This window comes from Carassius auratus, linkage group LG30F, assembly GCF_003368295.1.
Source record: "Carassius auratus strain Wakin linkage group LG30F, ASM336829v1, whole genome shotgun sequence".
Lineage (NCBI taxonomy): Eukaryota > Metazoa > Chordata > Actinopteri > Cypriniformes > Cyprinidae > Carassius > Carassius auratus.
The window spans coordinates 3,945,575-4,017,663 of record NC_039294.1 but is presented as its reverse complement, the minus strand read 5'-3'; the positions used below and the strand labels follow the sequence as shown (position 1 = coordinate 4,017,663).

Sequence of the window (72,089 nt, the reverse complement as noted above, 5' to 3'; positions counted from 1 at the left end):
ACAGGATAATCTCTCACATAACAGACAACCATGGCAGGTGAGAATTTTATTCCATCTCTCTCTCTCTCTATAGTATTTTATTGACCACCTGAATGAAACTGCGCTCAGTAAATGGTAGAGTTTGTTAAAGTATACTGGTGCAGTGTGATAAAACACAATGAGGGTTTACAAACATTGGCCTCCTAAAGAGGGACTGTAAAACAGATCGAGACGAACAGCAGCTCTGAGCTTTACACACACTCACACACGGTACTGTCACTGGATCACTGTGAGAATTAGACTCGATGACAAACACAACTATGGAGAACTGAAGCGCAAATAAACAGTGACGGTCGAGATGAGACAACTGAACATCTTCAGCAGTCATCTTCAACATTTGCTGGTCTCTGATGACCTCATGTGGACACTCGCTGTACTGCAAGACGTTCTTTACTGTATGTACAGTATACAGCGCATTTCTAGACCAACAGTGTTAGTTCAGGTAACAAGTTTAGGTTAAAAAAACAAAACAACACAAAACTGTTGTAGTAACATTCTTTTGACATGTTTGTAAACTGTTGAAACGTGAAATTTTCTTGTCGTGATTATAATGTTTTTTAAAGGTAACAAAAGCGTTTCATACAACGTTCTGCTTTGTTTATTTTCACAAAATATAATTTTTTTTGAACACTGGTTTTTAATATTCTAATAACGTTAAAAATACTCATTGTATTTAGAGCGTTATTTAAAGCTGACTAAAACGTTTCTTAAACATTCTGCTAATTTTATTTTCACCCAAAATAAATGTTTTCTAAAACGTTTAAAAAAAATATTTTAGAATTTTATTAAAATATAAAATATTTAAAGGCAACGATAGATAGATAGATAGATAGAATAAAGTTCTAAAAACGTTATAACATAACATCATAAGGATGTTTTGAGAAAGTAGTTTTAAGAATTTTTTTTCTAAGCATTATGAAAATGTATATAAAATATTTTTATAGTTAGAAGGATGTTCCATTAACATTTCTTTAAAAACATTTTGCATGACAAAACAACAACAACAACAAAAAACAAGTTTTTAGAAAGAGAAACAAAATAGCCCACAAATACAACTCAGTTTTAAAATAATAAATAAATAAAGTTTTTATAAATGACGATAAATAATTGACAAAAAAAAAATCGTTTTGATTCACCTGTTACATTTGGACTGATTTGAATGTTTCCTTGTGCCACAGATAAAATTAAAGATGCTAAGATCGTCTTTGTGGTGGGTAAGTTGAATTGCCTTTACATATTTCACAGCTCAACAGTGTACTCATCTCCTAACAATCATTCATCAAAATGAGGCTTGTTTTTTGTGAATGTAAACTCTGATCATAAGCAGTGTTAGAGGGAAATGTGTTGTGAAAGATCAGCCCCTTCCCCCAAAGTTATTTGTGTAAACATCACATATTCCCTTAAAAGTGCATGTGCCTCTGAGCCGTCTCTCCTCCTCGTGTCAGAGCGAGTAAAGCATTATGTGACTTAGCATTGTTTAACCATTTCAAAAGTCCATTATATTTCATTATGCACTGCTGGTCTATCTAAAATGATCTAACATTGACTACTGCTCACAAAAGGTTTGGAATATAAGATTTTTGAAAGAAGTCTCTATTGCTTTACCAAGACCGCATTTACTTGATCAAAAATACAGTAAAAATGTGGAAAAATTATTACAATTTAAAGCAATTGTATGTGAATACATGCTAATATTTCAACATCATTGCTCCAGCCTTCAGTGTCACATGATCAGCCATAAATCATTTAGATGACTTCTTTCAAAATCATTAACAATTGTTAATAGTTTAGATCATGCTGCTTGTTGCAATCAAATCAAAGTAATATTATATTAGGATCTGACCAGTGTTCTTATGTCAGGCGGCCCCGGCTCAGGAAAAGGCACCCAGTGTGAGAAGATCGTGGCAAAGTATGGCTACACTCACCTGTCCTCAGGTGACCTGCTGCGTGCGGAGGTGGCATCCGGCTCAGAGAGGGGCAAACAGCTTCAGGCCATCATGCAGAAGGGGGAGCTCGTGCCTCTGGTCAGTCCAGTCGCCCTTCGCATGCTGGATAAAGCATTTCTCAGTCACTAAATGAACTCTGCCACACTGAGACGCTGCTCTGCTTTCTGCAGGACACAGTTCTGGACATGATCAAAGACGCCATGATCGCCAAGGCTGATGTCTCAAAGGGCTACCTGATCGACGGATACCCTCGTGAGGTCAAACAGGGAGAGGAGTTTGAGAAGAAGGTACAACAACAACACCACACAACACAAAGCAAAATCTGAAGAAATGGTGTCATTTTTGACTGAATTGAAGGATTGAAATGATTTCATTAGAAGTGGTCTCTGCTGAACTGTGAATTTCAGATGTCATATTTTCCCATCTCAGAATCACAAATGGCCAGTTTTATTTACTATCCTAAATAAATTGATATGGTAAAGCACTGACAGTTATTTACCATTATTAACTTAAAGCCAAACCATACAGCACTACATTTACATCACAACACTTTTATATTGTTGCTCTTTTGTTGTTTTGTCGATTGCTTCTATTTTGTTGTTTTCTTCTATTGCTACATTTGTAAGTTGCTTTGGATAAACTTGTCTGCTAAATTATTAAAAATAATGTAAATGTAAAGTTTCGCAGAGTCTTCAAATAAACCCCACAATATAATGGAATAAAGCAGATTTATTATTTAACAAGTAAAAATACATCAGCATTCAAACATACATGGCTAAATAAGAGCTTTTTTTTCCTTCTTCATCAGAGACACATTAAATTGATCAAAAGTTACAGTAAAGACATTTATAATGTTACAAAAGATTTCTATTTCAAATAAATGCTGTTCTTTTGAAATTTAAATTGTCACAATTTCCACAAAAATAGACTGTTTGCAACACTGAAAATAATCAGAAATGTTTCTTAAGCAGCAAATCAGCATCATGTGACACATAAGACTGGAGTAATGTTACTGAAAATTCAGCTTTGATTGCAGCAGTAAATTACATTTAAACATATATTCATGTAGAAAACAGATATTTTAACATTTACTGCATATTTTTTATTCAAATTATTTATTTTAAACATTATTGAAATAATTTGGTAACAAAGAATTTGTGTATAGTATAAAAGTAGTTTTAATACATTAATTATGCCTTGTTATGCACCTTATAAATGAATTGTACAATCTCATTGATAATTATAACCACAGTTATTATAAATTGTAACACTTATCATTTCATCGGTACACAATGCATTTTAAATTTGGTTATAATTATTTATGACAAGATGTAATGTATTACAATGCACACTGTGAATAATTATAATGCATTTTACCATTAAATAACCCTTTATAATGCAAAGGCTTTAAGTAAAGTATAACCAATAATTGTTACATACCCTGAACTTTTAACTGCTAGTGTATATGAAACAACTGGTATTTATATATATATATATATATATATATATATATATATATATATATATATATATATATATATATATATATATATATAACACATTTACATCCAGTTCAATTCTAAAAAAACAGACAAACAAATTATAGTTTTGTTTCACATTTGTGTCCTGTGCAAATGTGTTTAATCAATGAAAACATATGAACATTTCAGTATTAAATCATATGGCACTGGCACAAATCGAGAATGAGAATGACCCGTGCATACAAGCACACACATGATCTGCTTTCCCAATCTCATAAACTCCATGCAAAGTTGTTCAGACTGAGCATGACGTTTCTCTCTTCCCTCTTTCAGATCGGCGCTCCAGCTCTCCTGCTGTACATCGACGCTAAAGGTGAGACCATGGTGCAGAGGCTGTTGAAGCGTGGAGAGACCAGCGGCCGCTCCGACGACAACGAGGAGACCATTAAGAAGCGTCTGGACCTCTATTACAAAGCCACTGAGCCCGTCATCGCTTACTACGAGAAGCGTGGCATCGTTAGGAAGGTGAGCGGAAACACTGACTGAGATATGATTCAAACATTGCTCTTTAACTTACGAATCTCTCTCCTCCTCCAGATTAACTCTGAGCTGCCGGTGGATGAGGTTTTTGCTATTGTTGTAAAAGCTATTGATGAGCTGAAGTAAACAGCACTTGACAACAAACTCTTGTTTGGGTTATTATTCTGCATTTTTTTCTCACATATACTCATCATTGCTGTCCTATAATGTCTTTATTACACAGAAATTCCACCCTGAGACTAAATCTATCAGATATCTCCATTGCTTTGAATGTTTGACTAGTAATACCCTAGCAACCACCCAGAATACCTTAGTAACTGCGTTTTTACCAAGCTGCCATTTGTATGTTTTTTTTTTCATCGCATTTTGACTGTACATCATAATTATGACTTACCAAAGCAAGATGTTTTTCTTGTCTTTCAGACTGTAGGGTTCCATCAGTAAATTCCTTCTCCAGAATTTTCTCCGTAGGGGAATTAATTTTTAACAATAACTTATAAACTATTAAAGGCAGACCTGGTGTGAGCTCTGAGGGTTTGAATCGATGGTATATGCTTTTGTTGAAGCCGTCTACTTACATTAATTCATTTTTAATAATTGTTTAGTTGAATCTGTAGTGAAAACTACATTAGCCATAATACTGTGCAGAAAATCTGGCTATAAACTTAAAATATATATATATATATATATATTTTATAGATATAATCAACAACTTTAAATTAATTGTTTTATATTTCTCCATCGTTGGATAAATGCTTCTTTGCAAATCGTGATTCTCCTCAAAGCTGGTTTGATTCATCACATTGTTTTTAAAACAGTTCCTCTGGGAAAAACAATTGGAAAAAATACTTCTGGAATGTTGGCAACCATTCTGCTAAACATTGTTGAAGAACTACAGTGCTTGGTGGAAGGATTATATTCTATTGTATAATAAATTATTACATTTTGTATTGCTGTGTGTTTATTTTACCTTTCTAACTATATGTAATAACCATTCTCCAAAACCTGTATGACCTGTGGAGCCATGCTTTACAGTGATTTTAGAGTAGCGCCACTCCACGTCATGCCTAACATTGACCCGTAGCTCTTCTAAAGTAAGTGTACAAAAACACATCTTCATGGGCTCATTTCATTACTATCTCACCTGGCTAGAACACAGTCCTGGAGTGGAGTTCAGGTCTGCTGACCGCTGCAGATAACAAAGATGAAGTAGGCCCATACTTCAGGCTTTACAGTGCAGTTGTCACCAGTTCACTCATCTAGACCAGCACACTATTGAGTGCGTCGTTCAAGGGCACAGCGGTGATAAAAGAAGGAATGATTCTGCATGAGTCCCTGTCCTTCAGGTCTGAACCTGTCAAGAGCTGGTTTGTACAGCAGAAACTTTTCACAAAGAAACCATGAGAAATTAAATGACATTTTATAAGTAAAATGTATTTATCTGTATTAAAGGGATAGTTCACCCAAAATTGAAAAGTTTACACAAATTATGATTTTTAGCTCCAGTCGTTGCAGTCTCTCAGTCGTACAATGCATGGCAAATGGTAACAGAAATTTATGAGAGTAAAAAAAAAACATGCACAGACAAATCCAAATTGAACCCTGCAGCTTGTGACGATACATTGATGTGTAAAGACACAAAACGATCATGCATGAGGCATTCTTCTTCTTGCTTTACGGTGGATTGCAGACTTATAAGTGCATTACTGCCACCTATCTCTCAAGTGGACCATTGACACTCTATCTACAATCTCAATTAGTAGTATCAATGGTCCATTTGATAGATAGATGGGAGTAATGCACTTATAAATTTGCAATCCGCCGTAATGCAAAAAGAAGAAGAAGAATGCCTCACGCTATTGCTGCTGTGAAGTGTGTTAACAAGAGTTCTAATGGGCTGTTTACACCAGACGCGATTTGCACAAATAAATCATGCTAGTCACGCGTAGTTGGATGTTTAAACATTTTGGGTTTATAAGCTTCATTTGCGCATGAAATTCACTTCACAAAAGATGCAAATTCGCGTCATGGGAGGGGCTTCTGCCAGTTGAGTCCACGCAGCCTTGTGACTTCAACCACCATTTATTCTGATTTTCATAATATTACTGTTATCGTGTCATGAAATGTAGTTTTAAAAGTATTTCAAGCAATAATGTATTTGTTTTAAACTTAAAGGGATAGTTCATAGAAAAATCATAATTATGTTATTAATAACTCACCCTCATGTCGTTCCAAACCCATGAGACCTCTGTTTATCGTTGGAACACAGTTTACGATATTTTAGATTTAGTCCGAGAGCTCTCAGTCCCTCCATTGAACCTGTGTGTATGGTATACTGTCCATGTCCAGAAAGGTAAGAAAAACATCATCAAAGTAGTCCATGTTACATCAGAGGGTCAGTTAGAATTTTTTGAAGCAACGAAAATACATTTTGGTCCAAAAATAGCAAAAACTTCGAATTTATTCATCATTGTCTTCTCTTCCGTGTCTGTTGTAAGACAGTTCAAAACAAAGCAGTTTGTAATATCCGGTTCGCGAACTAATCATTCGATGTAACCAGATCTTTTTGAACCAGTTCACCAAATCAAACTGAATCGTTTTAAATGGTTCACGTTTCCAATACGCATTAATCCACGAATGACTTAAGCAGTTAACTTTTTTCATGTGGCTGACCCTCCCTCTGAGTTAAAACAAACCAATATCTCGGAGTAAATCATGTACTCAAACAGTACTGAACTGCTGTGAAGAAAGAACTGAAGATGAACACAGAGTAAAAAAATTAAATAAAAATAAAAAATAATAAAAAACATATATACTGTATACTGTTCAGTTTCTTGCACAGAGTGATCATTTTGTGTCTTTACACATCAGTGTATCATCACAAGCAGAGGGTTTAATATGAATTTGTTTGTGCATGTCTTTTTACTCTCATAGATTCTGTCACCATTTGCCATGCATTGTATGGCTGAGAGACTGCAACGACTGGAGATAAAAATCATAAATTTGTGTTCTACTGAAGAAACAAAGTCACCTACATCTTGAATGTCCTGGGGGTAAGCAGATAAACTGGGTGAACTATCCCTTTAATGCAAATATATAAATATATCATTTAATATAAATATATATAAATATAAACTATCCAGTGTCTCCATTGTTAGTTAAAGCTAAAACCTTTAAAGATAATTTTCATTGATTCAAATAAAGCTGAAATAAAACAAAACAAGAATATTACATGGAAAAGCTTGCTTTAATTTTTTTCTTACAACATTTTGCATTGGCAACTGAAATAGAATTTAAGTTGAAGTACTAAAATTATTAACACAAATACTGAAAAATAAATAAAAGTTAAATAGCAATAAAAATAGTAAAATCTAACTAAAAATTAAAATGAACTATAGTTAAATAAAAAAAAAAACTAGCTAATACAACTGAATGAATACTATTATAGTTTATTAATAATAACTGTTCTTCTTAAATACTAAATATTTTTAAATATTTTAGTTATTTTAGTTTATCAAGTTAAACTAAATGGCTAAGAGAAATTATTTCATGACAATTTGAAGGAATAAAATAGATTTTGGTATTTTATATTAATTTATTTTATTTCTTTGTTTCATTTCAGCTGAAGTTTTCAGATAGCACTTTTAATGCTTTTTACTAAGCCTCTAGTGCTCTCTAGTGGACAAACCACTCACAGAACTCCTGACAACATAATTGTGATGATCAGAGACATACAGTAACTTTACACATAACATAGCATTTTTGTATTACAGATTTTCTCGACTGATTTGACAAATTTCTCTACAATGATGTAATTGCTCTCAACACAGTAAACACAAGCCATCTGAGCACACTCTTACTGCCAAACAGTTTAACTTTACAGCAAAATGAAACGCTGCATTTACAATTTATTTTCCTGGTAATGGTTTATAAAAAGTTAATACTAACATCGAAACTGTGTATTCTCTACTGATTTTAGAAAAGAGTATTCTCCGTTGATTTCAGAAGTTCGCTCATGCATGTAGAATAGAATTTCACCACATTAAATTGCAGAATATATTCCTGATAGAGCCAAAGAAAGAAAGAAAAATAAAAAACTGTATGAATGTTGAATTGTTTGATAAGCTTCTCAACATCTTCCACTGTCTCTGGTGGTCTCGTGGGTTCTTCAATTCTGCAAAATGTTTTAGCATTTACACAACCTGCCACTCTATCGATATCAATATTCATAGCACAATCCTTGAAAATATGGAAGTGGATTGAAATAGTAACACTAGAGATGGCCATGATTTCTTGGTCAACTAGGGTAACTGATTTCAGTTGTAATACATCTACACCATCTACCTCTCCTCCCTCATCTTCTATTCTTCTGTCCACTTCCTTTCTATCTGTATTCTTTACACTGTTATTCTCCTCTTGCTCTTTCCACTACACAAATACTCTCCACTCTATCTGTTCTCTCTCTCCTTCTCCTCTCCTCATTTTATCACATCCTCTTCTCTTTCCCTTTTCATACATTCCCTTTTATCATTAAAGGAATTGTGATAAATGTGTAAACAACAAAACTGCATTTTTGTGTGTAATTAACCAAGCAGTAATCAGACTGAAAATACACCAAATTACAGAGTTTGGACAAATGGTAGGCTACATAAATGTTTGTGATTTGCATAAAACCAATACAAATGTCTGAATTTTTTTTCTGATATATTTAATTTTTAGTTGGCTGTATTAACTATTAGGAAAACATTTGAGAATTTATTGCACAGCGTTTTAAGAAAATGATTTGCATGATTTGTAATTTGCAAGAAACATACAACATACGATACAAAAATGGTCATGTCAGCACTACCATGTTTTACCAAGTGTATCTTGTTGCTGTAGCGTAGACTCAAACGAACCAACTTTGATTTTGAAAGCACAGGATACATGCCTCTTAAGCTGTAAAATGAGCCAAGCCGAGGCTGCTGAAATCATCACAGGCCCCTCACAGTTTATTGGCACGCTTCCCATGAGCAGAACGACACTTCTGCACAGGTATCCGGCGTATTCTCTGAGGAGCGCTCGTCTGCCGCCAGGAGGAAGAGGAAAACTCGTTGTCGAACAGGAGGATGTGTCTTTCTGAACACACGCCTGTAAGTGTTTTCATAACAGCATGACAGGTTTGTGTGGAATGTTACATCCTCGCAGATGAATACCTGACTGATTTCTGAAACATCAGGAAGGAAGTGTGTGAGGAGGATGTCAGGTCTGCTGATGAAGGTCAAAACAACAACAACAGCATACTGCACCAAACATGCAGTTGGTTAACTCTTCCCCACCAGGGTTTTTTTTTTTTTTTTTTTAAAGCTGCTTTTAAACAGAACAAAACGTTTTATTCGAGCTTAGAGTCTTTCTTTTTTAAATCACCACTTTGTGGGCAAGTTTTATAAAAAAAAAGCAACATTTTGAACACAATCGTATTTTTACTATAGGAAACAGATTGATGATCAAAACAAAGATGAAGTCAACTGCTTCAATTAACAATTAAACTTAATGGCTCCACATTTGATTATATGCTGTTTAATGTTCGCGCTATTTTACATTTGCATCTTTTTACTCATGCGATCACTTGTTTCTTTTTCTTCTTTGACGTGTTTTGATCCAGACATTCAGTGCAATATACACAAGATGTGTAATAGCGCCCCCTACCATATAACAGTGAAAACACGGAAAGACAGAGAATCCTGTCAATTGCGGGGAAAGAGTTAAACTGGACACATTTGTCATCATTAGCTAATGTTTTTGCAAAATCAAGATATATAATTAATAAACCTATTAAAATACGTAAAAGACAATTATTCCAATGATGCATACTCATAAACCGTGTTTTGAAGCCATCATGGTGGCCTTTATCTTCAACAATAAGGGGGCTTTATTCATGCAACCTTACTGAAAAACACAAAATATGCAACTCAAAAATGTATGCAACAGTTTCAGTGTTCTGTCACTGCACGCAGTAACCTCACAGGTCAAGAAAACTACATTTGCATGCAAAAGTCTTCAATCTTAGAGTAAGTAAATCATAAATCAGCGTCAGTAAAGGGATCAGTCTGAATGGACACATGGGGAGGGAGCACTTGGTTGTCGCTTGTGTCCTTGACCAGATCCTCTGAGGGCCATAAGGAAATGTAGGGCCTGCGCACAGACACTTTCCTTTTGTTGAACGTGTTGTTTGCTGATGACATGGAAACATGCGGCACCATGCTGGAAGCCGCTTTCAGACGGACAGACTGCACTTCCTGTGATTGACTGTGTGGACAGTATACGTGCAGAATAAGTTTCATGTTGTTTGTCCATGTACATCAGACGCCGCTTTGAAGACAAAAGGCCACACAAACTCACTTTCGTCCATCATTTCAAACACTGAAGACAAATATTTATGACAAATGTGCGACAACACAACACACATAAGAACTTGTTCGTAATGAATTGTTTTCCTACAAGCCATTCATCACTGATGCAAAATTAAATGTACAGTTTTTCTCAATCTATTAGATTTATTTCTTCAATGTAATTGCTTTTTAAAACAATTAGCACCTTAGCCAAACAATTCTCTATTTAATTTACAACAATCACAATCATCAATCATTACAGTCACCGATACCAATCTTTTTCTTTAAGTAGAATTATTTATTGTGATACTCAATGATCAGGATTTTTAGACATATATTTAGGGCCTGAATTTAATTTTTGAAAATTGGGTTGGGGGTGGGGGCTATGGGGGGGGGGGGGGGGGATATTTTCACAATAGCTTACACAAAACACATGCCTGATTTTATGAGTTCAATGTGAAGCGGACTTTTACGCCAGGTTTACACATATTGGGCCATTACAATACTTAGAAATATAGAAGTGGATGGATATAACTCTTTAGATCTTTTTCCAAGATACTCTCAAGGACACGCCATGGTTTCTTACATGGTTAACTAGGGTAATTCTGTTTTTATTTGAAATTCAAATACCTTCTATCCCCCCTTTCTCTTTCACCCTTCTGTCCACTTCCTTTCTGTCTGTCTTCTTACAGTTTCCACTCTTTCCATTACACCAATGCCCTCCTCTCGATTCATCTCTTCCCCCTCTCCTTAACTTAACTGTTTTACAACATCCGTGTTCCACTCCTCTTGTTTCTCATTACAATGCTTTCTCTATCCACTCCACCATCTTTTAGACTTAGATAGATAGATAGCATATTCAAAACAGCATTTTTCTTTTTCTTCGCACAGTCCTGTTTGTTATGCAGACGATAGTTCAGAATTTCGGTGAGCAACAGATTTGAAATTCGCAGGGAAACGTCTGATCTGTCATCGATTTAAATATTATTGTGAATATCACAACCAAAAACCGCCTAAGCTCTTTTTGTACGATTTTATATTTTACTGTTCAGTACAGTGATCTTCTTAATAATATGAATATCACGAATATATATATATATATATATATATATATATATATATATATATATATATATATATATATATATATATATATACACACACACACACATTTGGTCATATATACACATTTAGTAATTTAGTAGACGCTTTTATCCAAAGCGACTTACAAATGAGAACAATAGAAACAATCAAAATCAACAAAAGAGCAATGATATACAAGTGCTATAACAAGTCTCAGTTTGCTTAACGCAGTACATATAGCAAGGGCTTTTTAAATAATATAATAAATAAAAATAAAACAGAAAGATTAGAGCAAGCTAGTGTTAATGGTCTTTTTTGATTTTGTTAACTATAATATATGAAATGAAAGCAGGTAGAATACAAAAAGATTAGAAAGCTAGTTAGTTTTTTTTTTCTTTGCTATATCTATATAGCATTTACATTCTACATACATACATACACACATATTATATATGTCATTGATCATGTTTCAGCTGTAGATGGCGCTGTGATCAGAAGATATTCAGGCCAGGAGAAGAACTTCTATGTGTGTGTCCTAAGATTCCTCTTTAGCATCAGTCAATTCTTATGGTCATCCTTCATCAGTATATCATCATCTGTGTCATGCATCGTGTGTCAAAGCTGTTTTGCTGTGTTGTGTGAGAGCAGCAGTGTTTGTCGCGTGAAGTGGGCGGGTCAGTGCTGCTGATGATGTCAGTGTTGAGGGTTCAGCTGGACTGACTAACTCACTGACCGCTGGATCTGATCTGCCGGATCACTGCCGGAGCCGCTCTTCCAGCGCGAGGTAAAGCTCTTTCTCCTGTCTTCCAGCCTCACGGGTTGATGTTTGTGAAATGTGACTGTTTAGTTACAGTAACTCTTTCTCTTGCTTTCATCGTGACTTAATAGATGCGCTTACAACCTTTGAACAACTTTTCAACAACTTTTAAGTGAACGAAAGTGAATCAATCTAAAAAGAGTAGATCGTATGTTTGAGTGTGTCAGTCTGATTTGTGATATTATACTGTTCAGTAGAGTGATCATCTAAATATTATTATGAATATCAAAACCAACCCTTACGAAAATTAACCATGGTTTTACTACAAATAAAACCAAAAAACCATGGTTACTGTAGTTAAACAATGGTAATCACAAACTAACCATGGTTTTGCTATATTAACCATAGTTTAACCACGGTATTTGTAGTAAATCTGTGGTTTTACAAATGGCAGTCAATACGCCAAAAAACCATGGGTTACTACAGTTTTACTATAATAAAACCATGGTTATTTTTTGTAAGGGAAAAACTGCGTAAGTTCCTTTTGTATGATTCAGCTCCATTAAAGTTAAAAATGTATGTATAACGTAAATGTTATATTTAATATTTTACTGTTCAGTACAGTGATCTTCTAAATATTATGAATATCACCACTATATATATATATATCCAAAGCGACTTACAATGAGAACAATAGAAGCAATCAAAATCAACAAAAGAGCAATGATATACAAGTGCTATAACAAGTCTCAGTTTGCTTAACGCAGTACATATAGCAAGGGCTTTTTAAATAATATAATAAATAAAAATAAAACAGAAAGAATAGAGCAAGTTAATGTTAATGGTCTTTTTTGCTATCGTAAACTGCAAAATATATGAAATGAAAACAGGTAGAATACAAAAAGATTAGAAAGCTAGTTAGCTTTTTTTGCTGCTATATATATATATATATTTATGTCACTGTTTTACAAACTGGTCTCTGCTTCAGTCAAACTAATGTTGATTTCTCTCTCAGGAAGTGTTGAGTGTGAAATATTCTGGTCACTCTGAAATATCAGCCACAACTGTTGAGTCCATAAGAAGAGGCACATCTAGAGAAAACCATACGTCTGAACATGAGGAGCGTCATATGTTTCATAGCTCTTTTTCTGTGTCTGAGAACCACAGCTTCAGGTAAGAGGACCATTAATACGCTTGTATAGAAGTAAATGTGCTGACCTCTCAGTTCATAGCAAATAATCTGTACATTTACTAACATGCTAATTTAATTAATGACAACGTGTTCAAATGGAAACAGTTTAAAAACATCTTAGAGTATAATAATTTTTGTGAAAACAAATAGCCATTAGTTCTACATTACCTTTTTATTTTGGCCTATAGTTTAAAGGTCAAATTTTTCAAATGAAATATAAGATGCTCATTGCTCATTTGTCAAATTGAGATTGAGTCAATCTGTCTGCTCTGTTGTTATTCAAGCGCCACATGTCTTTTTGTTTTGGTCACTGATGTCTTGATGTCTGGGAATAAACACGGGATCCTGTTTGCGAGAAGACATGAAGCTTTAGACACACAATCATCTGATTTCTCCTGTGTGTTTGAATGATAGCCGACGGCATTATTCGTACTTCAGCTTCCAGTGTTTACCTTATGCCAGTGGTTTGCTTTGCTTGTACTTTCACTTTGCATTATACTGGAAATGCCAACTCTGCTCAGAAGTTTCTCATGCTTTTCTCACTCCTGAGAGGGTCAGTCGGTTTGTCTGTCATCAGAGAGGAAGACAGCAGCTCTTTAGTGTTTTTTAGGCACAGGACAGAGCCTGCGATTGCTTGTGCGGTGTTAAGCTGCTGTAATCCACAGAAAAGCAGTGGATTTGACATCCTCAGGAAGAGGGACATGCTGGAGCCGTTATGTAACTACCTGATATTCCTAACGCAACACCTTCATTACTGTACCGAACAGACAGCATGAGAGAGAGAGAGAGACATACGGTTCCTCAGTGAATAAGCACAATGATGGTAACAGGAAAAAATCCCCATGTTAAATATGGCGTGTAGTGTTTAAATGAGGCACTTCCGCCCGCTGAAGGACCGCCGGCTGGTCTGGGTGGCAGTGAGACCCGTTGACGCGACCACATGGAGACCGATTTCTATCTCGCACTCCCAATTAACAATCTGTTTTTTTCCTCTTCTGACTGCGAGCTTTTTTTTTTCTCATTCTTGCTTTTTCGATTCCTTTTTGTTCTATTTTGGCTGAGATTTGCGGGATTAATTGAATTTGTATCTCTATATATCGAATGATCAGATGACATCAATGGAAAACCAAAGTCTATGAAAGACAATGAAAACAAACATTGGTCTTATAAAAATACACTACCGTTCAAAAGTTCAGATGTTTTTAAAAGAAGTCTCTTCTGTTTACAGAGATCACCAAAGATACAGTTAAAAATGTGAAATATTATTACAATTTAAAATAGCTGTTTTTTACTGTGAATACACAGTAAAATGTAATTTATTCCTGTGATCAAAGATTAATTTTCAGCATCATTACTCCACTTTTTAGTTTCAAATGGTCCTTCAGAAATATTTCTAATGTGCTAATTTGTTTCCCTGGACCACAAAACAGTCATAAGGGTAATTTTTTTTTTAATTTTATAATTGATATTTATACATCATCAGAAATCTGAATAAATAAGCTTTCCATTGATGTATGGTTTATTAGGATATGACAATATTTGGCCGAGATTCAACTACTTGAGGATCTGAGGGTGCTAACGCACACACACACACACACACAAATTATAATTATTGAGAAAATAATTTGATATATTTACGGTAGGAAATTAAAAAAATATATTTTCATGGAACATGATCTTTACATAATATCGTAATGATTTTTGGCATAAAGGGAAAATCAATAATTTATGTATGTAATGTATTTTTAGCTATTTCTACAAATAAAAGTTTTTGTGAAAATCATGATATATATATTTTTTCAGGATGTACACATGAATAAAAAAACATTCATGATCAAATCTTTTGAAACATTATAAATGTCTTTCTTGTCACTTTTCATCAATTTAATGCATTTGTCCTGAATAAAAGCATGAATTTGGTCAGGAATGTGTGTTCAGTTAGCACGTTTTTACACCAACTGGAACGTGGAAGTGTGTGGAAACCATTGGAAAGTTTCTGCTGTAGTGTGATTTCCCTTGATGTGAAGTGTGAACAAGAAGATCTTATTAAGACGAGACAAAACATCAAAGAAACACTCACACAATCCTCAAATTAAGCCTTACACACATATATTCAAGTATTCCCTATGAAACTGGATGAGCTCTGAACATCTGCTGTGCACATGTTCTTCACATATCCGTCCTGATTTTTTTCTCTCAGACATTAAACTCTACAGATTGATCTGTTCTTGACTCCTCACATCTGAAGAGTGTAAGTTCTGTTCCATTAGCATTAATAAACAGAATCATTATATAATAAATGTTTCCTAGAACTCTCCCTGTTGTCCACTGGTTTGTCCAGGATGAGCTGCTCAAACAAAAAGAGACACTTTCTGTGGAATTAGAGTCGACTGAATATTAAACTGTGATATGAGGAAGCCTTTTAACACTAGAAACCGTTTAGTGTCTTATTTTTATGTCTTAATATTTGTGAGGGACTTTAGAGCAGAGATTGCTCTTGATTCTCTTGATTGAGATGCAACAAATATCGCAAGTTATGGAAACCCTCAGAGACTATTAATGTTTTCTAAACTTTAGGGGTTTGACACAATCCCTGACAAAATTCGCAGACTGCGGTTTGGACTGATTTTTTAGGAAAGTTTCAGTTTAATATGTTATAAAGAATGTGTTACTGAGAGACACTATTGGTAGGACACTACTTAAAAAAAATAAAAAATAAAAGGAAAAACCTTCAAAAACAAAAAGTGATAAATGTTACTTTGGCAACTAACTGAAATATAAGCTTAAGTCGAAATACTAAAATTACAAAAACTAAAACTGAATTAAATATAAATTAAAGCAAAATAGATATATTTAATGAAAATAATGAAAGCACATGATTTCTTTTTTTACAGAAGCATATAAAGTTCAACAGAACAGCATTTATTTGAAACAGATATCTTTTGTAAGTCTTTACTGACACTTTTGATCAATTCTGTCAGGACCACTATAGTCAAAGAAGACTGACAGTTAGCATACAGTATGGATTGGCGGAATGGATTAGAGCAGGGAGAGCAGCGATAACCCCCTATAGGGTAAACAGAGCAGAACCAACATAAATATATTGCAGTTAGCATTAATGTTTAATAAGTTCATGTACACATTTAAAAAATTAGTCTGATTAAAAAAAGAATCAGAATGCCAGGAGGAGCTGGGGATGGAGGAGGGTAATTAGCTATTGAGCAACGCGAAATACTGAAGGGACTTTCTATATGAATGTTGAGATGGGCATCATATTCCTATAGGTAGATGTAGATCAGCTGAGAGTCAGCTGTAATGTGACTGCCAGAACTAACACTAAGCTTGATTTTATCGAGTCCTGGATGAATAAAACTATCAATTTCTTAAAAAATTCTTACTACCTCCAAACATTTGAACTGTACATTTTAAGAAAATAAATGATATTAGTTTTGATATTCATGTTGATTTTATGTTCCTTCTAACATTGTAATCTGTGACTCCATCTCTTATCAGGGCTGTAAGCTTTGAAGTGCTACAAATACACTCTGGTCTAGAACACAGAAGAGACTTTGTGGAAGGCTGTTGCTCCCCTCCCAGTGTCTCTGTGATTGTCTGTGTCTCTGTCTGTCCCGAGTCCCTTAGGACGCGTCCTGTCTCTGGAGCGTCAGGTTTCTCGAGCCAGCTGGGCATAGACGGACTCATGAATGGCTCATTAGCGTCAGACAGAGATAAACTACAACTCGCTGAAACCCATAACTGCCAATCTGCCAGCGACCGCCGCGCCGTCACTGATAAGAGCTGCGTTATGAACGCTTATCACAGCCGTCTGACCAACACACTGATCTAGAATCAGCTGCTAAACTTAGCCACAGTAAACTAGCCACAAAGAGAAACAAGAGAGACAAAAAAGTAGAAATTCTGAAGAATTTTTGGTAGCACTTTAATAAAGGGTTCCAAACCTTAATTATATTTAATAGATTACCTCAAATTAATTAACAATGCATAATACATTGTTACTGTGTTTATTAATCTTTGTTAACATTAGTTGATAAAACTACAGCTGTTGTTAGTCCATGTTAGCTCAGGTCCATTAAAAAGCATCAATAGATACAACTTTTGATTTTAATAATCTATTAGTAAATGTTGGAATCAATTTTAACTAAGACTGATGAATCCTTTAGAAGTATTTTTCATTGTTAGTTTATGTTAACTAAGGTAGTTAACGAATGTTAACAAATTAAACCTTATTGAAAAAAGATTACCATTACCTGAAAATTGCCAAAATAGGCAAAAAACACTTTTAAAGTAGTTTGTATATGCACTAAGTTGAGAGACAGATTGGAAATAAAATACATTTTCACTGAAAATTATGATTCCATTAAAGTTCAACCAAAAACCACCCAAAAATCATTTACTCTTCCTCATGTCACTCCGTCAACTTAATATGAGTTTCTTTTTTATGCTGAATGCAAAAGAAGATTTTTTGAAGAACATGGGTAACCAAACAGTGGACGGTAGCCATTGACTTCTATAGTATATTTCCATAAACACTCTGAAGTTAGTGCATTTATTATAAAATGTAAATAAGAATTCATTTTCATTTATTTTGTAATTAACATGCAATCGCATGTCCGAAAACATTACATTCAGTTCATACTGTCAGAAGTATTCATGTCTCTTCTTCACAAGGGAATGCGTCTTAACATCTCAACAGACTGAATAACAAGTTGTAATCTAAACATGGGCTTCTGTCTGATATCGTCGTGCTGTGCTTATTCAACTTTTTCTTACAGAAGGACCAAAACACACACTCAAACATCAGTTATCGTACCTCGCATTTTTCACATTCCCTGCTAATTATCTTATCATTTACTGCCAAGATAGCTGGCAGTGATGCTAACGGTGCAGTGACGCGGCCAGTAAGCCGGTCCATGAATCTGAGTCAGGTCAGAGTCATTAGCACTTCTGCAGGAGTGCTGGAGGGAGATGTCTGCTCTCTGCCGATGCTTCGGGAAGCATATGTTGTGTGAAGCTACATCAGATTTGAGTGATTAGAAGCCCCTCCTCTGCACTGAGACCCAGTCGCTTCCATCTGCTTAGAGGAACCAGCTAACTGCCTCCACTAAATGAGTCCTTCCTCCCCGAGTCACCACACTAATTATGGCAGAGGAGATAGATTGGCTCTCTGTTAGGTGCATCAGAAATATCTCATTATTTGCTTATTAATGTGTGTGTCATTTGCATGGTGTTAGCATGGCAAACAGCCTCTAGAAACCTTGTGATAAATGTGTTTTGTGTTGTTGTGCATCGCTGGATCATATAATATCTTTTTGCCGCGAACCTGAATAAGAGAAAGCATGAAAGTTGCTTTCGAAAAGAAAATTGCAAGCAAATGCAGCAAAATCTGCAAGCAATTACAAGTATTTGAATAGCATTTAGAGAGGGCTGAGATAGCTTTTATTTTTCAAGAGAGAAAGAAAATCACGTGTGATTTTGCTATTGTGCTGCATGCCACACTGAGAATATATGACTAACTAGAAAAGAAACGGCTCACTTGTCTGTGTCAAGAAACAACTTTCTTGACACAGATTTGCCTGGAAGTTTAAAATACTTTGAAGATTCGTTTGAAGTTGGAAGGTCTGTCGTTTGAATACTTGAGCGGGCTGAAAAGAGACTTGAAATCTGAAGGTTGTTTAGGCCCTTGGACAGTTTGAAGACAGATTTCAGGTTTGATGTGGCAATCTGAAGAAAAAATCCTCTAAAGCAACAGAAAGCAGTGAAGTGAAGCAGTTTGGCAAAAAAACAAAACAAAAAACACAACAGACCATGTTGTCAAACTTGAATGTAGTTCTGTATTTATGTCAAACATGGATCACTTGGGATCCTTCTGGAAGCATATATAAACCTATATTCAGGAAAACAGAAACAGAAAAACATTTGTGTATTTGATGTATTTTTTTTATTTAAACACACACACACACAAACACAATCGCATGCATGCACGCAGACACATACAGTTAATAATTTTACTAAAAATGATTAATTCATTTGGATAAAAAAAGACTCTGTAACCTATATTGACTAATGAATTAATTTCGTAAAACAGAAATTACAGTGTCTGACTACTACATATGAATTTGTACTTACTTCAAAACAATTAAAAATGGATGTACTACATCCACCATGCTTTCACTACCATGACCTACCTCGTGGGATAGTAAAGTGTCCAATGAAAGTGTACTGTTTTTCAGATACTATGAATTTGGACATACCATTGGCATACCATTTTTCGCATATTAGAGAAGTATCTGATTTCAGGCTCAATTCTATTCTTGTAACAATTTCAAAATGTACAATAATTCAGAAAATCATTAAATATTTAAGCTTTCCTGCCATGAAACATATTTACAGATAGCTATTAATTTAATTTAATTTAATTTAATTTAATTTAATTTAATTTAATTTAATTTAATTTAATTTAATTTAATTTAATAATTTTTTTACTTATGATTTATAAGTTCAACATCCTTCCAGACTTCCAGAAGTTACTTACAGTGGTTACAATGTCTGAAGTTGACTAGCAAAATAAAATTGTGTTTTACTTTGTGTAACTTAACACACTGTGAAGCCGCTTTAAATGGGATTGATGAGTAACTTCCATTAGTACAGTATTTAATTCATTACCCCATGGTTATTTATGATGTAAAATAGTTATATAAGTGTGTGTATATAAATATATATGAAAGGCTAAAATGACTCTGGCACTGCCATCCTCCTCTAGTTTGAGGTCACCTTGTTCACAGTCTTCCTCTCACTCAGTTTGTTGTCCTGTTTATTTCTGACGCAATGAGACGGCCAACAGTCGTCTCCCGGAGGCTTAAACAGACCTATACAAAGACAGGCCGTCTCCACAGATCCCAGCGATGGCGTCTGTGAGAAGCGGCTCCTTGGCGGGCTTCTGACCGCCACGGCAACCCGTACACGATGACCCGTGCTGCAGATGATGCGCATTTGAATCTAGGGGGATTGGTGATGTGGCGGGGTGGGCGCAAGGGTTAGAGGCCAGGGGACACCACAGGGCTCTGTGCGCCACTGATAAGAGTTTGTTTGTCTTCCTGTGGATGGTTAGACCTCAGTCTGCAGCCGAGGAAACGCTGGGACAATAGGTGTGCAGAGCAGCCTGTGACCTCCCTCTCTCTCGCTCTTCCTCTCCTTGTCTCTCCCCCCGTCTCCACTTCACCGTTTCTCTTCCGGCCTCGCCTACAAAACACTGGTCTTAAGTAGCCAGACCTTCAGACTGACGGCTGAAGATCTGGAGTCCATGGCAGCTTTCATTGGCCAAGGCCCGCCCATGAGGCCGTTTGACTGACATGTCAAACAACCAATCACAGTTTGTTTCATTCAGCATCACGTTCGGGGTGTGGAAATTTGATGTTGCTTGACAGTCCTCATAATGCTACGGTTCTCTCTATTGGTTGTGCATCTTTTTCTTCCAAACTTTTTTCTTTAACTCAACTTTCTGTCAACATGCTTGGATACAGCACTCTGTGAACAGCCAGCTTCTTTGGCAATGAATGTTTGTGGCTTACCCACCTTGTGAAGGGTGTCTTGATGTCAGTGATTGTCTTTTGGACAACTGTCAGATCAGCAGTCTTCCCCATGATTGTGTAGCCTACTGAACCAAACAGAGAGACCATTTTGAAGGCGGAGGAAACCTTTGCAGGTGTTTTGAGTTGATTAGCTGATTGGCATGTCACTATATTCTGATTTGTTGAGATTTGTTTCTGTTTCTGAATGAACTGTTTGACTGACAAATGAACAAGAGATCGCCTCTCATTCACACATGCGGTTTGTTTAGCTCCAGATCTGCCTAAAATTTGTTCATTTTTAGAAAAACTATGAGCTCTGTTTGTTGTCTGAGTATATAAACTGCAAACTGCTTGAGTCTGCTGAGGAAACCAATCAAGAGTGAAACACACTTCCTGTAGATCTATTTTTGTACTGGAAATGCCAGTGAAGGTGTTTCCACAAAATCCTTAGCATATTTTCTGTTTCACCGTAACCTTAACCGAACTCAAGCCGCTATCACACATAACAGTGCTTCTTTGTTCGCGTCACTCCAGCTTCTCAGACGGACCTCCCAGACAGTCCTTCCAGTTTTTTATTATGTTCTTACTGTTAAAAGAGTTTTTCAGAAGACCGAAACTGGCTGCAAGTTAAAGAGGATTCTGGCGCCTTTGACCTGTCAAAGGACACAGAGCCGGACATGAGAGTTTCCAGGAAGCCAGTTCATCACTCTTTCTTAAAAACATCAGCTTTATCTGAGATGCTCTTGCAATGACTCAATGCTTTAGTACAATGTCTGCTGTTTTTATGACCTTTAAAAACAAGAAATTGTTATGTGAGTAATAGTTGACGCACAGACTTGGGCAAGATCAGCTTTAAAATTCCGATCAGTCATCGATTTTGTTGCTCTGTGATTTGGAGGTGAAGCATGTCATTTATTTGCCATGAGCAGCAGTAAATGGAATTGTAAAGTAGTGTTCTCAAATCTCCCCCAAAATTTCCAACTTCTCAAATGAGAGGAATACTGTATATGACTAGACGAAATCAATCCCACTGAAGTACATTTGAAATCGGCCATCATAAAGTTACTAATAGCAAGTCTTCTCATTTATTTTCAAGATCTAACAAACAAATGCAATACACTTCCTTCCCTATTAACAGTAAGAAATGAATACTGTGATAAATAATGATATTTTATGATAAAGAATGATGATACTGTTCTATTATTTTTGTCCATATGGCCCAGTACCTGCATTGTATCCTGTGGCCAGCAATTTCCCATCTTCACCTGATTTGAGGAAATAAATGATTGTTGTTTCTCAGTATGATGGTGGTCTTCACTGATGTCTGGACAAGCATCCTGACAGATACTTTGATTGATTTGAAGCATTTTCCCAAAAATGGAAAATGTGAAGCCTTCATTGGAAACTAATGAGAATGTTTGAGGACTGCGTGACCTTATAATACTAGAAATGAAACTCATCTGTTGGTGCCTTACTGCTGCGTGTGTTTCTCAGTCTGAAGCAATTCCTCTGTGAGTCGCTCTGATTTTCACCCAGTCGGCTGAGACACGCTTGTGTTTTTAAGGCCCAGGGGTCAAAATATTAAATGAAGACTCTCTCGCACATACAACGGCAGTGAAAATAACAAACGAGCTGCCGTGAAAGCACTGTGATGGATGGCAGGGCATTATTTGAGTCTTGGCTAAGAGTAATTGGCCCGATTGAATGTCCGCAGACTTAGACATTTGGTTGCATGGGAAAGAGCCATAGATGAAACGAGATAAATCTGCGGCTTATAGCTCATTTAACACAGAAACGCTTAGTGAAACCTTTGGCATTTCCGGGTCATCTCTGTGGCTCAGCGTTTCCGTCCCATGAGTCTGATGTAAGGCTGCTGGGAGAAATTATTCATCTGCTGCTCATCATAATGAATGTCAGCACTGGCGTCTCTCTGACATCCCATCAGAACAATATAATGAAGATGTATGAAGAGAAATGTAGCTAAAAGCTAGTATTCTTTGATAAGCATGTGGTTTTATATGGCATAGATTAAAGGGATAGTTCACCCAAAAATGTAGTGCTGTCAACATTTACCCACCCACATGCGTTCCAAACTTGAGCACAAAATAAGATATTTTGATGAAGAATGATGAGCAATCAGTTGACGGCCGCCATTGACTTCCATAGTATGAGATAAAAGTGCTATCAATGTGTCAAATCAACTGTATGCAGTTAGCAGGTTCATGTGTTTGTTTCAAATATGTTTAGATAGTTTTACTGAAAATCAAGACAAATATGCTCATTAAGAATATGCAGTGTATTTACAGCGTTTCTCCATTCAAACTGTGCTTACTTGCTTGATAAGCCTCGACTTGCTAAGACAAAGCCTGGACTGCCATCACCCTCAGCTTGACGTCTAATCATGGCATTTCCTGTTGTCCTTACAGCTGTCGTAGCTTCCTGTATTTCCTCCCACTCTGTCTGTCCTTTGTGAACGAGCTGAAAGTGTCTGCAGTGTTTTGTTTACCTGGAGCACTAGATACAGATTAGGGCTGTGCGATATGGACAAAAAAAACCTTTCACAATTTTTTGAGAAATTTTGCGATTTCGATTTTAATCACGATTTTGTCATAAATGCATTCAGTATAAATTTTAAACATATTTTCAAAAGAAAACCGATGAGAGCTTTATCAAAAAGTTGCAACATGTCTCTAGAACAGACTTAAGTCAAAATAATCACTAAGTAAAGATGTCAAACATAATCTAGACATATTGCAAAAAATTATAAAAATAAAATAAAATAAAACCCGTGTTCAGGGATGTTTTTTTTTTTTTTTTGCCATGCATTGGTCATAAAGCTCACTGTAGCGGTGCCTCAGGTGTTATATGTTTTGCCCAATATATTTATTGCCCAAGGTTCACACGTACTATGTCTGCAGTACGTATACAGGAAGTTACGTGTACGCGATTCAGAAGCAGCAATGAGAGCACATTATTGTAATGCGAAAGCACATTAAAATAATGCACGAGCACAAATCTATCCACTCGCACACAGATTTCCTTTGCTCTGTTAACAAAACCAGATGCGCGTGCTCAGATCATAGACTATAAGGCTCAGATATACGCTGCCTTACAACGTGTCTCCTCTCGCTCAACCGGGGTCCTGTGCACTCACAACTCTCTCTGTGCTCATGTGCAAGATATTAAATCTTTTCGCACCTTTCTATTTATAACCTTTTCTGTTCTCATCTTTTACCGCGTGCAGTGTTCTGTTCCATTAACATGGGCTCTAAAAAAAAAGGCTACGCATCTCAGACAGAGTGTGTGAATCTGGTGTTAGGCATATGCCCAGTCTGCTCTGTTCTCACGCACCACTTATGTGCGCTGCATCCTGATTGGTTCAGATAACATACTGCGGGAGGTCGGGGCTGCGGAAAATTTAGAAATCGCGCACAATCAAATCGCGATTTTATTTCGATTTCGATTAATACAGATATACACTACTGTTCAAATGTTTGGGATGTTTTAAATTGTTTAGCTTACCAGTGGTGCACTTATTTGACAAAAAATACATTACAAATTTTGAAATATTATTATAATTTAAAAATGGCTGTTTTCAATGTGGATATATTTTTAAATGTAATTTATTGCTGTGATCAAAGCTGCATTTTCAGCATCATCACTCAAGTGTCACATGGTCCTTCAGAAATCATTCTAATGCGCTCATTTGCTGCTGAAGAAACATTTCTAATTACAGTATTACCTTAAATCTACGTGAACTTTTATCTCAATATTTTATGCATTAGAGTACAACAGTAATCATTTACTGGAGTCCTTAGGTGGAATCTGAATCAAAATCTTCAGATTCACCTCATTTGTCATCCATCCATCAAATGGTGAAAGCCATGACTTCAATAGAGCAAGACCATAGCCAAGTTTCAACATCCTACTGTGTGTCTGGTTTACAGCCCATGATATTAGTGCTGATTTGAAATCATGAGATGGCTCTGATGCTTCAGTACTCTCTGCTTCTAACATGACCCCGATTGGGCCTGATTCAGTTCTGCTGCTCAGGAAGTGACACCTGACCTGTAGCTTCCAGAGGAAGGAGGTGCTTTATTCTGGACATGATTTATGAGCTGCTGGCAGGATATTATTATTCTCCAGGGCTGCAGATGAAGAACATAAATGATTTTAATAAATCACTGGTTTTATTCTTTACTCTCTAGATTCCAGTGCGATCTGTGAGCTGGAGAGTGTTCCCGGAAACCGCAATGATTGGATCGTCCTGCAGGAAATGTCTCTGGGATGCTGTACGGATTTCACCAGCCAGGACGGGAAAGAAGTCCACATCCTCAAGCTGCTATCCTCACCTGTAAGTCAGCTTGAGCAGTGTCGTGCAGCTTCATCAATTTGTGCTTTGGTTCTATGAATCTATGAAATGTTTAATTATTATTATTATTATTATTTCCTTATTATATATATATATATATATATATATATATATATATATATATATATATATATATATATATATATATATATATATACATTTAAGAATAAGAATGTATTAAAAGTTTAACTACATTTTAATTACATTTTAGAACCCCCCCCCCCCCCCCCCCCAAAAAAAAAAAAAAAAACTACAACAACAACAACAACAAAAACTAAATAGTTTTTCCCCATTACATTTTTTTTCTGGATTGCTTAAGAGTGTGTTTTTACTTCAAAAGTTAATTTAAATTGTAGCAAAATGCTACATATCGTTTTTATAATATGATAATACGTTTTTAGGTCTTAAGAATTATTCAATGCAAATCCAGTGTTTTCAATAACTTTTTATAATTCTGTTTTAATGGTTTATTTAAATTTGAATGATTTAAACTTTAGAGATTTAATAGTTTATTAATTTTTATATGAATAGGACCTTATGAAATGTCTTATTTAAAAAAAAAAAAAAAAAAAATGTTTCTGGATTTATGTTTTAATACAAATTATGATTAAATGAAGGCATAAAACATAAGCTATTCAATTGAACTTTTAAAATGTAATAAAATAAATTAAACAATTTATTTTATTTTTTTGGTAACCAAAGTGCTGTACAAAAGAAGGTAACTTTAAAAAATAAAACAAAAGTCATATTGGGACTATTTTTTTCAAATTATTTATATATTTATAATAATTTTTTAGAAGTACAATAACAATACAATTATAACAATATAACAATATTCTGTAAAATAATAATATGTTTCTTTAAAAAAAATTTTATTCATGTTAAACCACATTTTTCTGGTGAAGATCTTTACGTAATATACTGTTAAGTCATCATTTAATCTTAGCTTGCGTAAGTCTACCAGCACAATGAGTAGCAGATGACTTTCACTCCGGGATTTTTCCATGTTACAGTCATTCCATCTGATTTGACCAGAAACACGTCAGTTGGCTCGAGGTCAGTTTGGTTTCTCCACATCTTGTTGAGAAAGACCAACACAGACCATTAGTGATGATGCAACACTGTCCCGTCCCGGCCAAAGCAGAGCGGGTTTGTGCATCAGCGTCAGGTTTTTTGTGCTTGTTTACTCTCTAAAGGCACTCATGTCGATTAGATGATTAATTATCAGCATCTGGCAGCTTGAGAGCTTCACAGCGTAAGGATGCTGAGAGTGATTTTAGGATGATTACACTGGAGATGTGGATGTTTCTTCATCTGTGCTGGATGAGTGAATGAATCACAGGCCGTGAAAGCTGTGAAAATGTCCTGTCCTTTTACTTCAGAGGGGAATTCAACATGATGTGTTTTCACATGGTTTGCAGGAGAAAGACAAACATCTCTTCTGTTTGGCAGTGCTGATTGGAGATGCAGCTATAGACTCATTTGGGTCCATTATTTTTTCTCTAGAGGATTTTAGCAGAAAGCTGGTTCAGATCACAGGGAAATTGTGTGACGCTTTTGTGTTTTCATTGATGAAAGCAGCCAATTTTATAAAATAAATTGCTTGGTTCAAACATGCTGCATTACAAACCAACTTATAATGGATCTGCAAACCAGCAAAAGCTAAAACTGACTGAAACTGTTTTATGAGTTAAAGTAGCCCAAACTGTATGTATATATATATATATATATATATCTATAGATTTTTCTATATCTATAGATTTATAAACTTTTGACCAATACTGTTGGAGCAGTTTATATAATATATATATATATATATATATATATATATATATATATATATATAAACTGCTCCAACAGTATTGGTCAAAAATTTGGATTTCATTTAACATGTAATCACATAGAGAACAGCTATTTTAAAATTGTAATAATATTTCACCCTTTTTTTTTTTTTTTACTGTATTTATGATTAAAAATGTAACCTTGGTAAACAGAAGAGACTTCTTTCACAAACATTTAAAAATCAGAATGTTTCCAAACTATTTACAAGTATGTTGGTATAGAAACCATTTTCACTCAGAAAAAAAAGACAAAGAAACGAAGTAACACTGAAAAACTGTGAAACTTAAAGTTTTTATTGTAATTTTATTGTAAAACACACTCCAATATTCTTTAAATAAATAAATTCCTTCCTTTAAAAAAGCGCAATTTATAACTTTGTCAATTTAAGTATTAAAGAACATGTTAGTAAATGTTTTGTCCTGCTTCAAAGAAGTACGCTTATTGAATAACCAGATTTCAAAATAATAGAAGTATTTTTGAAATTAGATATAAAGATGTACTTAAGTCATGTTTGGTTCAGCTAATTGCATTTAGTAAATAAACTATAATACATTTTTATTTAATTGCAATACATTTTTATTTAATTGTCTGAAAAGATTTAACTCAGTTCACACTTAAGTATATTCTTTTCAAGTTTATTATTTCCAGCTTTTTCACAAGCACATATCATCTTCTCTTTCCGCCCGGTTCCTCTCTGGTTCGCTTCTTACAGGCAGATGTGTTTCATCAAAATAAACACAGTTTAATGTCCAAAATGTGTCTCTACTGACATCATGGTCTTCAGTTTATAGGCCAACAATCATTTACTCTCTCCATAATGTTCTTTTAAACCCAAATGAGTTAGTAGATTGTGACAGAATTGTCCTTTTTGTATCCCATTAACTACTAACCCTTTAAAGCACACACACACACACACACACACTGAAACAGGGGGTGGAGCTTCAGGCTTCATTGATGTCACTGTCTGGCAGCGCTCCAGTCACGCTGGCCGAGAGCCGAGTCTGGGATCCTGGAGCCGACCCGGGTCGAGAGCAGAGCCGAAGAATAACGGGAAGCTGTTATGCATCAGCAAAGCCCTGAAAAAAGTGCTCTTGAGAAAAAAAATGAGCAAAAGGAAAACAATTGTATCTTGAAAGCACAGGAACAAAAATAGCAGGGGCGAGTGATCAGGCACCACGGTGGACATTGTTTGACCCAAACGGAGTGAGGTGGACAGCGATGGATTATGGGAGGTCTGCGTTTCTGTAAACACCATTGAGGATTGCTGCAAATTATTAACATGACTGGATTGTTTCCTTTAGCACGCAGTTTCCATATTAAATATAGAAGTTTGCGTCAGCAGATCCCAACATGAGACACGGAAATCAAAATAAAGCCGTTTGCAGTGAAAATGCACCTCACAACCAAGATTCACAATCATGATTTATATGTGAGTCACACAGAGCACCAATTAACCATTATTAGAAATAGACATTACACCATTCAAAGGTTTTATTGAATGGTGCAATGTGTTTGTTTACAAAGTTTGTTCATTTTCAATAGGGTCCAGTAGTTTTGTCACGGTACCAAAATTTCAGTATTCAGTACCGATACCAGTGAAAATCCACGGTTCTCTGTACCAATTTTGGTACCAAAGCAAAACACAAAAATATGCTAATTACACACTTTTAATCACTAAAATAAAACCAATCCCATACTTTATACTTATTTATATTTATATTTATACAATTTACAATTGTTTAAAGTGTGTCTACAAGTAATATAATTATGAAAAACAGAAAACAAGTTTCATCCAAATTTAATTTGTCTTTAAATTAATGAAATTTAAACACATTTTCTTTTTGGTAAATAAAGGGCATTTTCTACTAAAATTAAAACATGGAAGAAATATTGTGTGATTTATGTATTTAAAAAATAAAGCTTTATTAATTTTTTCAACAGTAGTAGCAGTATCACATACATTTGAATAAATAATAGTAATATTTCTAGCACAATGCCTTTATGTAAAAATTAACTTTTATTTTGCAACCCTCTACGCCAGTGGCTAGTAAAATTTTGAGTTTACGCGCCAGACCATTTTACACACACACACACAAACACATGATTCCAATCAGCTTATCTTTGTAAAATAGCACAGCTTCTTAGATATTAGCTTCTAAATTAGTCAGTCAAGCATTATACTATGTTATTAAGCACTATTTAATGATAGAACTTTAGTGATTAGAACTAAAACTTGATAACCATGAATGCATATTTGTCATCTTAATTGAACTTAAGACTGGTGGTGATGCTTAAGATATTTTGATCATTGAGAGTTTCTGTAAAAAACAAACAAACAAAAAAAATAGTAATAGATCATATTAATTATTATTAAAAGATAATACTAATACTAATTCTACTACCATACCAACAATATACAATACACTATGGATTGATGAGCTGCTGGGTTCATGAATATTAATCATGTGGTCTGCGTTCGGTAGGGATGTAATAGATGAGCGCCAGCCAATGAAATTGCCATTTTCACATTAGCTCCGCATGAGAAATGTTTCCTTATTAAAATTATTTCTGAAGGATCATGTGACACTGAAGTCTGGAGTAATGATGCTGAAAATTCAGCTTTGATCATGGCAATTTAACATATTAACAGTAATTTTAAATTGTTTCAAATTTCACAATTTGTACTATTTTTACTATATTTTTGAGCATGCAAATGCAGTCTTGGTGAGAGAAGAAACTAGTTTATGCATTTGTATTTAATATACATTTATACTGAGAAAACCTTTTTTTTTTTTTTCAACTTTTTCACAGACCACCTATCGTCTAGTGAAATCTGTCTAGGAGCTATTAAGAGTTATGGAGATCATAATTGGTAATCATACGGGCATTTACCCAGACAAAGTGTGATTCTCACTCCTCTTCTGAAAGCCTACAGACGCTCACACACACTGGTCTCTGATCAGCAGAGGAAATGAAAGACGCCTCTAACAGCCATTCTTTTGTATTTGCTCCTTTGTGCTCGTGGATGTCTGACAACTCTCCTCCAGTGAGACTAATTAATGTTTGTCAATCTCACACTCACTGATGATGTTTCGCAGACTCACTCCAAATACAGTAGATAAAACCTGGCTAGGAAAAACCGGGATCTTCTGGGAGCATTTGGACAGAAATCTTGTGTTAAACTAAAGCGATCACTGCTTGCTTTATTCTGAAGAGACTTTAAAGAATTACACACATTTGTAATATTTAACATATTCCACAAAAGTGTTAATTCCCAAACAATTTGTTGAGTTTTTGTATTAATACGCTATAAAATCCTGGTTTAAAAAAGGCCAGCTGTTCTTGCCAGAATAGAACGATATGGCAGCAATATTTTAAGTTTTACAGATCAAACTTAAATTGAAATTAAAACCTTTTTTTTATTATTATTAACTGATGTAATACACCAACCTACCGAATCAATAAAATGCATTTTTTACCTTTATAATATAATAACAATAATAAAAAGAAAAAAGATTGTAGTTAGAAAGACATATGATGAACATTAGTAATGCATTTCTTTACAAAACATTTGCGCTCTCTTACAAAACAATTCCGTTTTTTTTTTACTTTTAAGTTTCTTTAAGTTACTTTTAAGTTTCAGGACGAAACCAAAGTAAAAATACATAAGAGACCACAAACAGAACATAACCATTAACATTTAATTCTAAAAGTAATGCATTAAAAATATTGTGTTGTTGCATAAAAAGTAACTTATTGCATTACTTAGTTACTTTTTATATAAAGTATTCCATTTGTTACGTTTACGTTTCGTTTTGTCGTCTGCACTGGGTTGTTTATTGCTGCTTATATATATATATATATAAAAAAAAAAAAATTCCAACAATTGTATTTTTGGCAACTGTTAAGGCCCTTTCACACAAAAAGTGAAAGTAATAAGCTTACATGTGAAATGTGAAAGAAATGTACCTAGAATTACTTATTTGAAAAAGCAACTCAGATATTTTGTTTAAAAGTAACACATTCATGTAGTAGTTACTTTGAAAAGTTATCTGATTATGTAACTTGCACTACTTGTAATGTTTTACCCCCAACATTGACCATTACACATATATATCTCTTATATCAGTTTGGTACCAACATGGCATTTCACCCACACACACACACAGAGTTTGTCCTTCATTACCCACCTGCTGTCGCCTCCCTAACGGTGGCCACCGTATTTAACAGCGTGTGTCGAGTCGAGCACAGCGGAGAGTGTGTGTTGAACATAAAACACCACTGGACTGACTGCCGAGAGCCTTGATTAGCTCAGCGGTGGGGCGGTGTGGTGCCGAGCTCTTTCTGAACCTCTGCGACCAGCAGGGGGTAAATCCTTGTGGAAACCCTGCAGACAAACGTGGCACGCCAGTGACTTATCGATTGAATAAAAGCCATGAAGAAACAATGTGTGTCTGTGCTTCGCTCTGGGTGGCTGCTTCAAGCAGAGCACTGAGATGCTGAAAGTCCAGATGACAGGCAGGTCAACATATTATGATCTGAAAGCTTGACTTTTAGTTGCCCATCCGTCTTAATTATGCTTTGAGACAAGTGGGGTCTCTCTGAAATATTAGACGATCAATAGAATCCAGCATGAGCCTCCTATAAACAATTGCGGTTGTCACAGGAATACACAGTTATTTTTCTTTTATGATTAGTTTTGTTGGTCTCTTTTCTTATATATATATATATATATATATATATATATATATATATATATATATTAGGGGTGTAACGATACGCGTATTCGTATTGAACCGTTCGGTACGACGCTTTCGGTTCGGTACGCGGTACGCATTATGTATACCGAACGGTTCGTTGGAGTAATTAATTATATTTGAAAAAAAAAAAAAAAAAAGAGAGAGAGAGAGAGAAATATAATGATATGCGTTCAACAAGGTAGCCCAATAACCCAAACAATGTAACAGGCAACGCCCCTGACACTCCCGAAGAAGAAAAAAACACCATCTTATATGTTTATGTTAGGCTACTCAGCAGGCGCTCGCTCACTCAGTACGCGCTGAAGGCTCGTTGCAAAATAGCCAATGCGTTTAACAGACTAGAAATGAGAAGATCCTCCAATAACCAACAGGTCTGGTGTTTGGGTGCACTTTGGATTCCCTTTAAGCTATAATGGTGATGGCAAGAGAGTGGTGGATAAAAAAACAACGGTATGTCGCATCTGCAACATGACAGGGTACACCAGCGGGAATACAAAAAAAAAAAAAAAAAAAAAAAAACACCAGCGGGAATATCTGGGATACACACACAGAGTTTGTCCTTCATTACCCACCTGCTGTCGCCTCCCTAACGGTGGCCACCGTATTTAACAGCGTGTGTCGAGTCGAGCACAGCGGAGAGTGTGTGTTGAACATAAAACACCACTGGACTGACTGCCGAGAGCCTTGATTAGCTCAGCGGTGGGGCGGTGTGGTGCCGAGCTCTTTCTGAACCTCTGCGACCAGCAGGGGGTAAATCCTTGTGGAAACCCTGCAGACAAACGTGGCACGCCAGTGACTTATCGATTGAATAAAAGCCATGAAGAAACAATGTGTGTCTGTGCTTCGCTCTGGGTGGCTGCTTCAAGCAGAGCACTGAGATGCTGAAAGTCCAGATGACAGGCAGGTCAACATATTATGATCTGAAAGCTTGACTTTTAGTTGCCCATCCGTCTTAATTATGCTTTGAGACAAGTGGGGTCTCTCTGAAATATTAGACGATCAATAGAATCCAGCATGAGCCTCCTATAAACAATTGCGGTTGTCACAGGAATACACAGTTATTTTTCTTTTATGATTAGTTTTGTTGGTCTCTTTTCTTATATATATATATATATATATATATATATATATATATATATATTAGGGGTGTAACGATACGCGTATTCGTATTGAACCGTTCGGTACGACGCTTTCGGTTCGGTACGCGGTACGCATTATGTATACCGAACGGTTCGTTGGAGTAATTAATTATATTTGAAAAAAAAAAAAAAAAAAAGAGAGAGAGAGAGAGAAATATAATGATATGCGTTCAACAAGGTAGCCCAATAACCCAAACAATGTAACAGGCAACGCCCCTGACACTCCCGAAGAAGAAAAAAACACCATCTTATATGTTTATGTTAGGCTACTCAGCAGGCGCTCGCTCACTCAGTACGCGCTGAAGGCTCGTTGCAAAATAGCCAATGCGTTTAACAGACTAGAAATGAGAAGATCCTCCAATAACCAACAGGTCTGGTGTTTGGGTGCACTTTGGATTCCCTTTAAGCTATAATGGTGATGGCAAGAGAGTGGTGGATAAAAAAACAACGGTATGTCGCATCTGCAACATGACAGGGTACACCAGCGGGAATACAAAAAAAAAAAAAAAAAAAAAAAAACACCAGCGGGAATATCTGGGATATATGCGTCAGTACTATCTGGGAAAAGACGAAAAAAAGGAGAAACATGCACGCAGCAAACTATCCCTGCAGCATTTAGACACTATAGCTTACAGGGAATCCAACCCAAACACCAGACCTGTTGGTTATTTTAGGATCTTATATTTCTGGTCTGTTAAATGCATTCGACATTTTGCAACGAGCCTTCAGCGCGTGCTGAGTGAGCGAGCGCCTTAGGGGCCGTTCACATATCGTGCCTAAAAACGCATGGAAAACGCTAAGCGCGTCTTTCTCCTCCTTTCCAAAGCGCTTGGGCAGAAGCGCTCATGAGGCGTCTGTCTTTGCTAAGCAACAATGACGTGCTCTCTCCATGAGACGCGGAAATTTCAGCGAAGGATAAATGGATTTGCAGCTCTAAAAATCGCTTGCAGTAGCTCTGCTACTAAATTTATTTCAAAATTGCAATCCATATACAACTATGATCAGCTGATCCTTCATCTTGGCTGAGCTCTCAACGTTGTTACGGGAAAGGATGAAGCTGATTGGTTGGTTCTTGTCACATGACCCGCGGTGCGCTTGCGGCATTCTGAAAAGTTGAGATGTTTTTACATTTTGCTGTATCTAAAACGTATCGAACCGAACCGAACCGAACCGAACCGTGACATCAGTGTATTGTATCGAACCGAACCGTGAATTTTGTGAACCGTTACACCCCTAATATATATATATATATAATATATATGTTTTTTTTTTTTTTGCAAAACATCTGAAATCTCTTGCAACAAATATGTTCATTCACAAAACATTTCTGTTCTCTCAGAGAAGTATTGTTTTTTTGTGTGTGCAAATTGTGTTCTCTTTCTAAACTATTGCATTCATTCACAAAATATTTGTGCTCCCTCAGAGAAGTATTTTTTTTTCACAAAACATTTGTTCTCTTGCATAAGGATGGCATTTGCAAAACATTTGCATTCGTTCAAGAATTTTTTACTTTTTTTAATGCATATTTTAATGCATTTGCATTGCATTACTTTATATTTAATGCATACAGATAGCATTCAGGCACTCAGTTGTTTTTAACACATCTTAATGCATTCATTCAACCCATCAAATACTTGACAAATACACATAAAACTTCCAAAAACCTTACTCAGTAAAGTAAGGAAATAAAAAAGAATTGCCACACTAACAATAGAGTAATAATTGCCCATGCACCATTAAATTGGATGTGGACCACTGAAAAGTCATTTTCAAATCAATATCCAGGATGTTCATTGATTATGGTCTCTGTTTGTGTTCTGAATGAAATACTAGCAACCTGCTTACTGCATGCAAACATACCTTTCAATGGTAGTATGTTGCGTCAGTGTAAAATGAGCTCATTATGTTGCATCGTTTTATTCAGACAGTGACGTCCGGTTATCATCTCACAAATAAGCAGGTTCTTTGGCATTTTTCAGAATGACTCGTATGCTGTTCTGAGCCAGCCTAGGTTTGATTGCAGGTCATTTTTGTTGACCAGTCTCTTGTGTTTCAGGTCAGTGGCCTCTTGGAAGTGATTTTGTACATTGCATCATATTTTGCTGCAGGGTTTAGCTGTAGTTAGCCCATCTATTCCTGTGCTCTTGAATCGCCAGAGCTTGACTCTCTCATCATGCTCCACTGGACTAACTCCACTAAGGATGGTCCTCAGCACTCAGAGTGTTTGGTCTGCACCACAAACCTGACATGTTGTACTTGGGGTTTAGTGTGGGTCTTATCAATCCTCTTCTGTTGGGTCTCATGTGGTCACTGTGTCCAGCTTGCTGTTGGGAAACTCCGACTGAAAAATGTGTCAGATTTATGAAGTGCGAGTGTGTGTGTGCTGCTGATGTCTCACACAGTTTCTCAATCTCTGTCACCGAGGACTGCAGGTCTTGTTGAGGTCTTGTACTGTGGATCTTGTTGAATGGAGCTGAAGTTCTGGGCATAATTTTCTACGTTTCAGATTGTTCTTAAATGTATAATTACACTGTATCAAGGACACAAAATAAAGTATAACTCACATTCATTTAATTGCAATTAACATGCAATTAAGTGTCCAAAAGTATTGCATTCAGTATGCCCTTAAGATAGTCTTAAAAAGTTTGATGTCTGTGATAATCACTCCTTTAAAAAGTATACTAAAGTGTACTTATTTTTATGGCTGATTCAGCTGGAGTGTTCTTTCTCCCCAACAGAGGCTTTTCTTGTGCTGCCCTTTCAAACAGGTCAGATTTATGAAGCGTATATATTATTGATACACAGTTTCTCCATCTCTGTCAGGACACTGGAGCTCTTTAACACTGCCGTAGGTTTCATGGTGAGGACTCTCAGTTGCTCTTAGCTTTGGAGCAGTTCTGGGCAAATTCACAGTATTTCTCAAACTCTGCACTTGGAGGAAGACTTGGACAGTTTCCTTTATATTTGAAATGCTTCTTGGTGTTATGCACAGATGGTGTTTATTATTGCACGTTCTCTGAACACACGTTGATGCTAATCTACTAATGATGGTAAAGAAGGTGGTCCAAAGCAGCAAGGTCATTTCGAGCATTGCTGTTCTTCTCTGTAAACGACTTTTAGAAATGTCTGGCTTGTTTTAACTTTGACGTTTTAGATTAACTTGCCTGCTCTGGGGAGCAGTTACTGTAGTAGTTCTCACTTACTCAGACTTCGATCCAGCTCTGCTCTGGTCTAATGATGGATACTGAAGGATACAGGTGGGAATGTAGACGTTGTGTGAGATTACGAGTGGATTTGCTCCTAGTACGAGCTTGTCTGGGTTTGGCTCGTCCCTCTGATTTACTCCAGATGCAAGCTATTTCTCTGGATTCATACAGTAGTTGCTCTGAAAACCCCAGGACACAGATTTCAACATCTAAGTGTTGCTCAATTCAAAGTATATTGTTTCGAGGATGCATTAATATAATCTGATTGATCAAAGGTTTGCTGTAATTCTTGTTGGACAGCATGTCTATGTAGCGTGTACATGCATTAAAGGAATAATATTCACCCAAAAATGAAAATGTGCTGAACATGCCTCACCCTCGGACCATCCAAGATGAATTTGTTTCTTCTTCATCAGATTTGGAGAAATTTTGCATTCCATCATTTACTCTCCAATGGACCCTCTGCAGTGAATGGGTGCCGTCAGAATGAGAGTGCAAACAGCTGATAAAGAAATCACAATAACCACATTTCTCCAAATCAGAAACAAACTCATCTACATCTTGGATGACCTGAGGGTTAGCAGATTTTCATTTTTCTAAAGATTTTTTGCCTCAGACCTTCACTGAATTGGAAAATTGCCACAGCACTGAAAAAAATGATATGATATTGATTAAAACTACATTACATTGGTTACGTGTTCCAAGTCATTACCTTTTCATTCTAATTCATTTTTTTCTAATTATAACATACATTTTCTATCCTGTTTGCCAATTTAAAGAGTATTCTCAATCCAGTCCTGAATGACGTACCAGCTACAGGGTACAAAATAATAAAAACACGTTATTGTTACAACATTTTTTTTTATATATGCATATATTATTTCAAACGTGTCCAACACATAAAGAAAGTATTGCTGCATTTTTCTTCTCCTAGAAACATTGTTTATGTGTCATTAATACCATGCAATATATATTTTTATCATGATTTTGTTAGTAGTGTGCATTATTATCATCAGTTGATTATCATCTCTAAGCCCTCTATTAAACTTTTTTCCAACATTTTTGTGCTTTGAGGAGATGAACACTGTTTTTGTCACACAGCATAATGAATAATAACATTTAAAAATCATTGAAAAAACAGCTCAATATTATTCTGATACTCAAAGTAAACTGCAAATGCTGATATGTGTGTGAACAAAAATAAGATGAAATTCTAATGCTTCTAAAAGTTTTGATCATTTGCAAGCCTTAGAAATTCATTTGTGACACTGAACCACAGAACCAGTCTTAAGTGTCAATTTTTGAGATTTCTACATCATCTGAAAGCTGAATAAGTAAGCTTTCCATTGATGTATGGTTTATTAGGATTGGACAATATTTGAAGATCTAGTATCTTAGGGTGCAAAAAAAAAAATCTAAATACTGAGAAAATTGCTTTTTAAATTGTTCAAATGAATACAAAATATCTTCATGGAACGTAATCCTAATATCATAATGATTTTTGGCATAAAAGAAAAAGCTATAATTTTGACCCATACAATGTTTTTTTTGGTTATTGCTAAAAATATACCCAAGCAACTTAAGACTGGTTTGGTGCTCCAGGGTCACATTTATCAAATATAATACAGTAGCTAGGGTTAAAATTTACAGGTCTAAGTCTTAATGTGCATTTCAACTTAATATTAATAGAATATTGGGGATGTGTGTGATTTGTGCACAATTTTAGTTGAGTTGTAAACTGTGTTAGGGCAGTAAAGCAGGAAGCATGAGGTAAAGCACAGGCATGACCAGCAGCTGGACTTCCACACCACACTCCAGCGCGTCTGTATGTCTGCAAAACAACAGTGGCACTGCCAGACCAGCACAAATGTTTAGGGTGCGTGATTTCTGCGCTTCCTAATCACAGGAAAAGTGCCTGTGGGAATTTCTGCCTTTTGGATCAGATTGTCTCATTTACTCCAGCTATATACTGCTTTACTTCAGCAGATCTCAAACCCACCGCTCTGCGCATTCTCTTGTTTGTTGTTTGTCCATCCAGAAGTCATCCTTACAGTGCTATAGTGTTGTGAGTTTGTTGCTAGGGCATTAATAGTGGGTTGCTAATGTGTATGAAAATTTATGTATAATGTATACATTTATTGTTTATGAGTATGTACAATATATTTATGTAAATGTATTTTTAATAAAGCAGGGGCGAAAGTACCATTTTTCAGAAAAACATAATTTCAAAAGATAATGTTGTAGACAGAGATATATTTCTGCTGTGGTCAGTAACTCATAAGCGTGGTCTAACAATACCAGGTGGTATTTTGTAGAAATGTAGAAAGGCTTCAGTATAATTTCACTTTGAACATAAGTTGCACATTGTTACTTTCGACCCCATCGGTTGGGACGAAAGTAGCACACAGGTGGATCAAAAGTAACACAAAAATATAAGCTAGATTTTTTTCTGTTACTCTTATTTTTATTAAGTATACCTGACTATGACCTTGTTAATATGTAACTGCAAACATATTCTGTCTTTTATTTTTGCAAAAAAATTTTTTGGTATAATATGACATAAACATTTTAATAAATGATGCAAGACACAGAAATTCACAGAATAGCATGTACCGGAACAAAATAAATACTTCTTGTCACTGTAGCGGGACAAAAGTAACAATTGTTACTTTTGTCCCGACAGAAACTCCTGACGTTTAAACTTGATTTACTAAATAACATTGATAATGCAAACTTTAGGATGTGTTAAAGCACTAAATAACCTGTAGATTGATCATTAATATGACACATGAAACAAAAAAAAACAACACAACTAATTAAAAAAAAAATGACCGCTTCAATAATTTACTTTTTGTCCTCAAAAACAGTTTTACGGACCTAACTGCGGGAAATGATGAGGAAAACACGTGATATTTCTCAGCTCCGTCAAGGATTAAATGCTGAATATAACGTCATAGTTGGGAATGCAAATGCAGTAATAGGCTCTGAGAAAATTGGTTTGTTACTTTTGTCCCACGTTACTTTCGACCCCGCTCTCCCCTACCTGTTAAACTTTGAATACACACAGACTCATGGGGACCCGTGTCACAGTGGGGACCTTTAACAATTAAACAAGCTTATAAATCATAGGGAATGTTTCATGAATACAAAATGTTTTTGAAATTTGAAAAATGCAGAAAAAGATTACTTGAAGGGTTAGGGTTAGGTGTAGGGTGATAATGCCTGTGGAATGCAACCACAAGGATAGCAAACCAGCACGTGTGTTTGTGTGTGTAGAAACCACATTTCAGCAACAACAACAAAAATTTTTTTTAGTCAATATATTGTTTGTCTGTGCATCAGCACTACATTTTTATTTATTTATTTTAATTATGAAGAGTTAATTTGCAAAAAACAGATAACTCAATTTTTAACAGTTTAAATCATGTTTTTTCATTGTGCATTCCGATTAATCTCAGTCAAACTGAAGTTGGGTTATCTTGATTGGGTTAAAAAGTAACTAAAGAATCCAGCTAACTAACACAATAAAACAATAAAATGTGACAACATAATAAAAAACATGATAAAAAATGAAGTCATCTGGTTTTGCTAATTTTGCAAGCTCTCCATATATTAATTGTTACTTGTTTTTATGAATGTAATTTTTTTTTACCATTTTGTGGAATACACACACACACAAAGTCACACACTATATAAACACTAACTACATTTCAGCAAGAACAAAAATTGTTATATGATGACAACTCTCAGAAGATTTTAGCATGGTAATGGATATGACAGTGTTAAAATATTTGGTCTTGGCGGAATAGATCTGCTGCACTGCTGCTGCTGTTGGTTATTGCTGTAGTTGTAGATTATTGCTGCTGCTGCAAGTAAGGAACTTGTTGCTGCCAATACATATGCTGATACAGCGCTTTGAGTATTTAAGACATACTGCTGCACAAATATATAAAATAACCTGTAGCAGATCTATACAGGTGGAGCTGGGGAAGGTGGCTAAAGTGCTAGAGTGGATGCTAACCAGCCATTTAAATCTAAAGCAGCAAGCTCATTGGCTGCATATGCAACATGAACCAATCAGCTTGTGCCAAGTGGCTTAATGCTGTGAATATCGTCAGTTACGTTAAGAACCCATTAGTCTGTGCCATTTAGACTTGAATTTTAATTTTTTCACTGCCATAAATTTTATGTTTAATCATTATATATTTAAAACTATAAACATATATATATGATATTTTTCATTTATATTGTGAAGATATACTGTGCTGTGTACAACAGAAAGACTATTGGCAATTGATAATAAAATGTTTTGTCAGAAAGAATATTTTTTGTAACATGGTTTCAAACATTAAATTAAAAACTTCCATTCATGTATTTTCACAGGGAGAAGAGATAATTTCACAACTCTTCTTAACTGAAGCAAACCCATCGGTGGTGATCATCACCTCCAGAAGCAAACTAAACATCATGCTACTTGGCAATACCGAAGTGAACATCTACGTAAGTATCAATGCATTTAGTGTTTTCATTTGTAAATCCCGTCAGACAAAGGTGTAGTGGTAAAAAAAGAGGTGGGTAAACTATAAATTCTGGGTGACCACATCGTGGTCATGGTAAGGTGGGCCACTGCCTACCGGTGTATGTGTATCCTGATGACATCGCTATAGGCTATCATTTGATATTACTACCAAGGGTATCACTGGTTTTCCCTCATATAGGTCACACAATCACTATTCAATTCATACATTAATCTAAGTTCTTGTTAAAGACACTCAAGAAAGAATAATAAGGTTGAAATCTATAAAGTTTACTTAATGACAAAACAGAGAAAACAATTAAAAAAAAAAGAGGAATAGAGAGGGAGGCTTATATCGAGGGGTTCCAATGCAATGCACTTGTACCGAATGATTAGGGATCTGGGATTATTTTCATAGTCGATTAATCTGTGAAATATTTTCTCAATTAAACAGTTAGTTGTTTGGTCTATAATATGTCAGAAAAATGTGGATCAGTGTTTCCCCAAAAGCCCAGGAATGGTCCTCAAATGTCTCGTTTTGTCCACAACTCAAAGATATTCAGTTTACTTTCACAGAGGAGAGAAGACACTAGAACATATTCACATTTAACAAGCTGGAATCAAGTATTTTTTTTTTTACTTTTGTCTTTCATATATTTTATCAATGACACAGACTTCATTGCAGAAGGACATCCTTTTGGTCACGTGGTTCACGTGAGATGATTGACAGCTTTACAAACTCATGATATTGCACTGATGTCATAGCTTGACGCGAATCAATAAGAGGAGAGTAATCGTTAGCTCTGTTAGCTGTTTGAGCTCTTCAGATCGCATAAATCAATGTAAAATGAATAGAAATGTTATTCTGTATGACGAAATGTTTTACAAACATGTCATAAAATTATTATCTCTTCAAATGTGAGCACCATTGGACTATAGCCCAGGCGGATCGTGGATATTGTATGTATACGAACACAAATAAACTGGAGATGAGATGAATGGCTTCTGTATGAGTGATGATTTCTATTCAAAATAACGAACGTTATTATTATTATTATTATTAATTGCCGGATATCCATTTTTGAATCTTGATGCAGACTGTTGCTTGTCGTTCATTTTGAACGAATCTTTAATATGACTCAGGACTATCGAGTTGTCTCAGAGAGTGTTTCGTTCATTTTGTGTTGACCGCACATGCGCATTACACAACATATGGGTTCTGAACAGGTGGCAAGGAAGTCGACCGGAAGATGAAGTCGGCCGCGAGCTGACATCTTGTAGCAGAACTTCACTTGCGTTAGCATCCCATTGACTTTGCATTCATTTTGGCGTAACTTTGACAGCGAATAACTTTACTGTACATCTGAGGCGTTTAAAGACTCCATTTGTCCATTATTTATTTCTAAAGATACACAACAATGTAAAAAGGGGTCCATTACCTTCTATGTTACATTATGGCCCCGTAGAAACAGTTTTTGTAAAAATAGGCTAACGATTGTGTCATAACCACTCGACTCTCTGTCGCACAGTAGAGAAATTACCGTACAGACAGGAGGAGAAGCTCGCAGGCAATTAACTTAATATGGCGCACTGGCGTTACATTTTAAAATACTATACAAAATAATTAATCAGAATACTTACTCCTGCTCACTCAGGCCAAAGAACTCCCCCCTCAAGCTCGCCGGCTCTGCAAGATTAACGATGGCAGTTTGCACGCATAGCCACTTAGAAGATTTACATCTGTCAGACAGGTTGCTGACGTCATCAAGCTTAGTTTGAGTCTGCGCGTCAGAAACGGAAGTGCTAAAAAACGCTAAAAATGGGCTTCACTTGTCTCAATTGAGTTCCAATGGGGTCGCTGTGTCAATTTCTTTTACTGTCTATGGTTCTGAATCGACAGGTGAGGTCCGAGTCTTTTATTCTTCCTGTCAGTCCCATAGAGACGGGAAGAGAAAAGATTAGTTCATTTTGCTGAACGAGACTCAAAGATCCGAGTCAGTAAAATGATCCGAACTTCCTACTACTACTGGCAACACTGCAAGCAATTGGTCAACACTGACAAGTTCCAGCGCAATATGAAAGACTTCGTCTTTAACAACAAACAACCTATGAAACTAATAATGAACAATATGAAACGAAAACGACATAAGCTTCATTTAAAATGTCATAGGAACTGTAGGCTATTTAGAGGCTTATAAACTCAATTTAGAGGTGAATAAACGCACTTTGGAGGTGGGTAAACGATATTTCCGAATTTTGGGAGGTGTGTAAACGGCGTTTAGGTGCGTTTAGCCTCCACTACATCCCTGCCGCCAGAGTTTGCTAAAAATAACACATGTTGCACATGCAAAGGATTCATTCAGATCTACATTTGTTGATGAGCTGCCAGCAAAATGCCTCTTGCATCCACATCTTTATATTTAACAGTGGAACAAATGGTGTGTCGCATGGGAGCCGTTGGCAGGTGTCTGACAATAAAAGCAGCTACAGCTGCACACTTTCAGCTCTGTTTTGAGAGGCAATTAACCTTGTTTGTTTAGCCCATGTCCCCATGAGAATTTGCAAACAGACTTAACTAGTGTCGAATATGGATGTGCCAGAGCTCTTGAAACAAAACAGCCCAGTATGACACAAGCAGTGCTGCTCCATGATTTGTTTTCTTCAATTTGTTCTTTCCACCGCTGAACCTGGTTAACCTTTATTAGATTGCTGTGGAACAATGCGCATTGGAATTGCAGTGCAAACTGAAAGGGAGCTTTCTGTTTCCTTGCAAGGAGGGAAAATTCAGCTCCGCCTCAATCCAGTACATGAGATATAAAAAATGCAGTGTGTTATGATGGGAGATTCCGATGGCCTGGAGAAGACATGCAATGTCTTGAGTTTGGAGAAACAGCACGTGTTGTTCTTATTCTTATCAATAGATGTGGGCAGGCCAGGCAGAAAAACACTCCCGACCATTTCCAACAACAGCCTGAATCCATCACAACCTATTCACTCGGCATCTGAAACAACTCGACAGAGAACAAAGTCTGCCTTTTGGAGTAGATTGTACTATTTACATTCATAGAATATCAACACTGCTTTTAAATGTTTAATTAAAGGGATAGTTCACCCAAAAAAGAAAATTCTGTCATTAGTAAAAATCGTCATTGGCGAGTATATGTAACAGTGTCAGTCGCCAGTTGGCGGGTAAAACTTGTACAAATTATAACATTGCAATATTTTGAGAACAACAGCCAGTTTTAAAGAGATTCACTGTTGCTGATGTAATCAAATAAAATAATCTTTTCTATACTTTACTAGAGCGAATCAAATAATAGCATACAAATTTCCTGATCAGTTTAGAGCAGTGTGATGGCTAGCTTGTCCCTCAACATGGTTCTAATAACTTTTACCTGAGAAGGTATTGCTGCTTTATTAACTTTTCCATTCTTTATTCTTCATAACCTGGCACTGTGTCTACACCGCCCGCGACCGGCTGCGACGCGACAAAAAAATAGCACCCACTAAAATCAGTTATGCTGTCTACACTGGATGCGGCGCTGCATGACATGACATGACAAATCCCTGACAGTACACTGCTGCTGTGTTATTGTTATGACATACTGACAACAAGTTCACAAATGATTTTTAATGGGGTTTTTTGTCGCGTTCAGTGTAAGAATGTGATGACACATACCTAAGGTTACACCGGAACGGAAACATAATGAGCAAACATCAGAACGTCATGACAGTTTTCTGTGTTTTAGTGAGAGATTATGGTGTTTCACAAGAGAAACTGGATGTATTTGATACTAATTATTTTTTCTATTGATTTGTGGGTAAAGTGTGACCTCATGGTCTATTCTGGAGATCCATCATCACATCACACATTTCTGATTGTTTCATTGGAGTCGTTTCTTCATTTTAGTTGCTTCCTGAAGTTTTGATGCCTCACATCACTCATCCAATCCAAGACAAATGACCAAAAATCTACAGACCATCCTTATTGTGCTTTAGATGAACTCATGTCTACGTGCCTTCCTGTCTCTTGGGCTGCACGTAGTCAAATAATATTCATGTACACTGTATACTGATGTATACTGAAACTTTCATTTCTGACATAAATCGACTAGGTAGCTCGTCTATTTTTTTCCTGTCTACAATGCAACTTGCAAGACTTGTCATCAAAAAGACCCATTACCACATTTAAGTTGCTATATAAAGCTTGAATTTCCATTAAAATAACTGATGATATAAAATCACTCATAGCCTGGTATGATATTTTGATCAGTGCTCTGCATTTCTGCACACTTCGAAGGTGACCTTTTTCTTGCACGGAAGGTTCATTATGATTACTATTTGAAAAGTTGTGAGCAACGGTAAAGGTACAGCTGTCCTAGAATTTGTTTCTGTATAATATAGAGCTCTGGCTATAAATCATTATTCATAAATATAGCAAGGTTGTTGCCTTTGCGTCATATATATGTGTGTTTGTTTATATTCTGATTTTCATATCAGCTATTCTTATTCCATTGTTTACTGTACTGTGCACATATGCTGTGTTTATGCTACACACACACAGCAGTCCAAATATTAGAATAAGTAAGATTTCCGGGGCGACACTGATGAGTGCTCGGGACATGCGTCTCAATATATATATTCTAATTATGCTAATTTGCTGCTTAAGGAACATTTCTAAATGCCATCTGTTTTAAAAACAGCTGTGCTAACAAATATTTTTGTAGAAGCGGTGATACATTTTATTTTTCAGGATTCTTTGATGGACATAAAGTTTAAAATAATTATTTTAAATATAAATCATTTTAGCATTATAAATGTCTTTACTGTAAATTTTGATTGATTAATTATTAATGTTTTGTTTTTTGTTTAATCAAAAATACAGCCTTGATGAGGAGAAGAGACTTCTTTGATATATTTTAAAATCTTTTTACCAGTAGTATGGGATTGTGCAATTTTTCTTTACATGTTACTGTAATAAACAGTAGATGAACTTCAAGGTAAGGCTGTCAAAGTCAGACACTGCCATCTAGGATGTAAATAACAGGCTTTAAACACTAGTGCAGATATTGCTTTTCTGTCTTGTCCGCAAACAGAATTATCCTTCTAGTTCCAGGCCTGCATGTGAAGACTGAAGTTGATTCTCCTGACGTGGTATTATATTGTCTCTTATCCTAAAATCAAACTAATTTCCATCCATCTTACAGGTAACAAACAACACTTCAATACATATGATGAAGTCAGTTGGAGGACCTCCACAAACAAACATTACCTCGTTCCCAGACAGCGATTCTGAAGTTCTGAAATGGGCAGTAGAGACATTTGGTGGAGTGACGTCCTTCACCACAGCACGAGATCCCGAGAGCATCACTTTCACCGGGATTAAAGGTAAGATCACACTCCGCATCTTTCTATTCGCCTCTTAAGATGAGTACATTATCAGTGATCTGTTCATTTGTGAAACACTCTTTTCAGTTGCACAGCGACCATCAACGTGTGTCCTGCAGCTGGAAACACCAGCAGATAAATGTTTCATTGATCTGAAGCTGAAATCTCAATCTGATGAGCTCAAATCATGTTACAAAAAGCCTTCTGAGGAACCACTGCACGTGATCAATATTCCTGATGACATCGAAATACGGTAAATGGAACCTTGCAACTTTCCAATAGAAATGGGATACAGAAACCATTTATTTCTGTATCACTCATGATTGGTCAAAAATGCAGCTTCTACTCTGACTGGGACAGTGTTTCACTTCTTCTGGCATCTTTACTCATTATCTCTTCAGCACAGAATTGAAGTTGAGGTTTTTATTTGTTTGTGTTTAAAGATGGTTTATTTTTATCTCTCCTCTGTTGTCATTGCTTCCCTCATCTTCTAATGAATCTCTTCTGTCTGAAGTTTAAAGTTGAAATGTGATCACCCCATAAAAAAAAAAAAAAAATGTGGTCATGTATTAACATTGCATTAATGTGCCTTTTTTTCTTTTCAGGAATGTTTCTTTGCATATACCACCCAAGTCCACCAAATTGTTCCTGAGAGGTCCAAAAGGCACTGAGTGGATCATCAATGACGCTAAAGATATCAAATGGCTGGTGAGAATGACATGCTTATTTCCACCACAGCAGCAATTACTGGGGTTCAAGCCTTTGAGATGGTATTTTTTAGGGTCTAGGCCAACCGAGATGAATGGCGGACGATAAAATCCATTTAGAATGGAGAATAGGCTACCTAGTGGTTACAAATGCAAGTTCATGCAATGTCTCATACAACACTGTGTTTAACCTTTATAACTATTATAGTTTTTTTTCCTTGCCAGATGTCTCTTAAATTTTGCATACTTGATAAGAATGAAATTATGGATCATTTTACACAGTTTTGAGACACATTGTGGGCTTTTTGTGGGGATTTTTTTTTTTTTTAAGGATTTTAGGCCTTTGGGTACACAATGTAAACAACATCGTAAAATTATTAGTTTATAATTGTCCAACTGCACTGATTTGATCAGTTAAAACTGAGGACTATTTCACAAAAGAAAGTTTTAAAAATAATTGCAAATATTTAATTAAAAGTTTGATTGACCGCATTGGACCCAGAGTTCTGTCATATGTTATGAAGATCTAGTGTTTATGTTAAAATATGATTTTATTTTTTTAGCAATTTGAGGATATTTATCAAATAAAGATTATGTTTCTGAAGCCTTTTTAACTGAAAAAAAAAATGATTACAGCATTATAGATATAAATTAAATGTCAGTAATCAACAAGACTGCACAAATTCTAGCAATCACGAGGAAGGTCTGCGTACAGTAAAGTGGACCGTGTACAACACCCCATCAGTTGTATTCAGGTCTATAGTGCCACCTGCTGGCGCAGTTTTGTAACTTCTTAGAGAAAATGAAGTCGTTATAATGAGAAAGACTTTCGTTATGTCGAGATAACGAGAAAATTAATTTGTAATAACGAGAAAACAAGAAGGAAAAAATGTTTAATGCATGGCTGCTTAGAACTTCCGTACGTTAGGGTTGCCACGGTGAGGAAAAGTTCCCACCGGTTAATCGACGACTGGCAACACCAGTAATACAGGTATAGAAATATAGAAAAACAAAACAAACCCTGATATTAAATACAGACCTTTTATTAACATACTGAATAAAAATACCACCATGCATAGGCTGAAAAAAAAATGAAAATCAGCAAACTGTGGACCCAAACAAATAAGAACAGTGTACATTTATTGCCCAGCCAATATTAGAACGTTTTAAAACGAACAAGAAAATAAAATAGGCCTAAATAAATTACACAAAGTTTAAATAAGATAAAACCATATAAATAAGAAACAAATGTAAAAGAAAATCTTCCAAATGACCTAAGCCTACATAAAAGACAAGTCAGGACTCTAAAGAATAAAAATAAAAAAGCTTTAAATTAGCATTTATTAACAGTGCTTGCAGAGTTTTTTTTTTGGCTACATACATTTTTACGTATGCCATGTCGCATCATTAAACTAGCATTTAACAATGGACAATTTTTTTTTCTATGGTTCTCTAATCATAAAGGCTACTGCAATTAACCCTAACTAAGCATTTAAAGAATTTAGGGGAAACATTTAAATCCTGTTAATGCCGTTATAATAAATGCCGTTAATAAATTAAATTGTGAATTGAAATTTGAAAAAATCGCTCTTGAATTTAATCGAAAACCTATGAATCAGTAATCGAATCGAATCACTGCCTTCCCGAATGAACATGTTCTACAATTTAGGTCATTTTCCATAGAAATCTTGTGTTTTTGAGGCCGTTTAAACTGTTATAGCACCAGCTATGGTCTGATCTCCATGAAACTTTGCATGCTTGTTCAGAATAATCTGACACAGGTTTTCACGGAGTTTCGTATAGTTTTGAGTTTTCGTTTAGTTTTTAGTTTTACAGGCTTTATTACCACACACATTTTATAAATTACCCCATTATAGCTAACCAAAGGACAAAATTTTATTTTTTTGATAATTATTTATCTAGAAAGTCAAAAGAATATAACTGCAGTGGTTTGGTTCTGATAGGGCGAAAAACCTAGGACTAGTTTGCAAAAGTAGGTTTTTAACATATTTGTGAATAATTAATGAACGATTTGACTGACATCTATGGTTCTTGAGGCAAAGTTGTGTATTATGTGGAGATCTATCAAATTGTATGCATATTGTGTGGATGTGTGAAACACCATGTGATTACTGAGCCATAAAACTCATTAGTGCCAACTAGTGGCCAATTTCTTTCAAAATATTTACAGACCCTAAGGGCCATGAGTCAAACTGTGTTTTGTTCCGATTGATTTCCGTTAACACTGTCAAATAAGTGCTTAAATTTGTTTGGCCAAAGGCGACCACATTTTTTGAGATATGCGAATGTCCTCCTAGATACATTTGCCTCTTTAGACAAAGACACTGCATACCAGTTTCAAGGTTGATCAGATAAATGGTTGCCTAGTTATAGCTATTTTTTTTTGTCTTACAGTGGTGTGCAATTCTATTTTATTTTTTTAATTTGGCCAAAGATTTAGCTTATACAAGTGTACGGAGTTTGGTGAAGATCTCTCATTCCGTTCAAGAGTTATAGCTAAAATATCATTTGGCTAAGGTTATTATTTAACGAGTTAACTTGCAATATGGATTTTCTCACTTATGACTTGCCATAATATTTCTCGCAAAAAGAAAAATTTCTATTTTAATTTTAATTAAAAATTTAATTTAATTAAATTAATTTTTAATTTTTTTAAATATATAATTATTTCTATTCAGTATCCAGACAATATTTCTGCAGTGTTTTGGTTCCGATTAGCCTAGGACTAGACTGCATGCTTGAACCCCTAAAAAGGTACTTTTTATCTAACATTTAAAAGTAAAATTCTTGTTATTGCAATCCATAGAGTATTCTGACTTTTTCATAAGTCATAAGTGAGAAAATCCATAGTGCAAGTTAACTCGCAACAATAACTTTGCATAAACAACAAAAACAACATAACTTGCATTTATAAGTTACATAATGAAATTCCGACTCTTAAGGGGGTCGCACACCAGATGAGAAGCGCAGCGCAGCGCCACGTCGCGTCGCGCCACGTCTTTAAAATTCGAACAGATTATTCTCAATGAGTGTACACACAACGGAGGCGCCATTCGGCGTCTGTCCGTGGCGCCCAGCTACGACTCAGAACTCTGTTCAAATTCCTGCCGTGCCACAGAGCGCCATCTGCATAGTTTTATATTAAATAACATCATATTTGTTTCAAACCGTTGTTTATACATTATACCAAGATACCACTGCTGCAAAATACTACCTACATTAGTTGTACAGCTTGAATAAAATGTAAACCTATTTAATTAAATGTATAATAAACGTAGTCCTTTTAATCTTTTATTTTCTCTTGAGACATATTTACATACGCAAAATATTACTGTATTTGCCTGTCGTGATTACATTCAGTGTCAATGGCAGCCACCTAGTGGATTTACAAGGTCACAACCATCACAACACACTTCAGGTCATTTAAATAGCGGAGTAGCGGGCCGCAAAAGACGACAAACTAATCAAGGACATAGGGAAATACCCAGATTCAAATATTCAAAGACAACACAAGGAAGTCATAAACGTGGAGGAAGATCGCGTTTGTCATCGTTTTTTCAGGTAAGAATGTCTAATTTTCGATCTGAGGTAAAATGTTCAGTGACAGTCCTTAGAAACGTTAGGATATAATCATACCTATATAATTTAGACTAAATTATAGTAACACAGATTCTTTTCATTAATTAACATTCAAAACTCAGGAATGATCAATTAAAATAATATATTTAAAATAATAATAATAAATGAATTAAAACTCATCTTCATGTTGCTGCTCAGAACTTGATTCAATATTAAGCTCCAGCGTACAGAATATGCACGTCCGGTGTGCGATACCTCGAGCTGTCCTACATGTGGCGCGACGCGGCGCTTCTCGACCGGTGTCCGACCGCCTTTACATTCCACAATTCTGAAAACGTTCTCATCAACGCAATTTTGAGTTCACATAATGCAATTAATACTTAGCAATTCTTGTACAAATCCTGAAAAAAGATCCAAACTGAGAATTTATTACACGTTTATATCTGGCAATTAATACTTTGCAGTTGCGAGACATAAACTTAGAATTCTGAGACAAAAAAGACCCAAATTGTCAGTTTATAACCCACAATTATGAGTTTATATCCTGTAACTCTGGCATTTTTTTATTTATTTATTTTTTTTTTTTACATCTTGCATCTTTTTTTTTGCATCAGTTTTTTTACATCTCACAATTCTGACTTTTTTTTGCTCATAAATCTGAGTTGGTTAGGTAAACTTACAATTTCTAGAAAAAAGTAAGAATTGAGAGATAATGACTATATTTTTATTCCATTGCGTAAATAAGCTTCCACATTTTCACGACCTTAAATCATCATAAAAAATAAGTGCTTTTTACTTAATTATTAATTAAATAACAAGGATTCTGTATAACTAGTTTTTTTTTGCTTTTGTTTGTTTCTCGCTTACAGACGAACAATCATATAATCTTAAATGGGATGAGGGTGCCTTCGGGGGCGACGTTCTCTGATGACCCTAGAGAAATCAAGAAGGAGGTGTTGTTACGCTACAAAAGCACCATCACCAGCTACTCTGAGATCCGTCTCAATGTGACACACATCCAGCTGTGGATCATGGACAGCACTAGCTCCCCGGGTAATGTGTTGCGGATCTTCTTTCTCTCTAATGTACATTAGGTTTGGTCAGGAATCAGATATACGTGTGTTTCATTTTATTATCAACTTTATTTTTTTTTATTTTTGAAGAAGAAGAAAACAAAACAGACACAAGCGAGTTTTCATGCAGTATAGAGCTATGGAATTAATTTGGAGGGCAGCTCAGTTCATGTGAACTGGGAATGTCTTGGTTCATTTTGAGTCTTTTTCTCAGGAGAACAGCAAAGGCAAAGCAACTAAAGCAAAAACCTCAATTTTGCTCTGTTTAATCTAATTTCTATCTACAAGAGAAACAGCTGAGATATTACATATTTAATCTTATTTGAGGTTCTTCTTTCAAGAGGATTCTCTGCTCTTCCAGTAAAACCAGTGCCTGAGTTTCCTCATGGGATGCTCAAAACCATTTACAGTCAATCTGTTGAATTCTTATTAACATGCACGAAAACATTTGCTCCCATTGTCTATAAGACCCGGCAGACAAACAAAGTGTTGTCCGCTCAAGTGTTTCTGATGTGCACTAATTCCATAAAAATTAGTTTACGTCGCTTGTAGCCTCAAGCTGCAGAAACATTACTTTTTTCAATAATGCAAAGGGTTGCATTTATGGTACAAGAGTTGTGAAACTTTATTAAATGAATTATTGTTTGTCTGTTGTCCAGTTGTTTCACCTGTAGTATCAGCAGAAGTGGAGCACACCACACGAGCACCCAGTTCTTTTCCGGTTCCTCTTCAGATGCAGCTGTTCTCATCTCCAGACTACAGGTTGCCTCTGGATCCTAGCAGCAGAGATCAGAGTGACAAGGGGTTCTATGCGGAGGTATATGATTCTCAGGGCTCATATACTGTAGTCTACATTTATTGTAATTATTCTGTGGAGATTTCTGAAGGACCCATATTTGCAGCTTTCAGTAACAGGCATGTAATCAGCTACGAACAAAATAATATTTTATAATGGTTTTCAAATTGACATTATAAACAACCCAAACTCACATCGTTTTCAGAGATGATATCAGTAATGAAATCACACTTTTGTTTGGCTGATGAGTCACTTTTATATTGAAATGCTTCATCTGCGTAGTAGGATTTGCTGAATCAAGAAGTGCTTCCAAAAGTATAAATCTGTTTATTGCCTATCAAGGTCATTTTCATATTATTTATTTCTAATTTAATAATAAAAACTACAAAAATCACAGTAGAATATTACTTACTGTCTTTATACCAAATACAGTGAAATAATGTATATCAGCTTTATATCAACAACTGCAACCAAAAAACACATTAGTCAATGATTAACTGGCATTAAATGAGCTGTCCACAGAATTTCTGAAACATCTATTTCTTATCATATTCACTCACGATAGTCTAAAACAGCTATCAACCAATCACAATAATATCAAATGGGCAAATATTGTCCAGATAACCTTATATTTACACAATTCTTGTGGCTCACACATACTTCAGAAGTACTGAATTACAGAAAAATCTTGTCCATCCAATTTATTGTGCTGAGTGGTGTCATGGCAAACACCATAGAAAATGATTGAGGTTCTGATATGCCAACATACAAATGCAACACCTGCAAAAACCTAAAACATTTATTTTTTGTCTATACCAGATCTCAATTGAGAGCCTCGGAGAAGAAATGGTTGGGATTTTCTCCAGCATTAAGGTCAGCAGCTGTTGGGTTCGCTCCATGCCAGTGGTGACGAAAATATCGTTCGAAGAGGAGCCATGCAACATCAAGAACTGTCCTAAGAGACTCTCCTTCAAGATGCTTCAGGACCTGCCATCCAGTTCGTGGGACCTCGAATGTGCAGTAAAACTTTGTCATGAAAGTAGAAATGTTAGTGGAGTTCTGTTTTTCAGACACTTTAAAACACTCATTGCAAAGCCCATATTACACAATCATCTCTTGTTTTTTTTTTTATTTTATTTTTTTTTAGTTTTGTACACCTGAAATTCAAGTCAAGAGGAGCTTGCAGGTCAAGCCATATATCTCGAACCAAAGTGAGTACAAGCTAATTTCAAGCTGCCTATCAACACATTTTTTTTTATTTAGTCAAAATAAAAAATAAATCACTGCAGTATGGTGCTTTCTATCTTTAAATCAAATACAATGATATCGTACATACAGTATCAGCTTTATATCAACATCTGCTAAAAAAAAAAAAATCGATATCAGTTAACCACTAAATGGTCACACAATGGCAGAAAATTAGCTGTCTACAGAATTTCTGAAACATATTAACTGATATGAAATGTGTATGTAATCATCACTCAAAATAGTCTGAAAGCAGCTATCAATCAATGACAATGTAATGTAATGACAATAACAATAATGAAAATAATACAATTCTCAAGTATTGTCCAGATAATCATCACTTATTGTGCTAATTACAGTAATAAACCATTCAAAAAGTTCAACATCCTTAACACACTTTCATAAAGCTGTTATGAGTTTTCCCCTGTGTGCTCCCACAGTCTGTGTAAAATGCCAATGATAAATTTACAAACTTGGATGAGATGGCCAGAAACCTTTATCTCGTTGGGTCATCTTTGTGCGTCAGCTGCCACAAATTGATATATCAGATATTCAGGAAACTTGTGATACCCTTTAACCTTGAACCCTGTGATGCTGGATAACATTTTAGTCCTAATTTGGAAACACACAGGAAATAAATCCTCCCATTCGAAACACCATTCAGCAGTGTTCATTTCAGAGCACAACAATGGGATGACACGCCATTGTCCCAGATTCCAACTACTCCCATTTTGCCTCAGCAAAATTTGTGCTATTCTGGTAATGCTGGTGCCTGTGTCACCCGCCCCCACCTCCGGCTGACGTCATAAGTCGACATGTAGATGAGGTCAGGATATGAGGATGAGGACGACGGGAAAGGGGTGTTTATAGAAAGGACTGCTTGTTGACCTTGTGGCCGCAATCAGAAATAATGAGCCAGTGGGGGATTTATTGTGTCCGAGGTCTGGTATGCTCAGCCTTTCTGAACATGGAGCCTGGGTCTCCATTGTCAGCCGCACACAAAGAATGGAAGATGTTGTTCTTTAAAAGGAAAGAGGGTCCCCGGGAAGATGAGTCAAGAACAAAGTCTTGCATTCCTCACTCCCGGCCACAGTGAAGGCCTACTGCACTCTGCACAAACACTGACACGGGGTCATGTTTCTGCAGGATGCTACGTGCTTCGATCAGTCTCCATCCATGTTGTTTTTTTCCTCCACTGTTGTCCCTTTGGGACAATAGACAAGGGCTTCTGCAGTTTGGTGTGATTCTTGATGTTGACTTTTCTTTGGATGTGTTTTCCCTGCAAGGCATCTCTGAAAGTCCAGAGATCAGCACTGAGACATGGTCAGTTTGAAAACTCTAAGTAGAAAACAGGTCGTAGGATCTGTTAACATACGCCTGTGTTGTAAAGTATGCAGGCCCTTGGGCTGTCCTTCCTTTTTGAGGGGATGAAGTTCATCCCCTCCTGACCACCTTCTTGGCTGTTTCCTGCCTCTGTTTGCTCAGCTTAGATTTTCTGACCAAACATACAAATAAAAGCCGATATTTTGTGGAAACTCTGCTGTTGACTTGGAGAATATGGACATAAAACAGACCCTTCCGTCAAGCCTCTTGGGAACCATTATTTGTGCAGCCAAGGTGTTTTTGGTAAACATGCATGTCTTTGCAAAGGTGCTCGGCCTTCAGCAAACACCTCGCTATCAAAGCGTGCGATTAAACAGACACGCACAACTTGAGGAAAAACAAGCAGCTGCCATTGACCTTTCTGTTTCCCGTCATTGTCATGGAGAGGAAGATGAGTGTGTGTGTGTGTAGAGCGGCATATATGAATACCAGGACATGAAGGTCATATGGTGGAGATGTAAACAGAGAGGATGCAGAATGGACGCGTCAGGAGACAAATGATGAGCCTTTGACCCACTCGCAGACACTGTTGTCTCACTGATGCACTTGAAGATCGCTGTTGTGTCTGTGTTTGCTCCAATTTTGACATGAGCATCCTGAGCTTTGTGTTAAATAACCTTTGAAAAGTTATGCCCTTGATTTCATCCAGTGTTGACAAGTAACTAAGTAGTGATGCTACTAGCTCAGCTACATCTGTTAGTAGAGTGAAGAATTAGTGCTGAAAAGGTGTGGACAGTTTTGCACCTGTCCTTGATGAATATGCATTTGAAGGAATTTCACTTTCAGATGCGAAATAAAAATAAAATGCTATAGTATTTCACTTTTCCTCCCAACCAACATGCGCCCCATGTTGGTTTGCTTTGTCAACAATGCTACTTTCATGCACATGATTATCAGATGAGCCTCATGATCTTATTCCAAGGTTGTTGTTAATGCAATGGTTATTTTAACAGTTTCCTTCATACATTCATTTGAACGACATTGTTAAAACACATTTATCATTCAATGCAACATCTTGGTTACATATGGTAACCCTCTTTCCCTGAAGGAGGGAACGGAAACGCCACATCGGTGACTGACGAAAATGGGATATCGCTTCGATAGACCAATCTACTTTGATTATAAACTATTGAGCCAATGCACATTGGCATGCAATTATTGCATCCAGCTGCCGCTAATCACATCGCGAGCTAATTCAAAGCCCTTTCATATTAAAAAATGTGTCAGTGAGACAAAGTGTGTGCGCAATCCTGTGACCGTCACAGGCGGTAAACAGTGAAGTGCGTGAAGGAGAGATGCGAGCCACGAACACTGTTCAAGGTCCCGATTAATTCGTGCTAGTATTAATTTATATGTATATATTTTGAAAGCATTGAATCACTATAGAAATTCTTAGCGTTTTAAATCGATTACTGTCTGAAATCAGTGATTCACGATTCAAAAATCGGTATTTCAAGATGGATACATTGAATCGTCAGGGTTTGTTATCGATTAATCGAGAACATTAGTGAACTGTTACACTCCTTATAAAAATAATCACACTATGAGATTTTCTATTGTTTGTGCTCGTCAAATTACTGGTATCTGGGCATTATTTAATAGCCAAAAAGCATATGTTTAACGATTTTGCACTTGAAATGCCTACAATTATTGTTGCTAAAGGAGGTACTGCAGAGAGCAGAGAGTGTATTAATTCACATATTAATTTATTTGGAATGCCGGAAGAACACATTATCCTAACATATCGTTTGCCAAGCCATGCTATTTTTACTTTGCTTCAGGAAATAAAAGACGACCTTGAACTCTCAACTAGGAGTCACGCAATACCAGGTCTACCAAAACTTCTTGCAACCCCTTCATATTTTTGGCCTCCGGTCCTTTTATATGTACTATGGCTTCTTTATTTGTGACTACACTAATTTGTGCGGCACTTGGTATATCGTGTTGGTCAATATGTAAACGAGATGTTGCAGCTGTGTTCTTTAATTTGCGCGTTATCAGTAAATAACCCACATAAATTTCCATGCCCATCTGTGCTGTTTTGGAATTGCGATCTTGTGTTAATTTTCTCTTGTTTAGTAAAACTGGCCATAAATTTGTCTTTACACAGCCAAGTTAAGGCTGCTCAAAATTCAGTGTAAAGACTCAATTCTGCGTAATAGCCAGGCTAAATTGTATGCTCTAAAGCACCTCAGTCCATAGTATGCAAAGACACCTAAAGGTACTTACATGCAACTTTTAGCATGCTAGTTAGAGTACAGAGAGTATTTTTTTTTCCTGACAGTGAAATAATCCCCCCCCCCCCCCGAAAAAAACTACATTAGCTTCAAAACCCAATAAACAATTAAATGCTCAAAGTGAAGATTTTTTTTTTAATAAAAAAAAAGTTTGATGTGTAATCAACTTTTGAGTTGTGTAATGTGTTATGATAGTTTTATGAGATCTCTTTCATCCCTCTTGCAAACTATCACTAGTTGCGCTAAGATGAAATAAAAATTTCACCATAATAACACTTTAATTTTAAGCATCCTATAAGAGTTTGATTTATAAATAAATTATCAGTAACAAATGTCTTTTGCTGAGAAAAAATGCAAATGACTAATCTTCAGTGTGTGCAGCTTTGATCTGCTCAGAATATTCAGATAAGTTTTGCAATAAAATGAAATGTAAATGCATTAAAATGTTTATTACATTTATATTAATAAACATATTTAACTGCATGGGTTTAAGGATTTTGACAGCCTTGAGATATACTGTAAACCCGAGCTCTTCAACTCCAGTGCTGGAGGGCTGGTGTCTTGCGGAGTTTAACTCCAATCTTAACCAAACACACCCACACAAGCTAATAAAGATGTTCAGAGTTGCTAGAAAATCAGAAATCTTGGCAAGTTAAATTGGGATTAGAACCTCAGTCTGCAGAACACGGTCAATTAGGACTTGAGTTAAGGAGCGCTGCTCTAGGGGATGGTTTTCTGTAAAGTGTGTATTGGGAAAAGTACCATATTAATACAGCTGACTTAACCTGATGATCCCGATAACTCTCTTGTAGTTAGCTGGAAGCTTTTAGTGTAGCTAGCTACTTTTAAGGCAGCTTCTTTCAGAGTAATTTTTACTCTTTGTAATGACTGGCTTGTAGCTTGACAAACTACAGATACACACTACCTTCCCCAAAACTGATGTCATCTAATGCTAACTGGCATCCTGTGCCAATGGAAGACTGATGTCAAAATTAAGTAGATCTAAGTCTGGGGGTATAATTATCACTTTCTCACCCAAGTCCCGGACGAGCCCCCAATTTCTTACTGCTGCAGTCTGACCTAGTTATCACTTTCAGCTGAACCATGGGGAAACTCACTTGACAAAGACATGTTAACAATTGTCTTTCACTGAATGAGGGAAAGCAATGGCTTCTGTATTGAATATTTGCTGTGTTTTCAGATCCGTGTTTTGAGTTCGGACTCTTGGCTGTTCTGGGAATCGCATTCGGAGGATTTCTGATTGGAGTTCTCCTCACCGGTGCTTTATGGTTCATTAAGATACGAACAGGTGAGTTATAGGCATTTGGAATGAGTTATGGTTAGCGGAGCTTATAATTTATTTAAATACTCAAGCGTGAGAAGATGTGTTTGGTAGAGTTTTCTCTGCTTCTTTAGCTTATGAGGGAAGATGTGGAGAGAGCAGCTCTAACAAGCCTCGTGATGATTTCCCACTAGAAATAAGATGAAGCAGTTAAGTAAGGCCGCTGCCGCAGTACCTCGAGACTGATGAACTGTTCTTGTCTTGAAGGGACTTTTCGGCATGTTCTGAATATAAGTGATCCATTTATGAGTTTATGATATATGATAACGTCCTGATCTCATGTGTGCATGTGTTTCAGGGCATCCTGTGGCTCTGGGAATGAGATCAACGGCAGCTGAGCTCTCAGGTAAACTGAACTCTAAACGAGTCAATCTTTTCCTCAGCACACATCCTCTACTCCTTTCCTGTCACATTTCCTTTTCACGGTCGATCGCCTCACTCGATAGTTGCCATGGAAATCTGTTTTTGTTTATTACACTCAATATTCCCTGTGTCTTTTGTCCAGTCTTCTCTATATCCGGATGCCCTTGTGGTTTGACCAAACGGCAGCCAGTGCCCACCCACCCGTCTCCCTCCGAGGACAGCAGTGCCAACGCCAGCATTGGCAGCACCCAGAGCACACCCACCAGCAGCATGGCATAATGCCATTGCCATGCGTCTCTCTGCACCTAACGCTCTCTCCCTCTTGAAACCATCTCGCTCCACATGTCCCATCATCCAGAGCGAAAGAAAAAGAGAGTCAGTAGCAATCCTGAAACATTCCCTGTACCTCACAATACTCCATTTGCATTCCCGGCTACGGGAAGTCAGTGGGGACGAAGAACAAAAAAAGAAAAAAGCTTGGCTCCCAGAGACAGGAAAAACAATGCATAACCCCCAGGAACTAACAGGAAATTCGTCGCATTCTTGCGCCGGTGCCTCTCTGATTTCACAGACAAACAGTGGTCTGACGCACCAGTTCGCTTTCAGACACAGCTAAATGTGGCTCAAAGAGGCGACCGAACAAACGTCAGACCACCCCATATCCAAACACTCATCTGTGGACTGAACTTTTGAAATATTCCAACAAATCAAACTATTGGACATGAACATAAAAGGAATACCTTGTTTAGTTTTAGAGTTCGTACTGAAAGGCTGTCTCAAATGGGACAGATTGGGAAATGGCTACCTCTGAGTCTCTGTGGATATAGATTTGTTTAATATTTGTTTGACCATAACTAGAAACAGTTGCTGAATCTCATGAAATCTGCCAAAACGTGTCATATTTAACCCCTAATCAATAGAAATACAGAAGCAGTACCTTATTTATTTTTTATTTTTTTTAGCAAAGTGACATTTTCTGATGCAGTGAAAAATCAGAAATGTAATTCTAAAATGAGAATTTTTATCAGATTTTCTATATTTGCGTTCATTTTTTATTTCACTTTAATGGTAATACATAGGTCCTTTTCACAATAAGAGTAAAATTACTAAATCTAAGCAGAGGAGCCTGATAAAAAAAATGCTTATTTTAGATGAACATTTCAGATGGCACTTTGAGACTTTCGAGTCTGAACTCTTAATATATATATATATATATATATATATATATATATATATATATATATATATATATAGTGTTGTCACTAAATCTTAATCGCGATTATTTTAGATTATAATAAGATAAATTTATTGTGCATGTATAAAGACACATACATACAGTATGTATTATAAAAAATATTTACATGTATTTACATATAGTCTATATTTATATTAATATAATTTATATTATAAATAGATTAAAAAATTAAATATAATCTATTTTTATTAAATATATACATGCATGTGTATGTAGATATACATAATAAATATGCACAGCACACATGCATACATAAATAAAAACTTTTACTTTGAATGCAATTAATCATTTGACAGCACTATATATTATATATATATATATATATATATATATATATATATATATATATATATATATATATATATATGACTTTTTACTTTGATTACGGTGTGAAATATGACCGAAAATGTTTCCATGAGATTCATATAAATAGATTTTTTTTGTTTTCTTTTTTCCTTTCAAATATATATATATGTATATATATATATATATATATATATATATATATATATATATATTTGACATTTTGTAACTTTGTCTTTATTGAGTGACAAAATATATTTTATAAATTACTTTAGTAATTAAATGACTTTAAAGATGTTTTGTGTGTGTGTGTGTTTTCGTGACTATAATATGTAGATGCTTTAAACAGTAAAATCAGTATAATGAAGATTCATTACAAGATGTTGGCCTGAATTTTCCTAAATTGAGGTCTCATCTTTTCCCCCAATGATTTTAAATATTGCAAGTCAAACAAACACATATCCATTTACAACAGTATACTGTATATTACACATTTCATGTGTATTCATTCATGTATTTTTACAGAATATACATTTATTTGTCTGTTTATATAACAAAAGAGCAAGAGAACATATAAAGTGGGTTAAAAAATGAAAGGGCTAGTTCAGAAAAATCATTGGTCATCAACCCTCATACCTTTCCAAGCTTGTATGACATTCTTTCATTTGTGGATCACAAAAGGAGATGTTCAGCACAATGTTCACACTGCTCTTTTTCATACAGTGAAAGCAGACAATGACCAGGAGCTGTCAAACTTCAAAGAGGACAAAAATACCAAAAACGCATTAATCATGAACACTTCCCAAGTCTTCTGAAGCCATGTCTTGATTGAAGATTTTCAGTGTGCAACAGCTTCAATCATTGTGTATTGCTGAAGTGTATATGAAGTGTACTGCTGTGAACTGTTCCTTTAACATCAGGTGGATGTGAAAAGCAGGAAAATGCCACTTGAGCATTTGTGCAATATCTGTGGTATTACTTTTTGTTCATATAATTGTTTGTATGCTATTTTTTATACTGAATTTGTATATTAACTCAGCATTTGTACTGCATGTTCTTTTTTCTCTGGAACTTTTCCATTTAAAGCACTTACTGTATGCTCATTATCTGAAGTCATATTTCTTCTGTTCTATCCATTCTGAAGAATCATTTTATTCCAGTTGGACATACTTTAAATTAAATCAGTAAAACATTGACTCCTTATGTTTTTACCGTTCAGTTATTGCTTCTCTGGGAATTGCATAACTGCCCAAAGAGGTAGAAGCAGAAACTGCCCCATGCAAAGTTTGGTCCTGCTTCACTCTGTTGTTCCCTCTGACCCTGAATCTTTGTGCTTTTTCTGGCCACGAGGAAAATCATTACAAACATTACAGAGATATAAATGTTTCAGTGTTAAATATAGTTATACAAAATATATTGATTGATGCGGCATCTCAGTTTGCCTGCTTATACTACTCCCAGAAAGTATGCACTCTTTTTGTGGAGAAAAAGAACATACTTTTAAGTGTGCAGCATTATAGTAAGCAAATCTTTAAAGCTCTGAGATAAATGAAGAGGCACACTAATCTGACAGTCACGGTTCTTTCACGCCAAGAACTTTACTTGTGTTTGCATTTAAAATATGTATTTTTAAAGTTTCAAATGTTGCAGATTGTTGTCGCAAACCCCTTTATCTAAAACTCTCCACATAACTGTCAGTCTAACACAGCCTCCATGTTTGTAGTTTAACATTTTTTATTTGTGTTTGTAGTTCTAATCAAATCTTCATCCGATGGGTTGTGGGCTATATTAGCTGTTAGCGTGTGCACAGATCTGCACTTTAAAGTTTTAAAGTTTGGAAAGTAGAAAACCATCTGGGTACCTCTGGGATACACATCTCAGTCAACATACTACGATTTTGGACACACTAGTACCTTATTACTAATACTTTTCGATATTTTTTAGGACAGAGAGTATGCAAATTTAGTAATCAGTCCAAACAATTGTGAGGTTAACTATCTACAGGTGCATCTCAATAAATTAGAATGGTCGTGGAAAAGTTAATTTATTTCAGTAATTCAACTCAAATTGTGAAACTTGTGCATTAAAATAAATGCATACAGACTAGTAGTTCAAGTGTTTGGTTCTTTTAATTTTGATGGTTTTGGCTCACATTTAACAAAAACCCACCAATTCACTATCTCAACAATTTAGAATATGGTGACATGCCAATCAGCTAATCAACTCAAAACACCTGCAAAGGTTTCCTGAGCTTTTAAAATGGTCTCTCAGTTTGGTTCACTAGACTACACAATCATGGGGAAGACTGATGATCTGAGTTGTCCAGAAGACAATCATTGACATTCTTCACTAGGAGAATAAGCCACAAACATTCATTGCCAAAGAAGCTGGCTGTTCACAGAATGCTGTATCCAAGCATCTTCTCAAATCTTTTCACGCAATTTTAAAACTCACACAGCTAACCTCTCGATCCCAAATGCAAGATAAATCACACAAGCTGTCTAACACTGACTGAAAGAATCTTCATTACACCCTGGAGGGATTTATTCAAAACCGTGCTACAAGAATCTTTAGAATAGGTTTTCAGAGAATTCACGTGGGACTTTACATGTCGAGATCACAGCATTGACTGATAACTACTGTACTGTTAATGCTGTTCTGAACCTAACCTGACCTTTGAAATGTCAGTTTGACAAAACATTCAGAGAAAAGTCCATGCATAGTAAAACACATTTTTTCAAAAGCACAACATACATTGCATGATTGTTAAGCAAGTCAAAGAGCACTAATTTGCCTTTGATTTCGCCATTTGATGTCAACTTCCACAAAAATGTTGGTGAGAGAAAATCAGGGCTAAAATTGTTCTGTGTCTGAACCTGTTTGGGTTGCACTAGTTCTCTCTGCTTCTCTCAGTTGTCCAAAGAATGATCACATGATAAACTCTGTTATCTCGCAATCTTGGCATTGTTAGAATGCATTGTTTCAAAGCACATGGACCTTCACGTTTAAAAATAACAATTTCCTGTTAATTTACTCACCCTGTATTTTTTATTTATTTCAGTGAGCTGGAAGATTCAGTCACTCTGACTGGAAATGAAACAAAATAGTGGTGTGTCTGATCCTATGATGATTGAAGTCATTCAGCACTCCAGTTTCTTTGGAAACTCAGATGGAAGAGCGATGAGCTGCTAATATGCACATACGTGAGCAGGGCACTTGATCTGATAAAGACTAGTTTATTCACTTTAAATGCTTTAGACATGTTAAAGATCCACATTTCACATCATTATTTAGTGCTTTAATATAATGGAGTATACATTATATCATTATGTGATTATGTAAACAAACTGGTAAATTGATTATTTGAATAAGTTAATTGAAATGAACTGTCCGAAAGAACCAGTTTGCAGAAAATAATTGTACTTCCCATGTTGTTGCCTGAGGTTTTGGATTAGAGGTAAAAATGTTGTATAAATAATATTCAGTTTCTTGCATAGGCTGATCATTTCCCTTCATAAGACCTCAACATATAATCAGGAGCCAAGGATATTGACTTTGTGTTGCCTTTATATGCTTTTTTTTTGACTCTCAAAGAAATGGTAGCCAGTGACTTGAATCCAAATCTGGTAGCATTTTATGAATAATCATGGTTTCAGTTTTCTACTGAAGAAGACCTCTTGAATGGCCTGAAGGTGTGTAAACCGCAAACCTATTTTAAATGCATTTTCTTGCCCTTGAAATACTGTACATAAAAAAAGAGCTGATTAAAACTAACTTTGTATTTTCAGCATGATGGACAAGGTGGAAAATGTTTAATGATGAAACACTATTGATAAAAATCAGATAAGTATCTGTTTTTTTTGTTGCTATTTTACCTGATTAAATGCAGAATATGCTTTTTAAATATGAATACATCCCTCTCCTGATACAATGTTATCATGATCATGATGCTTTTACTGTGAGTATCTTCATCATGAGAACACATTATCACACATGATATCTGGAAATAAATAAATCCTGCTTCTCACAGAGATAAAGAAGCAAAGTTTGTTTTGAGAGTTGACATGGAGGAAAGACAGACCGAGATATTAGACATGCTTCACACTTGAAAGCAGATAGAAATTAAGAGTTCAGGAGTTTCTCTCTCTGAGACTTCCATGTGTTTCTTCAAACAAAACATCTATTCCACCATCCTTCTTAAAGATATCAAATGCATGATTACAATATTGCACAATATTTGTGTGACCATAATTTACCAAAGTACCCAGTTGTAGTATCAGTTCCATGCAGCCATCCTAGCCAAAATAAAGTTCAAGGAAATTGAATTATTGAAATTGAAAACATATTTAATTTTTATTCCTCATTTAACAAACTATATTGCAACATGTTTTTTTTAGAAAAATAAAAATAAACACATCAAATAAAAGAAACATCTAATATAACAACAGCTAAGATATAACCAGAAACAAGACTACAAAACTGGCACAGGAAGCAAGAAATCAAAAGAACAAACTAAAAGACACCGGACACAACACAAGGCACACCGGATTTATGACAAAAGCGATTATTTATATATATATATATATTTATATATATATATATATATATATATATATATATATATATATATATATATATATATATATATATATATATATATATATATATATATATATATATATATATATATATATATATATATATATATATATATAGAGAGAGAGAGAGAGAGAGAGAGAGAGAGAGAGAGAGAGAGAGAATAGAAATAGAATGTATACTTCATGCTAACATCAGTTGGTATATTTATACATACATACATTGGTGGAAAGAAGAAGCCACCCTATGCATCAGTGGAACAGATTACAGATTAAAACTTCACAAATAAATATAAGTAATATTACAATAACAAATTTTTGGTCTTCAGTGACGCCAAATGTTGATCTAAAATCAGTCTTGTCCCCTTACAATTCAGTCACAGGGCCGAATACCAGTTGCCTTGTCAAAAATCTTTATTGACATATGTATCAGGCATAGGAGAGAAACTTGTGGTCTTTCCCAGCTGTATGTTCATTTCTCAGTTTCTCAGTTTGTCAGTTTCTGAGTTTGTCAGTTTCTCAGTTTCTCAGTTTCGCTGAGGCTTTAACAGTGACCATAGCTGATATACCACTGACCAAATTCCTTACAAGGTACAGAAACATGTTGGTTTGTTTAAAATAGAATGTATACTTCATGCTAACATCAGTTGGTATATTTATACATACATACATTGGTGGAAAGAAGAAGCCACCCTATGCATCAGTGGAACAGATTACATGTACACACGTTCCTTCATGTACACATTCTGGTATGGTCAAAATTAGCTCCTCTCCCTGTGTCTGGCATATGATCCTACATGTTCATGCAGACTTTAACTCATGCAGTAAACTTCATCATGCACTAAAACTTCACAAATAAATATAAGTAATATTACAATAACAAATTTTTGATCTTCAGTGACGCCAAATGTTGATCTAAAAGCAGTCTTGTCCCCTTACAATTCAGTCACAGGGCCGAATACCAGTTGCCTTGTCAAAAATCTTTATTGACATATGTATCAGGCATAGGAGAGAAACTTGTGGTCTTTCACAGCTGTATGTTCATTTCTCAGTTTCTCAGTTTCCCAGTTTCTCAGTTTCTCAGTTTCTCAGTTTCGCTGAGGCTTTAACAGTGACCATAGCTGATATACCACTGACCAAACTCCTTGCAAGGTACAGAAACATGTTGGTTTGTTTAAAATAGAATGTATACTTCATGCTAACATCAGTTGGTATATTTATACATACATACATTGGTGGAAAGAAGAAGCCACCCTATGCATCAGTGGAACAGATTACATGTACACACGTTCCTTCATGTACACATTCTGGTATGGTCAAAATTAGCTCCTCTCCCTGTGTCTGGCATATGATCCTACATGTTCATGCAGACTTTAACTCATGCAGTAAACTTCATCATGCACTAAAACTTTACAAATAAATATAAGTAATATTACAATAACAAATTTTTGGTCTTCAGTGACGCCAAATGTTGATCTAAAAGCAGTCTTGTCCCCTTACAATTCAGTCACAGGGCCGAATACCAGTTGCCTTGTCAAAAATCTTTATTGACATATGTATCAGGCATAGGAGAGAAACTTGTGGTCTTTCCCAGCTGTATGTTCATTTCTCAGTTTCTCAGTTTGTCAGTTTCTGAGTTTGTCAGTTTGTCAGTTTCTCAGTTTCGCTGAGGCTTTAACAGTGACCATAGCTGATATACCACTGACCAAATTCCTTACAAGGTACAGAAACATGTTGGTTTGTTTAAAATAGAATGTATACTTCATGCTAACATCAGTTGGTATATTTATACATACATACATTGGTGGAAAGAAGAAGCCACCCTATGCATCAGTGGAACAGATTACATGTACACACGTTCCTTCATGTACACATTCTGGTATGGTCAAAATTAGCTCCTCTCCCTGTGTCTGGCATATGATCCTACATGTTCATGCAGACTTTAACTCATGCAGTAAACTTCATCATGCACTAAAACTTCACAAATAAATATAAGTAATATTACAATAACAAATTTTTGATCTTCAGTGACGCCAAATGTTGATCTAAAAGCAGTCTTGTCCCCTTACAATTCAGTCACAGGGCCGAATACCAGTTGCCTTGTCAAAAATCTTTATTGACATATGTATCAGGCATAGGAGAGAAACTTGTGGTCTTTCACAGCTGTATGTTCATTTCTCAGTTTCTCAGTTTCCCAGTTTCTCAGTTTCTCAGTTTCTCAGTTTCTCTGAGGCTTTAACAGTGACCATAGCTGATATACCACTGACCAAACTCCTTGCAAGGTACAGAAACATGTTGGTTTGTTTAAAATAGAATGTATACTTCATGCTAACATCAGTTGGTATATTTATACATACATACATTGGAGGAAAGAAGAAGCCACCCTATGCATCAGTGGAACATATTACATGTACACATGTTCCTTCATGTACACATTCTGGTATGGTCAAAATTAGCTCCTCTCCCTGTGTCTGTCATATGATCCTACATGTTCATGCAGACTTTAACTCATGCAGTAAACTTCATCATGCACTAAAACTTCACAAATAAATATAAGTAATATTACAATAACAAATTTTTGGCCTTCAATTATGAATTAGAAAACGGTCATATTAGATCATATATCTGCTGTTGGATGTTACAGACAAAAGAACGGATCAAGTGAGAGAGGTAAAGTATGTTTTAACATTTTGTTTTCTGAAAGTCCACAAAAGAGTCATAATTAAGAAACGCTCCCCAAATCATAAGCAGCTTATTTTACCTTTCAGTTTAGTTCTGTAATTGAAATTATTTATTTTCTACATATACATCAGCATAGTGCAGAGAAACAAATAAATCCCGTTTTCATCAACCCCGTGCTGTGTCTGTGATATTCATAATGCATTATTTCTTATTAATGAACTTCACATGCAAGAGACGGCAGAGGGAAACGAAATATGATGCTGCAGCAAATCCAGGCCTTTCTTACTCTGGGAATAAAGCAGCATTTACAGAGTTTAGGCGAGAGAGGGAATATTAATCACAGAGCCCTTGTAAAGCGCACGCTGTTTAATTAGAGATGAAAAGCTGCTGTTGAACTCCAGGGACGTGGGTGATTTTTTCTGCCCTCCTGTGGTGGATGGATATATGACTGTTTGTCAGTGTCCACAGTCTCCAAAGCTCTGTAGAGTTAGCTCATTTCATTATTACACCAATCGTTTTCATAATGAACATTGTGGTATAACACGTGTTTAGTCATAATGGAAATTTTCATTTTAATAATGGCGAATCCTTGTAAGTAAAACATCAGCATATATATATATATATATATATATATATATATATATATATATATATATATATATATATATATATATATATATATATATATATATATTTAAATATTTTTACTTACAGTAATACATACTGGTATATATAAATATATATAAATAAATATATTTATATATACCAGTATGTATTACTGTAAGTAAAAATATTTAAAAGTTTTTAAACATACAATATTTATATAATATAAATAATTATATAATATCTTGCTGACTTAAAGCTTTTGTATGTGTAATAAATAAACCTAAAAATCAAGTAAATCTTAAATAAAATTACATGGATCATTAATTACGGTTAATTCTATTTTCCATAATTTCTGGGAATATGAGAATATGAAACATAAAACAGACATTACAAAAAGTCCATGCATGGTAAGCCTGCAGTGTTCTGCAGTTTATCACTTGATCTATCAATCAGGATTGTGATTCATAAACATCATTTTATGACTTTAACATGCATCATATACACATTTGTTCAGTAGCTTTCGGTATTCCTCAAATATTCATGTTTGTTCATAAATCTGCTGCAAGTACAGTGCTTGTTTGTAGAACACTGAAGCATTTTCTTTGGAGTTCAGGACAATTGTTTCATATCATTTGAAGAGGAGGATTCAGATCAGAGGTCAACAAATAGAGATTTTCAATGGCTTATTCTTAAAGGGACAGTTCACCCAAACATGATCATTCTGTCATCATTTACTCACTCTCACATCGATCTGAACCCATATGACTGTCTTCTTAGTTTCCTAGAAGTGATAATTTTGTTCTCTTGAACACATGGGATGGAAACTCTGGAAATTCTATTTTTCCACAGTTAAATTCAAAACTTTTGATGCATACAGTATTGTTCAAAATAATAGCAGTACAATGTGACTAACCAGAATAATCAAGGTTTTTCGTATATTTTTTTATTGCTACGTGGCAAACAAGTTACCAGTAGGTTCAGTAGATTCTCAGAAAACAAATGAGACCCAGCATTCATGATATGCACGCTCTTAAGGCTGTGCAATTGGGCAATTAGTTGAATTAGTTGAAAGGGGTGTGTTCAAAAAAAATAGCAGTGTGGCATTCAATCACTGAGGTCATCAATTTTGTGAAGAAACAGGTGTGAATCAGGTGGCCCCTATTTAAGGATGAAGCCAACACTTGTTGAACATGCATTTGAAAGCTGAGGAAAATGGGTCGTTCAAGACATTGTTCTGAAGAACAGCGTACTTTGATTAAAAAGTTGATTAGAGAGGGGAAAACCTATAAAGAGGTGCAAAAAATGATAGGCTGTTCAGCTAAAATGATCTCCAATGCCTTAAAATGGAGAGCAAAACCAGAGAGACGTGGAAGAAAACGGAAGACAACCATCAAAATGGATAGAAGAATAACCAGAATGGCAAAGGCTCAGCCAATGATCACCTCCAGGATGATCAAAGACAGTCTGGAGTTACCTGTAAGTACTGTGACAGTTAGAAGACGTCTGTGTGAAGCTAATCTATTTTCAAGAATCCCCCGCAAAGTCCCTCTGTTAAAAAAAAGGCATGTGCAGAAGAGGTTACAATTTGCCAAAGAACACATCAACTGGCCTAAAGAGAAATGGAGGAACATTTTGTGGACTGATGAGAGTAAAATTGTTCTTTTTGGGTCCAAGGGCCACAGGCAGTTTGTGAGACGACCCCCAAACTCTGAATTCAAGCCACAGTACACAGTGAAGACAGTGAAGCATGGAGGTGCAAGCATCATGATATGGGCATGTTTCTCCTACTATGGTGTTGGGCCTATTTATCGCATACCAGGGATCATGGATCAGTTTGCATATGTTAAAATACTTGAAGAGGTCATGTTGCCCTATGCTGAAGAGGACATGCCCTTGAAATGGTTGTTTCAACAAGACAATGACCCAAAACACACTAGTAAACGGGCAAAGTCTTGGTTCCAAACCAACAAAATTAATGTTATGGAGTGGCCAGCCCAATCTCCAGACCTTAATCCAATTGAGAACTTGTGGGGTGATATCAAAAATGCTGTTTCTGAAGCAAAACCAAGAAATGTGAATGAATTGTGGAATGTTTTTAAAGAATCATGGAGTGGAATAACAGCTGAGAGGTGCCACAAGTTGGTTGACTCCATGCCACACAGATGTCAAGCAGTTTTAAAAAACTGTGGTCATACAACTAAATATTAGTTTAGTGATTCACAGGATTGCTAAATCCCAGAAAAAAAAAAAATGTTTGTACAAAATAGTTTTGAGTTTGTACAGTCAAAGGTAGACACTGCTATTTTTTTGAACACACCCCTTTCAACTAATTGCCCAATTGCACAGCCTTAAGAGCGTGCATATCATGAATGCTGGGTCTTGTTTGTTTTCTGACAATCTACTGAACCTACTGGTAACTTGTTTGCCACGTAGCAATAAAAAATATACTAAAAACCTTGATTATTCTGGTTAGTCACATTGTACTGCTATTATTTTGAACAATACTGTACATGGCTAATGTCAAAACTATTTCACGTAAACGAGGGTAGGAAAGAAAGGAATTTTACTTTTGGACTATTCCTGGTAAAAGGAAACACATGTCACCTGGCTCTCATGTGTGTGACATTGAACAGTAAACTAGGTCAAAGCTATATAGAAGATAATAACCTTCCCTTTAGGGAATGTGTGAGCGTATGTATGTTTTGAGAGTGTGTGTGGGTAGCACTGTGTGTATTAATTGTGTATTACAGTGTTTTCAGCCTGAAGTGGTGCATAATGATGTTCTTCTATGCATCTGATCAGCCTACAAACAACCTTCACATGGTCTGTTTTCAGCATTCAGCCGCAAGCGAATATAAAAACAGATATGCTGTGAAAGTGCTTGAGTCAAAAAGTAAACCTTTATGATTATATTTGTGTTTTGATTTTTATGGCAAAGCAACAAGACCATCCAAATATTGCAAAGGTATCCTCAAAGGATCATCTAGGTCAGTGGATGTTTAAACCCTGGGTCTTGACCCTTGGGAGGGTTGCCAGGATGATTTAAGGTATATATCTATGTAACAAAGTTCAAGACTTGGGGAAGAAGGAAGTGGGAACTGGGAAATATAACTTTAATAACAAAATAAGCATTAAAAAAACAACCAAAGTAAGTGGCAGCTGCCTCATGGCAAGACTCCATTGATCAGGGCTAACTGCTAACAGAGCAGAGCACAAATTCAGCATTAAGCAGAAGTATATTATTGAAAGAGAGTGAGTTTATGATAGAAATGTTTAATAACTGAGAGCTATATACAGTAATGCAAACTACAATACTTTTTCAATACTTCTACAATCAAGGGCGTAACTTTGGGTCTACCATTGGGGGGGTTAAACTTGCGGCATATTAATTAATTAATTAATTAATTAAATAATTTTCTTGTGTAAAAGGTAACATGCTAATTTGCATAATTTAATTATGCACCCCCCCCCCCCAAAAAAAAAAAAAAAAAAAAAAAAAAACGGATGACTGTATTGGAGCAAACAGCAATTTAAGTTACAATTCAGTGACATTGGTTCTACACAGTCCCTGGCACCCTCTGGCTTTACCTCACAGGACACTGGCAAACCAACATCTAGCCAGCCAACTCCAGTCAACAAAACAGCATAATAACAAAAACTAAAATAACAGCATTAAAAACT

The 72,089-nt window shown here is 35.8% G+C and overlaps 2 protein-coding genes across 8 annotated transcripts in view; both read left to right on the top strand.

The window, feature by feature from the left end:
* Positions 1–4,150, top strand: part of LOC113068064 (adenylate kinase isoenzyme 1) — a 10,310-nt gene extending 6,160 nt beyond the window's left edge. For both annotated transcript variants that reach the window (XM_026240640.1, XM_026240641.1), the window contains exons 2-7: positions 5–37; positions 1,218–1,253; positions 1,900–2,063; positions 2,156–2,272; positions 3,800–3,991; positions 4,064–4,150. In XM_026240640.1, the coding sequence (XP_026096425.1) occupies positions 31–37; positions 1,218–1,253; positions 1,900–2,063; positions 2,156–2,272; positions 3,800–3,991; positions 4,064–4,132 (585 nt within the window). In that variant the 5' untranslated portion in view covers positions 5–30 and the 3' untranslated portion in view covers positions 4,133–4,150. The remainder of the gene's footprint in view (positions 1–4; positions 38–1,217; positions 1,254–1,899; positions 2,064–2,155; positions 2,273–3,799; positions 3,992–4,063) is intronic.
* Positions 4,151–11,993: 7,843 nt separating this feature from the next.
* Positions 11,994–60,172, top strand: LOC113068063 (endoglin-like). Of its 6 annotated transcripts, none has more exons than XR_003279478.1 (15): positions 11,994–12,244; positions 13,233–13,390; positions 25,207–25,352; positions 40,701–40,817; positions 46,041–46,221; positions 46,309–46,474; positions 46,827–46,929; positions 51,398–51,581; positions 52,261–52,418; positions 53,217–53,444; positions 53,545–53,608; positions 58,464–58,571; positions 58,679–58,753; positions 58,903–58,950; positions 59,110–59,203. XR_003279478.1 is itself a non-coding variant. In XM_026240638.1 (14 exons), exons 2-14 carry the CDS (start codon positions 13,333–13,335, stop codon positions 59,244–59,246), a joined length of 1,698 nt encoding a protein of 565 aa, XP_026096423.1. In that variant the 5' UTR covers positions 11,998–12,240; positions 13,231–13,332; the 3' UTR covers positions 59,247–60,172. The 6 variants fall into 6 exon arrangements, 3 of the variants coding, with proteins under 3 accessions (XP_026096423.1, XP_026096424.1, XP_026096422.1); XR_003279479.1 differs by having other exon boundaries at positions 58,679–58,758; positions 59,110–59,202; XR_003279477.1 differs by having other exon boundaries at positions 58,679–58,950; positions 59,110–59,211.
* Positions 60,173–72,089: the final 11,917 nt, after the last annotated feature.

Bases quoted from the DNA above. Each gene is read 5' to 3' on its own strand.
- LOC113068063 (XM_026240638.1), top strand. From the start codon at position 13,333: ATGAGGAGCGTCATATGTTTCATAGCTCTTTTTCTGTGTCTGAGAACC. The intron at 53,445-53,544 runs GTTAGTGGAGTT...ATTTTTTTTTAG, and splicing joins TTTGTCATGAAAGTAGAAAT to TTTTGTACACCTGAAATTCA. The intron at 53,609-58,463 runs GTGAGTACAAGC...CTGTGTTTTCAG, and splicing joins GCCATATATCTCGAACCAAA to ATCCGTGTTTTGAGTTCGGA.